Here is a 72,089-nt window from a genome sequence, read left to right on the forward strand (position 1 = left end):
TCGGAGGGAGGCGCCTGGGGAGTGGGGTACATTAAGAGCCACAGCTGATCAACTACTTATTGCCTGTGCCCCAGAACTACTACACACCTTGGCCATGGCAATGGTGCTGAGTAATCATTGGCTGCCGGCAGTCTTGTTTGGCTAATGAGTGACTGCAGAACAAAATGATGGTGTGTGTGTGTGTGTGTGTGTGTGTGTGTGTGTGTGTGTGTGTGTGTGGCATGCCCAGGATGGTTATCAACGAGGATGGCACAGAAGCGTGGCAAAACAGCAGAGGACAGGCTAGGTCATGGTGAATTTTATTTGAGTGCCATAAAATAAGCTGAAAAAGGAAAAAGAAGAGGAGTCGAGAGATAAATAGGAAAAATATCCCAATCTTATGAATGGAAGTCATTCAAAAGAGGAGGCCTGTTCTTCAACAGGTAAAGAAAGCTTTAATTTCTTTTCACATTAAACACTGCTCACCACGCACTGGCAAGCAGAAAAGGCAGCAGCATTGGTCAAGACGACACCAGGGACCTGTCTGGCTGTGTGAAAACCTCTGCACGAACGAGGGCATCACATACAACTTCTCTTGAAGACAGCCAATGGGTCCAACCGGGAAGGCATGCTGAGGTTTAACATCAAAGACCTCACCGTAGGACACCGTAGGTGACAGATGACTGAGTCGGGCCCATGACTCGGGCTCTCTTTACAGGCTGGGTCACTGGGTCTATGCACCACACCCCTTAGGGAAGCTGTGGCTATTCTAGGCAGAGACCTCCGATCTCAGACTTGAGGGCGATCAACCCCACTGCAACCGTTGGTGGTCCATGGGATTTTGTTTTAAAGGGAGAGTCCAGCAGTTTCACATATACACTAAGTTTCTGGTGTTTTGGGTATAGAATTTTGCTTCTTTTTAATTTGGTACAAGTATGGTATTAGGTTTTGAGTGAGAGCATTCCCTCTCTGCTAATGAGCAAAGGCCAATACAGTATCTGTAACCGTCCCAGACACAATCACAATGAACTGAAAGCCTCTAACCTGGGAAGACAGGGAGTGACTAGAATCAAACTATTACAAAAGATTAACCTGCAGTCCGACTCCCACAAGAATAGAGTCACTATGATGGACTGCCCAGTTAACCACCTGCTGGATTCTTCTCTAGTCCATGCCTACACAGCACATGGATGTGTGACATCTTCTGAATGTCGCATTTTAGTGATGGCCAGACAGAACCCCAGCTGCCGCGCCTCCCACACTAACCAGGTAGATGGGGAAGACACCGGGACATTACCAAGCAGCCACCGAGTGATGAGTGAGCCAACTTTAAAAGACCCAGGGGAGCAGAAGATTAACTGTAAAATAGACAAAACAATGCTTAAACAATTATTGACCTTTAAATCACCAACAAAATGAATGCACTACAGTTTTTTTATTTAGTTTACAGAAGGAATCTATTAAGTACAGGCTGCAGAAAGAAAAGATTTAGTGCTATTTACATTCATTTTAAAACTCTGCTCTATACAAATTTAATTCTGATCAGTATGAACAATATTTTCGTAGATCTACTGCATATAAAGCCTCTTCATCAACGCATTAACAATGAATAAAGTAACCTGATTGCATTTAAACAAAGATGACCATTGAGACCATTGACATTGAATGTTGCTGAGAGCGAAGAACCCTCAGCAGATACAGAACCCAGAGCAGTCTGCAACTTCATCTTTAAAAAGGCTGCATAAAGTTATTGATATGGAATACTGTCTATATGCTACACGCCAATCTATTTGTGTTCTAAAGTTAGATATTTTATGTCTTTTTATTAAATATAATCTACACATATTTGTAATTTCATCCAGGAAGATTTCTTCCCAGTGAAAAAAATATAAAATCTTTTTTTTTTACAGGTTTAGATGAAATTAGCTCATGCTTTAGTGCTGTGCAAATTGTTTATTTATAGCATATCAATCTTTAAATTACTGGTAAAAATAAGAGTGGTGCTACTAATCATGTATGCCTTAAAAACCAGCTTGTGATTTTAATACAATTGCAAGCACTGATTCCAAATGCAAACTACATAAAGTAACAAAATTAGTATCTGGAGACTTTTTAGAAGGATTCCTCTGTCCTAGTGAGTAAGCATAATGCAGGGCGTGGTTATGATGAGTGACAGTGGGTGGAAGTTTTCAATTTTCTGATATTCAAATACACAATCGGATCTGCTGCTGAGGCTTCCTACCGCTTGCTTCTGCACAGTGACGCCCCGAGCGACTGGCTCTCTACGTTAAGGCTAGGGTCGAACTGCTGCCTGCCCTCTGTGCTGTCTGGATGAGCTCCCTGCCAGGAGGAGTCAGGGCTGAGGCAGCAGAGGGTCCCTCTGCAGTGCTGTGAGCAGCAGACATGGCTTTTCCTTTGCTGCAGTGAGGACAGTCACGCCCAGTTTGATATCCTGTGAGGACAGCCGACCACGGTGGCTGACTTTGGTAGAATTCACCCAGCATTTTAGATCCCTTCCCATTTCCTCCGTGCGACTGGCCTGGTGGTGAACTTGAGTGGCGCTGAGTGTCCTCCAGTGTGGGCTGTCACAGGAGTGTTTCTGGGCACCACAGGCGCTGGCAGATTCTGCTGATGAGGAAAATAACGATGATCTTTTGTCTTTTTGTAGTGCAAACTGTACTTGGAACACTTGATTTCTGACTTCTGGGGATGAGTCTTCGTGGCAGCAAGGTGACTTCCCTTGGAGACCACTGTGCATTTCCGAGAGCTCAACACAGACAAGAGAGACAGGAATAAAGGACCAGGTGAGAGTCTTCTCGGTTCTTTTTACTTTCTAAGAAGAGATGACAGAGTTCCCGAGTAATTCAGCCCCATGGTGTGCAGGCATGGCTGTCCTGCAGGTGTGGGTGCTGTTGAAGTCCTCTGTCCCAGCAGCATCAACAGACTGCAGCACGTGCTGCGACGTGTCACAGGATCACGCAGCAGTTGCTCTCTCCAGTCTTCTCCCGATTCCTCTGACCTGGGGAAACAAAGGCAGCCTGGTTCAGCCACGCCGAGTCTTGGGTGGAGAGGCAAACGCAGAGGCATGGTCAGAAGAGCCTGAGTTTTGCTCAAAGCTTGCTTTACAAAAATGACAACCCTATAAATAAGGAATCTAACCTTGGCATGTTTCAAGAACCACCTGGTTCCTTGCTCTATAAGTTCAACTCACGTACTGCATTTCCTTTTCAGAAAATGTCTACATGGAGGCAGCCATGAATGCCCGTCTTGACGACTCAAATGAGGTGCCTGCCAGGGAAGGCTTACCTTGTGAGTTGGGCTCTGGCAGGGTCTCTCTGGCCACCAAATGCATCACTGTTGTTTTGCCAAAAGGAAGTTTTAATGCTGTGTGAAAAGGAAGAGACAATCTGTTACACACACATCCTTCTGTAAAATCACTAGGCAAGACTGAAAGCACTGAAAGCCTGCTGGGCTCTGAATGGCTTCAGGCTGTGGCTCCTCCACAAGGAGACATTCCCTCCTACAGGGAAGTGCACAGTTCCAGGGCTCTCCTAGCTGTGCCATCTGAGAGAAAGCACAGCTCTCTATAAAATGTGCCCTGCTTTTCCAGTCATGCTGTTGCGATCTCCTGACTGCTGGCTGTCGATGACATCACCAGGGCTCACAGCAGCAGGGACACCCCGAGGGCCGCCGCCGCTGCAGCAGCAGCAGCAGCAGCAGCAGCAGCAGCAGCAGCAGCAGCGCACTGGAAGCTGCCTTCTAGCAGGCGGGGCTGCCACTTCTCTTCTGCACCCAATCCAGCCAACAGCAGGGCATGGCTGCTGCCGGCAGCAGCAGGTGAAGGAGAAGCGGGAAACTGGAGTGCCTTCCTCCATGGAAGACTTTCCTACACACTCCGTCTGCCGCCCCATAGTGGCAGCGGAAGGCCACCCACCTGTCTGCATCCTCACTATTTTCCCTCCCCCAGCTCCAACACCACAAGGGCTCCACTTGTTCCCATCCTGGGCCATTCTTTTTTTTCTGAGCTGGTGAGGAAGAAGCCTGAACCCCAGGTAAAGCTGGAGAAAAGAACTGACTCCATGAAGTTTTCCTGTCCTACATACCTGTGCTCTGTCCCTCGTAGTAATAAAGTAAAAAAGTTAAAATACTGTTGTCAAATATCTTTATTCTATTAGAAACCCACAAGTGTCTCTGCCTTTGATCCGTAGCTGTAGGTCCTAAGGCTACTTCAGAGGTTCCTGAGCAAGCCCACCCACCCCTTCAGAACAGACATGCAAACACTGGAAACACCTGCTAATGCGTGTGCCATCTCCTTAACACAGAGACCAAAAAGAAAACCTGCAGTCTGGAAGGCGGAATGTGGGGTGGTAGCATGTGGATCAACCAGGCACCCAGGAGCACTGGACTGTGGGGCGGTAGTACCCAGTCTAACCGAGTCCCAGGTGGCACTGGCCAACCAAGGGCCATTGTACTCCACACCACCTGTCTGAATCATGAAAGCTGGAAGTCCTTTAATTTTCTTCTAAAAAGACTGACAGACACATGATTGTCATGTTGAGATGAGTCATTCTGCAGACAATTCTAAGGCAATTTTTAAAAAAATTTTTTAAAACCTCTGTAATTTAATGAGAATGAATGAAGCATCTTGACTTTAACACAAACCCTGTGTGTGGCCTTTAATCTGACACTGGGGCATCAAGGCTGGTGGGCACTGCTCAATAGACCAGTGTTCAGAGGGAGATGGAGACTCATTCATAGTCAAAAGAGCAAATCCAACCAAAAATTAGCTGGTTCTTTTTATTTTTTATTTTATTTTATTTTTTTCAAGACAGAGTTTCTTTGTGTAACAGCTGTGGCTATCCTGGATCTCGCTCTGTAGACCAGGCTGGCCTCAAACTCACAGAGATCCGCCTGCCTCTGCCTCCTGAGTGGGTGAGTCCTGGGAATACAGGCATGTGCCACCACTGCCTGGCTGTTTATTTATTAATTTTAATTCAAGATCTTGTTTGAACCATAGAAATTAAAAAAAAAAAAGATGGCTCCATCATTAATATATGCACAAAACATCCAGGAGGCTCACAGTCAGCTTCCACATTACCAGAGGCTTCATCTGATTAGGCAAAACTACAAACAGAGAAGCAAGCCAAATAAATTCTACCTCCAAATGGTAGTTACTTCTTGAAGACTAGAGTAGTTTTTAGACCAGATCTAACACTGCCACAGCCTAGGCTACATGTGAGTCTAGACTCTGAAGTAGCCCACTAATGTGACCTGTCAGTCACTGAGGTCACCAGCTCTAACCCTCAGCTCAAGTCTATTTACAGTGACCTCTGTTGTCCCACTAACAGAGCAACCTGAAGAGGGGTGAGCATCTGATCCTATTCAACGCTGGCGAGCGTGTAACAGTGCAGAGCAGAAGAAAGCTCAACATACACACGGTAACCGAATGATACACAGTCGGCCTGAGGAAGAACGGACTGCAGACCTCACCTTAGCTTTAGAGGACAAGGTGACTATGCTGGAGTGAGGATATGCTATGCGTCCACAGCAGCTATTTGCTTTATCTCCACACAATGAGCAACTTCGCAGTTCACGAGGAAACCTGCTGTGATAAGCGTGCCCTAGTCTGTGGGGGGTTTCACTTAGGAGCAAGCATCACATCTAGACAACATCATCCGGCAGCACAATGAAACCCACCCTTAACACAGTAGGGCTGGACACTGGGGTGGGGCTTATCTCACAGGGAGAGGGCACACCCCCAGCAGGGGACCTAGGAGTCTCAGTCTGCTTTTCAGTAAGCACAAAGGCACTGTCATTTAAAACAAACAAAGGCCTAGGACTGGCAGGAGAGGACGTCAATTACCTCCTAACGTGACGTTTCCGTGTAGAAATCTGCCTTGATAAATGAGGCGCAGGATGTTTGGGCTGCTCACCTGTTCTTCTTCCCAGTCTGAAAGAAACGGAACTGGTTAGGGCCCCCAAAACACAGCAGGGCTGTGCAGGTCACACACCAGAGGCCTCCAGGGTGTGACCAGAGCCTCCACCCCCAGGCACTGCAGCCCTGGCTCCTTCCACCCTCCTCAAAAGCAGCAGAGCTGCAAAGACTGCAGGCTGCCGTGAAACAGTGGGCTGGGGAAATCTAGTCTGTCATTTGAAGATCACTTCCGTTCTCAGTATTTAGCAGAGCACTATATGTCCCAGTGCTTGGACTTGTTGAGATGCACACTCCAGGGCAGTGACAAGTTCCGCAAAGACTTCCTTAGCTCAGTGTGTCAGTGCCGGGGTGCACTGTCCCGTCCTTCTCAGGCCCACTGACAAACTGCTACCAGCTGTGGTATGGGTGGCCCAGCAGCTACTGCGGCTGCCATCTGGAAACCTCAGCTCACAGACTGCTGTGCAGGCAGGCTGTGCTCCCACTGCAGCGGCAACCCTCAGCTTGCTGCTGCAAGAACGGAGCTCTGCATTCAGTTAAGATTTGAGAATTCCTGTTCACCTTTCTCAACATCCTAGGTTCTGCTTCCAGGAGGAGACAATGGACAACAAACCAACAGTCTAGACTACTCTGAGAGCGAGGGATGGAAAAGAAGGCAGGCTAGTCTCTACCGTGGTTTGGTTTTGTTGGGTGTTCAGAACTTCACAATATCCCCTTGTCTCAGCAACTCCAGCACAGAGTCACTCTTCTCATTCCCAGGCCCCTGTGCCATGCCTGCCCCCACCCAGCAGGCCCCCTCTTCTCCTGGGAATTCTGACTGCACTGTCTCTTCCAGATAAGATCAAGTGAGCCACTCTGCTCCAGTATGAATGACTTGCATGCACTGCCTTTAAAACCACTGTTTACAGAGTATGTCTGGCCAAGCATTCCCTTGCTATACAGACAAGTGACAGTGACTTTAATCCATACAGAAAAGAGGTTAGAATTGATTTTGCTAAATGTACTATATAGAGCCGGCACGGTGGCACATGCTTGTAATCCCAGATACTGGAGAGATTAAGGCAGGAGGATTGCAAATTTGAGGGCAGCCTGGGCAATTTAGCAAGACTTTCTAAAACAGGGAGCAAGGGATACAGCTTAAGTAATAGAGTACTTGCCTAGCATGCACAAGGCCCTGGGTTCAATCCTTTATACTGGAAACAGTTAATGAGATGGGCAAAGCAGTATTACCAGATGGCACATGCCGTGGAAATCGTGAAGGGAAAACTAAGGACTAACTTAAAGCAAGGCAGAGTCTCACTAGATAGGGAGGCAGAGGGGTTGGGGGAGCTCCCACATAGACTCCCCCAAAGTGTTCACTGGGGAGTAGCTGAAAGCACCATGCAGAGACTTCACTCTCCTGGACCTTGTTCACGGAACTTATGCACCATGAAGTGCAGGTCAAGCCTGTTCCGGGCTTCATTTTCTATGGGTGGCCCCCACGCAGGGGGGCCACGGGGCCTGCTGCGTGGTAAGGCTGGTCTCTCTCCTTCAGTGTTTGGTCTGAAGGTCCGTTCCCATGGAGTGCATGCGCACCAGCAAACTCCCCGGCACCAAGGCAAACGTGGCCTCTGCATTGCTCGTCTGGTTGCTGCTTTGTGTGAGGAAGGCCCAATCTCGGGTAGTGAGCCCGGTAAGTCGGCCCAGGTCTCAGCACTTCCTCCAAGAGTGTGGAGCAGGTGGGGAGGAAGGACCAGGACCGAGCCGCCAGCACTCACCCATGGGCCAGTTGTCATAGACATGCTTGGCGATGTCGGAGGCGGAGTCATTCGGGGAGAAGAGGAACTCCTTCGTCTTCCCACTCACCAAGATGAGGCGCAAGTTAATCTGAAAGCAGACAGAGATGCTCTCAGCAGATGTCTCAACCGGAAAGCACAACGACTTGACAGGTTTTCACTTACGCCACCTTCTGAGCGCCGGTGCCGTCGGTGTTTTCATTTCAAATCCGCATTATTATTGAGTCATCAGACAGAGTAAGAGTTCCATTATGGCATTTTCCACACACATGTCACATTGTTTTCTTATTCAGCCTCCTGCTGAAATGCCCCTGCCCTGCCCCGGCTGCCTTTCCCTGAAACTCTAGCTGGTCTCCTTCCTCTCCAATAGTCCCGCCCCTTCTACTTCACGTCACAGTACTGACTTCAGTTCTTCCAAAGCAGTTTTTACAATGGGAATTGGTATATAACTTTTATTTCCTGTCATTTACAGCGAGCGTGCTGCAGATACGTTTCTAAGTAAAAGAAAACCCAAGTCGCGGGGCCGGCGGAGACGGACGGCTTGGGAATAAGTGTTTGCTGTGAAAGCATAAGGCCCAGGTTCAGATCCCGGGCTGCCGGCCGGCCGGCCAGTCCGACCGATGATGAGTCAGAGCTCGGTGAGAAGACGGTCTCAGAAAAAAATAAGGTGGCTAGAGGAAGACCTCTGACACCGACCTTTGGCCTCGGCATGCACACAGGCGCATGTACACCGATACACTTGTACACACACAGAAAACCAAAGTCATTATGCTTCTGAATCTATCACAAGGTCGGCAACTAAACTGCAGATTGTGACTGCTATTACAGAATTGGCTTTAATTCAAAACTTATTAAAAACGACAGCCCTGTGGGGCCTGTTGCTAAACACGAGAGCAAACAAGAAGAATCCAGCAACTTTGTCCTACACCTCTTGGGTTTTGCATTGCAAGTCAATATGTATTCCAACTAAGCAACTATTCCGAAAAGTCCACTTTAAAATTTTTATCTTCCATAATTCACTTTTTTTTATCACTGTTGTTAAATTCACTGTATCTACTCATTTCCCTATAAGCCACAGATATAGGTATGGTTTCCGACATCTTCAGGTCTGTATTTTAAAGACTTTAGCGGGGCTGGAGACAGTTCAGCAGTTAGGAGCACATATTACTCTTGCAGAGGACCCAGGTTTGGACCCTGATACACATGCCAGATGACTCAAAATTGCCTGTAACTTTAGCTCCTGAGGTTCCGATGCCTTCTTCTGGACACACACACTTTTTCTTTTTGTAAAAAGACCTTACTAAAAAGTTGGGTCTGGTCCCAGCTGAGTATTAGACAATCTAGCCTAGCTTCTTTCTATATGGCCAGAGAATGTCACTGTACCGTGGCAAATTGTGACAAGGCCCAGGTCACCTTCTCCCCTCTTCAGTTACTAATATGTACTTTTGAAAAACTAAAGCAACAAGAAGCCCTAGTCTAGAGCCCAGTGCCAATATCAGCACTACCACAGTACTGCACTACGCTGCTTTCCCTTTTCAGTCAGCCATGGCAACACCACCCTGCTCCCTCACCATGAAGAAAATACGCTGAGAATTGATATTCACCAGCAATGGGAATCAATTGGATTCTTATCAGACAGAATGGACGTGGGTGCTGAATTAGAACCTGTACTCCAACTGTGTGGATAACTCAGCAGAAGAGAAAAAGGAACTCTATATTCCAGGTGAAAAGCTTTTACTATCTCTGTAAGAATTTAGAGCTACTTTTAAAATGAAATTACACTAAAAAAAATCCTAATATAGGGAGAGAAGTGAGTCACACTATTTTTTTTTTTTTAAAGATTTACTTATTTATTAGGTATACAGAAGAGGGCACCAGATCTCATTATAGAGGGCTGTGAGCCACCATGTGGTTGCTGGGAATTGAACTCAGGACCTCTGGAAGAGCAGTCAGTGCTCTTAACCTCTAAGCCATCTCTCCAGCCCGAGTCACACTATTGTAAAGAAGCTCATGCTGAATACCCCCCATTCCTAATCCTAACCCTTTCTGAATGCATTCCGGACTGGGGATTCTCAGCTTAGGGATGTTCAACAAGTCAAATCTAAGTAATGCTTCAAAACCTGAAATACCTCTGGCCCCAACCATTCAAATCAGGGTCCTCTTAACCCATGTCGTGCAGAAACGTTCTCACCAGAGCAAGCTCAGGTAGCCGTCTACAAGACTTAAACAGAAAATCCCCAGCATTTCCCTAAGAAGACATTCTTCTTGAGACTGGAAAAGTAAAAAGCTGTCATTGGCCCCCACCTGCCCCCCACACTCTGGGGGGTGTTAAAATATAAGAGGGGACACATGGGAAATCTGTGTCGTCCTCTTAATTTTGCTGGGAACTCAAACTGTTCTTCAGTTTTGTTTTGTTTTGTTTTTTAAAGAAGGAGCTATGCTTCTGAATATAGAAATGTACACCAAGTTACAAGATGTCCTGGTGTCCTCTGAAGACTCTTCACAGAGCCTCAATTAACTATTCTGGCCGAAGGAACCACAACACACACATGCACACCCTACTCTACCAATACATGCTAAGTCCTCAGCTCTTCCCATTTAAAACCTGCACCATCGTTAACCAATCAGCTGACAGACAAAAAAATCAACTGTCTGTTATCGAGTCCCAGCACTAGAAACTTCTGCTCTTTACATGTGTTTGGTAACGTCTTAAAAGAACTACTTTTCTTTGATATTTATGGGTGGATACACATTTTCGGTCCCACAGCCCTACTAACCCCTCTGTACCCATCCAGGCTGTCATCGTAGCCTTGGTGTCCTGCCTGGCTCCAGAGATCACCTGACACTGGAGAAGTCTGAAGGTGGCCCGGACTACAGAAGTATGGTTTTTCAGTCTTCCAAACCCTCGCATGAGAGGCAAGAGAGTATGACAACTCCAAGGCCAGGGATTTTCGGGTCTCACAGTGAAAAGCAGCTGAACTGATGGAGGCTGCTTCCAGGAGGTGAGAACAAAAGTGGAACAGCAAATGTGAGCACTGAGTTACAGAAAGTAACTCCCTGCCCCAAGTACCTGCTGGGCACATGCTAGACATCGAGCCAGCTGGTCGGCCAATACCTGGGCTTCGGTGTTAAGAACCCACGTGGGAAGGCATGAAGCCATGCCTCACTTACTGGTACCCCACTGGACTGTGCAGCAGGGAGCACAGGGGTGAACAATGGCTTCTGGGTAGCAGTATGAATGCACGGGTAGCCCTCAGAGCTCGCAACATGCCACAGTTAGTCTACACACTGTCACCGAGTGAGTCTTTTACAAAGTAAAGCCACTTCTATGCTACCATCCACGGACTCGACCTAGCTTCTAAATGCAGACAGAGGGGGTGATTAATATAGCCAACTTGGTCCGACACCAGAAGTGTAACTTGCCTCGGACACAGCCCGGATGGTCTGGGGTTGTTGACAGCAATGGAGGAAAAGACTGAATTCTAACCAGTCAGATGAGCACAGCACACAGGCTGGCTGTTAGCCATTCCTGCACTGGAGTGAGAGTCCACTCAGAAACAACCACCCCCTTGGGAGGTAGGAGGGTCCTTTACCCAGCAATGAGTAGAAACTCCTCTCTAAAGCTTGTGCACTTGTTGAAGAAGAAAATGGTTCATCAGGACAAAACGACTTGGGGTGAATGGAGCAGAATGTACCGAGATTCCTAAGGGGTGGCGTTCAGAGTCCCCAGACCAACTACATGCTGAATGACTTCCGGGCAAACGACTGTTTATGGCCTACAGTCACTCACTGCAATGGATCAAGAGGCCCCAGGCTTTCAAACCACCACCCCTCTTTCTGAAAAAAGAATTGAAAACAAAAAACTGGGAGACACCACATTTAGACAGAAAGATTAGGGGAGTCAAAAAATGGAAGACAGACTGGACTAGAGAGAGGACTGTTAATAAAATGAGATTATTATGGAGGTGGACAACAGCCCCCTTTAAGAGGAAGCATGGCTCTTGTCTACCAAGAGACTAGCATGCTGAACAGAAAAGAATTCACACTTCCTGCTTGAAAGCCTGAAGGGGCGAGCAGCAAGGCCTGGGCTGTGACCCGCGTTTCTCTTGGGGAACGAGATCAGCAGAAACACCGCTGCCTCCGTGCTGTGTGTCTCCAGGTCCCATGTGTCCTACCCCGCCACCACGCTTTGCTAAATGGCCATGGCCGAGTGGTGAGTGGAAAAGGCCCGAGATGACCTCTTAGCAAGTCACTTTAAGAGGCACTCACTACAGCTCAGCGGAATTTCGCTGAGTGATGGAAGCCACCCCAAAGGGTCTACACTTACATCACTCTTAAACTTACAGGACTGGAGGTGGAGAGCAGGCCAGCCTTGGGCAAGTGTGAGGGAAAGAGAGCTGTATCTATGGAAGTGGGGCAAGGGGAGCCATGGATCCAACTGCTCTGTGTCATGATGTGGTAGTGTCCCGGAAATGACATGTGACAGAACTAAGTACACACACCATGATGTAAGCAAGTCTGCACAGCCTGTGGATCTTACCAACGTCTAACTCCAGTTGTGATGTTATAGTTATATAAGACGTTATCATCAGGGAGACCCGGGACTTGTTATTTCTCACAAGTGCATGTGGAGTTTTGGCTCTTCTTTAGCTAGGCATGGTGGTGGTGCCTACAGCTGGTCCTGCCTGTCCTTGGGAAGGGGAGGCAGGCGAGTGGAGTGGAGCCCAGCCTGGGTGATAGGGCAAGAGAACTCAAACAACAAATAATGCAAGTGCCCGACTTCCTAAACACGTACATGGGATTTAACATGCATCTCTTTTAATTACTTTTCCTATTTCCCCTTGAAGATGACAATGTTTTTAAAGTATACATTATATTTCAATAACTACTTAATTTTGTACTTAAAAAAGGTACAAGCCTCTATCAGTGACTTGTACTAAGACAATATAGGAAATTAAAAATAGATATGTGGCTTTCCTTTTTTTAGAACCGAGGGTTAATAAATGCCAGATTTTGAATTTTGTTAATGCTTTTATAAAAACAACAAAGAATGAGGGAGAATATAAGACTGATTTAAAATAAAAATTATCCAAACACTTTTATAGCACTAAAATATGAGAACCATGTATTTAACAAACTCATTTTCCATCCACTCAAACATCTGAAACTCACGGCTTTGTGTTTGCATCATGAAAAATTCAGTATGAAAATAGGACTTCCTAATCTTCATTAAAAGACTTTTGAAAATTATATGTACATAAGTGTCTGTGTGAGTATGTGCACATGATGCTGGTACTCACGGAGGCCAGACACATCAGATGTCCTGGAGTTGGAGTTGGAGCGGCTGTGACTCCCCTGATGTGTGCTAGGGACCTAACAGAGGTTCTCCTCAAGAGTAGTACAGGTGCTTACACACCGAGCCAGCTCTCCAGCCCGATGTCATAGTCTTGACGACAAGAAACACACAAACAAGTCAACAGTGGCAAGGAGGGCTGTCTAGGATATAAAATTAGAAATGCTCAATAAGGATTTGTTGAGTGAGTTTTAATAAAAACCAGAGGAAGCATTCATGGGCTGAGTTCACAACAGGGCACAGCACAGTGAATGTAAAGTAAAAGCCTACAGTGTACACCTTACTGAGACACTTCCCATAGTGTTTAACCACCCCATCTTGCCCACTCTAAGGCAGAGAGAGACCGCAGCCCCAGCTCAGAGGTGTGGGAGTGGCTGGAAGCAGTGCTTCCCAGTGCTCGTCCCCCATGGCCCTGCTTTTTAGTCTCCAGAGCATTCTGCCTGTTCAAAGCCCAGGCATCTTCACTCAGTCCTCCAAACTGCCAAGGTCCTACTTCCTTCAAAGCCTCCTCCACACGGGCCGTCCTGTACCTGGACTGCTTGCCATTCCCCATCCCATGCACACCTACATCTCAGTGCACAGCTCTGCGGCCTCCATTGGCTACGGCCAACCCAGCCTCAAAACAATCACTACAGACAAAATACTAAAAGTACACTGTGGAAAACAATTTCGAGGAGGAACTGGAGAAGACAAGTAAGTGTTTCTATTTCCCACTGAAAAGGAACAGCAAAAACATCCGAGCAGTTTATTTACTCACGGCATCTATGAACACATTTAAGCTACACAAAATATACCCGCGTTCCTGCCTATGATCTCACTCGCCCTCAGTAAACTAAGGCCTGGAGTGATGACTAACCACACTGAACCACACTGAAACCTGATAACTGGATCTTCTCTACACTCTGTTAGCACCTTATGTGATACAGATTCTAATCATACATTGCATATTAAACCCTGTACGTGGGACACTCACTCAGTGAGGTGCCCTGTTTCATGGTCTAGAAACATCTGCCTACACTAAGTGGAGATAAAAGATCAGAAAGGTCTCCAACTAAAGTTCTTCTACAACAAGGGTTTTCAACCTGTGGATCATGAGGGTTCTCAACCACTGTATTAAAGGGTCGCAGCATCAGGAAAGTTAAGAACCACTGCTCTAGAACGTTTTACATTTTCCCACTTACTTGGAATGTGTATTTCCAGAACCATGTTCCAAACAGTATTTTATATTTCCTGAATTGTTCAACTATTTATTGATTTAAAAAAATTCCAGGCCAGGCAGAGGTAGCACATGCCTTAAATCCCAGCACTCGAGAGGCAGAGCTAGGTGGATCTCTGTGAGTTCGAGGCCAGCCTGGTCTACAGAGTGAGATCCAGGACAGGCACCAAAACTACACAGAGAAACCTTGTCTCGAAAAACAAAAAACAAACAACAACAACAACAAAGAAAATCCAATTCCAATCACAACACAAGAAGCTAGGAAGCTGTGAAGATGAATGGATGCTAACAGTGGCTAGCTTACTTGCTTCCATATGCAGATTTTTATCACCAGAATAAAGAGCACAGGGTTTTTATAAGTTCAGTTTAGAATCAATATATGCAGTACAAAATATACAAAGTATCAAATGTGTCACATAGTAAGGTAATTAACATCATAAATTACTGAACACTGTAATAACCATAATCAGCCTAGCAAGTCACTAAACACTACTACAAAATACTCTTCTTTTAAGTACTTTATAATGTACATTTATTTTGAAATAAGTTTGGGGAATTTTGGTAAAATTAAAATTCTATGAGAAGATCTACAGTGCATAGGCTTGGGTATTCGTGTGTGTGTGTGTGTGTGTGTGTGTGTGTGTGAGAGAGAGAGAGAGAGAGAGAGAGAGAGAGAGAGAGAGAGTCAGAGACAGACAGAGACAGAGAGAGAGAGAGAATGCACGTATGAACTAGTAGTGTAAGAGCATGTTGATAGTCAGAGGACAATCAGGTTATTCCTCAGGTGCCATCTGCTGGTGGGATATTTGTACACTGTGTGAAGATACATTGCTGTGATTGGTTTAACAAAAAGCTGAATGGCCAATAGCTAGGCAGGAGGTATAGGTAGGACTTCCCAGCAGAGAGAGGAAGTAGGAGATAATTGAGGCACGCAGGGAGACACCAGGAGATGCAGAGCAAGCAGAATGTACAGGAAGAGAGGTAATAGCCATAAGCCATGTGGCAGAATGTAGATTAATATAAATGGGTTAATTTAAGTTACATGAATTAGTTAGAAACAAGCCAAGCTATAGGCTGAGTTTTCATAATTAATAAGAAGTCTCGGTGTCATTATTTGGGAGCTGGCTGGGCAGAGAAAGACTCAATACAATACAATCTGCCTCCTTTTTGAGGTCAGGTCTCATTGGCCTGGCACTCACTGGGTAGGCTGGCCTGCGTGGCCAGTCAGTGAGCCTGCCTGTCTATAGCTCCTCAGTGCTGGGAGTGTGTCAACAGCCTAACTTCTTATGCCTCCTCTGACAAGTATTTTACTATCTCTTCCTACCCTCAATGATTAGCAATTATTGCAAATTAACATTGAAAACATAAAATTTAGAAGTTCCAAATACTATAAACTCATATGTTTCTGAAACCAAGTTCTGGTTCTGCAGTGTGATAGCCTGCACACAGGATACCAACTAGCTGCTTCAAACTGATTTTAGTATACAAGGCTCTTAAATACACTGTCAACTGAGTAACAGATGTGAGCAATACTAAAGTACCTGCTCTGGGAGGGGCATACAGGTGTGTGTGTGTGTGTGTGTGTGTGTGTGTGTGTGTGTGTGTGTGTGAAGTCTTGGTTCTAAACAGGATTCTTACATCCCTCAGCTCACTAGAAGAAGGGCTGTTCATTCAGGACAACTGTCCCTAAAGGGATTAAGTACAGGCAGGAGAAAGGGAGTTGGCAGAAGCACAGTAGCAGAGAGGCCCCGGGGACGAGAGTGGCTTTCTCCCCTGTCACACAGTCATGTACTTCAGAAAGGGGACAGCTCTCTTCCTCCTGCCTGCCTCCTCCTAGGAGAAACACAGCAGTCCAGTTTGTGCCTAAGTCACAGTAAGGAAACCAAGCACTGTCGACCGGCAGAGGCGTTCCTTCTGGGTCCCCAACGGCTCTAGCGGGCTGTCTTTCAACACCTCTAAGTTGTACTTTCTCCAGTCACCTACCCACACAGCTAAATCCTGGCCTGGCACGGGATAGAGCTTTTAGGTGCCACACTTAAAGTTGTCTTGGCTTTGCTCCGTTATTGGGGTCTTCTACACTATTCCCTTTGGGGAGTCTGCCCTTCTATGGCTGTCTCTTCCTACTTACTTGTGTATCATCACCAAGCTCGCCGTACTGCCCTAGATCCTGGGACCTCAGGTCTTTAACATGGACTTTCGGAACTGATTCCTCAAGTTCCGACAGGAAGGACAGAACTGCGGTCCTGAGAGGCCAGCCGTCAACAGAAACGCATCCTAAAGCTCCCAGGTTTCTCCTAGATGACTGTGTGCTCCTCCACTAAGGCCAGGCCCCTCCACCACTCCCGAGGCCTTCCTCAATACCTGACCCCAGTCTTCTTCAGGCACACAAAGGGCTTGCTTTTCTCTCTCTTAGGATAGAAAACAAGTTCTGAGGCATTATCTGCAACCTAAAAACTAGTCTTGCATTTCTCTGAACCATGGGACTTCAGAGGAATAGATTCTAAGAGAGAAAAAGGATTATTTACTGTAAAAGAGGTTTGGAAATGTGATCCCTTAAACATCACTACCATGTTTTAAATATTAATAAATGGTTAAATTGTGACATTCTGTCTTATGCATATTTATCACAATTTACAAGTTAATTATAAACTATAGTATCAAGTCTGAACCATTTCCTCATATTTTCCTAACAGTGCACGGGAAAGATAAGCTACTTATTTGGAATAGTCACCCACAATGCAACAATTAGTTCAAAGACAATCACGTGTGATGGCAGACCCACCAGCACAGCAAATTCCTCATGACCACACCCCTGTAAACATGTCACTGTGCTGTGAGGAACACACAAGTGTAGCACATACAATTATGTGCAGCGTATAATGCTGGATAATGACCTTCAACTACTATGTACTGGCTTGTGTGTTTAATAAACTGTACCTTGTATCACTATTTCTGACAGTCCTACTTCTAAAAAGAACATTCTGCAGTTGTGGCTACGGCTCAGAGGTAGAGCACTTGTCTGTTAAGTGGGCCTCAGCTTAATCCCAGGCACACACACACACTCCCCACTGAGAGCAGAGCTGCCTTAAATCCCTAAAGTACCTCAATTTAGACAATTAAGTTATAAGATGATCCTACATAGATGATATCAGTTACTGCAGCAAGATATACTCTGCCTACATTTACTTTCCAATCAACTGATCCATAAGGGGTCATCAAATAGCAAGATTTAGTCAAAAAACATCATAGTCAAAGGCACCTCATCCAAAATCTTTCTGTAGCCATGTTGTATGATATATGTCATAATTATACTTAGTGCTACCAGATATTAGTTTTTAAGTTTGTGTGTTGGTAGTTTTATGTCAACTTGACACAAGCTAGTCACTGGTGAGGAGAAAATTCCTCCATAAGAATAGCTGTAGGCAAATCTATAGGGCATTTTCTTAATTAGTAACTCATAGGTGAGGGCCCAGCACATTGTAGGTGGTTCCATCCCTGGGCTGCTGGTCTTGGGTTCTATAAGAAGGTGGGCTGAGCAAGCCATGAGGAGCAGTAAAGAGCACCCCTCCATGGTCTTTGCATCTGCTCCTGCCTCTAGGTTCCTGCCCAGGTTGAGTTCCTGCCCTGCTTCTTTCAATGATGAACGAGAAGTATAAGACAAATACACCCTTTACTCCCCAGGCTGCTTTGGTCATGGTGTTTCATCACAGCAATAATGACCCTGACTAAGACAGAATAATTTTTCAAAACCGTGTTCAGAGCACACTGGTGAATTTTGAACCCTTTGGTACTCTACAGAACAGACCAGGCTGACAGACCAACAGTGGACAGAATCTGCGAGTTAGAGAAAAGGGAACAGGAGAAAACGGGGTGGAGTAAGTGAAGGCTCCAAGCTCTGGTGTTACAGTGTAGGAGGGAGCCAGAAGAATTTCACAGAAACGAGTACCAGAAAAGGCTTAGTATCTAGAAAAGTATACATTTAGGTTTTTTTGTTTTGTTTTTTTACTGTATCAGTTTTGAAAACTCAATCTTAAAAACTTAATTCTGGTAGCACCAAATATAATTATCACATATACCACGGATTTTGGAGATGAGGTACCTTTGACCATATTGTTTCTTGAGTGAATCTTGCTATTAGATAAAAATAGGGAAAATAATGCACTTAAAAATAATCCATACAATCATTGCCTTAAAAGAGAAGGCTTAAAAAAAAGAAAGAAAGAAAAGAAAAATAAGACAGGGTTTCTGTATGAGCCTGGCTGTCCTGGAAGTCACTCTGTAGATCAGGCTGGCCTGAACCTCAGAGATCACCTGCTTCTGCCTCCTGAGTGCTGGGATTAAAGGTGTGCGCCACCACAGTTTTTGACTGGAAGGATGAATCAATAACCAGACCAGGGTACGTCAGACTGCAGCTGGATTCAGTGTCAACAGTTCAGTGACAAACACCTTATGTATTAGCAGAAAGTAATCTACTAGAAATCACTAGGAAAATGTTTTCTTCTACTTTGCTGTTAAGCATAATAAGGTAAAAACAAATTCATTATTCCACATGCATTCCAGAATGCAAACTCTGATAAAGACCACAATGATAATAGAAGACAGTTGCTCCCAGAAGAAAAGAAAGTTTAAAAACCATCTAATTCTTTACATTATGTCTGTCAACTCCTGTTTATGAAGAAGATGTTCTGTCTGGCTAGGAAGAAAGCAATTGTTCCATGCTGCCTGCGCTCTGCAGTCCTATTCAGCTTGCACAGACAATTTGCAACAACCTGTGACTAGTGATACTGTCACTCAGTGGTGCCCCAGATAGCTATGACCTCATGGGCTCTTAATATTGAGGCTCTCATTTATTAATTAACGTCTCTGAAACATTCATGAATTCTGACTTTAATACAATGATGTTTGTTTATTATCATTAACTAAAATTTAAAACCCAAATATACTCAGGGTTGGCATAACAAATTATTTAGCAGGAGGGCTCCTAAGACACAAACACGAACAGAAACAACTGAATAATGGACGCATCTATGTCACTATGTAATAGTGAATACAATCTTTGGGAAAACACAGCCTAAGTCTGTGGGAGCTTCCTGAACAAAGAGTGCTGCCCAGCGTGAGCACCGGTGCTGGTGAGCGGAGGGACTGCGTCAGATGACCACTTCAAGATGCCCGATCCTAAGCCAAGCGTGCTACAGACAAATCCAGCAGCATTAAGAACATTCATGCCAAGGCAGAGCTGAATGGAGGCAGCAGATGGTTTCCCAGAGGGGAAATACACAGACCATAGGGAAGAGTCTATCAGAGTGCTGTTCCTACTTCTGTAAACGTCAGACTTTCTGAAAGGAAGGCTAAAGGGAAGGCATGAAGACAGTTCTCTCAGTGAAAAGGAACAGGGTCTCCGAAGACCACAGGGTGACGTGTCAATCACTTGTTGACAGACCCCTTGAATTGCAGACAACTGAGGCCAGTAATTCTAGTTGAACCATTCCCGTAAGAGCAGGACTGTGGGGCAGTGGCTTGCCCTCTGCCTAAGAGGGGCAAACAACAGCTCAGTTGGAAATCCCGCCCGCCTGCCCGCCCGCAAGAGCAGAAGGGTATGTATGCCCTGTGAAGACAGTGAGCCTCAGACTGGGGGGCCTCCTCCACTTGCACCAGCTTCAGAATAATCCATCTCTCTGGAAACAGTGTCTAACCCTTTGTGGACCACGCTGCCATCTTCAAATCACACTTCTGCGAGAATAACTTGTTCCAAAGCATGTAACATCAGTATCTAGGATCACTTCTGCACATTTTGTGAGTGATGCTAAGTAGGAAAGGTGTTTGTTTCTAAAAAGAAATAGCTTTAACATTTTAGTTCAAAAGAAATGAGTAGTTCCCCAGCTCTAAGACAGCCAAGCAAGACAGAAGAGAAGAATTAGAGACAGAAGAATTAGAGACGCTTCAAATGGAGGTGCAGGGCAGAGCGGGCCCAGGAGAGGCAACACGGAAAACCAGCTCCGAGGCTGCCTCTGTGCAGGAGAAAAGCCACTTACAAGTCTCTCTCGATTCTGTTCCTTTACGTTAAGCCTGACTTACAAAAGAAAAGTTATAAACTCTAATACAGTCCTAGTTTTACAGTTAGCTCTAAGTTTTTATTCAAGTCTGTGTATGCTATCACTGATCAGTGTCTTTGATTAGCTAGTCACACCCCCATGAACAGGACCAACGTAAACCAAACTATTCAGAGAAAAACTGCCTCTGTATTGAACACTCAGGCACTTTTCCTTGTCGTTCCTCCCTAAACGATAGAGTACAGCAGTTATTCAAACACTTGGTCCAACTGGCTGTCACAAGCATCTACAGGGGATTCCAGTGCGTGGAGAATGTGCGAGGTTACGCACAAGTACACCATTTCATAGGACTCATCAGGTTTCAGGGTCCCACTGGGGGTCCTGAAACTTCCACTACTACACCAAAGGACAGTTGTAATTAGAGTTTGAATTACAATTATAAACTGAGATTCTATTTCCTTTTCAGATATTTTAATGATCTGACCACATCTCCCCAATTACCCTATGACTCTTTCCAATGTAATAACCTAAATTTAAGAGCACGGTAGATCTTAAACTCTAGTGAACACAGCATTGAAAACATACTGAAAAGTAAGATCAATAGCTGTACTGCCTAGTTTTGTACCAACTTGATGCAAACTATAGAGTCATCAGAGAGAAAGGAGCTTCAACTGAGGAAATGCCTCTCTCTACAAGTCTGGGCTGTCGGCAAGCCTGGAAGGCATTTTCTTAATCAGTGATGGATGGAGGAGGGCCCCGCCCATTGTGGGTGGTGCATCCCTGGGCTGCTGGTCCTGGGTTCTATCAGAAAGCAGGCTGAGCAGCCATGAGGAGCGCGCCAGTGAGCAGCACCCCTCCTCGGCCTCTCATCAGGTTCCTGACCTCGCTGCTTTTGATGGTGAACTGTTAGATGGAACTGTGAGTGAAATAAGTCCTTTGCTCCTCCCCTTGCTTTTGGTGATGTGTCACCACAGCAACAGTAACCCTACTGGAGACAGCAGTCCATTGCTGGTGTAACACTGGGAGTTCTCTGAGCAGTAAGCCCGAGGAGGGGCGCTGAGCCTGAGGAGAAGCCACTGCAAACACAGCGGGAGGCTGCAATCACAAAGAAGGGCAAACAAGAGTTGGCACCCGCGTGGAAACTCCCCTCAAACGCTGCTGGCTGGCATGGCGGCCACCCTGACAACCCGCAGTCACTGTGATTTAGCAGGCTAGTCTGTGTGCAGTCCACTCTCCTGACTGGTAACAAAGCAGAGGTCACACACACCTTTACTTGTTGGGGATGTCTTATCTGATGACAGGGTAAAATGATAAGACAGAGGAGAACTCTTCAAATAGCAAATTAAAAACAATTAATTTGGGAGGGAGACAGTGAACAGGTTTAAGAGTATGTGCTGTAACTGTAGGTGACAGACAAGGGTCCATCAGAGTAACTCTTCCACTTCTAACAATACTTGAAACTTTCTGCAAGGAAAACAATTTAAAATTGTTGTTATAAGGTGGCTGATAATTTTCCAAGGAGTAAAAGACGTTTTTCTAGAAAGAAAATAATTCTACCATATAACTTAGGGGCTTTTTCCATGGACTTCTTAGATTGCTACAGTGTCTCCAGAATCCAGGATGCCTGTTGAGATAAGGATGATTCCTGCCTGCTCAATCAAACCAGCTGTTGTACAGCTGTTATACCAATGACTCCCTCCCTAAAAGGACAGGTTCCTCAGTACCTGCCATGAACCTAAACAATGTCTTCCCTGCTACAGACAAGACCTTGATTATCAGCTGCCGGAAACTGTCAGAATCAAGCCTTCCAACAACTATAATAAAACTATGAAAAATCTTCCAAAGATTCCTTTGACATGAGTGGTGCTCACCTTGAACAACTATTTATATACATACAGAGACATAACCATATCCACTTTGTGCATGCTCATAAATATACATAGGCACAAATTTCTCTGCTGACTAAGGAAATCCATAAACTTGTCTGTGATACTGATTAATTTGGATTTTATTTGAATCTTTTTATTTTTTTACATGATTTTATTTAAATCAAATTTTATTTGAATCTTAAGACACATGTTTTCTGAAAAGACGGTACATACAAGCACTTTGAATTTTCTAGAATATACATCATTTCAAGTATTTCCCATCTTCTAGGGCCTCCACTCTTAGGTAAAATAACAAATGCTCTGATCATGTCGCTCTCATAACTTGGTCTGAATACTATTACTCCAGGGAAGAGGTCTCATTTGCAGGTTCCTTTTACTCTCCTACGGGGTAATGTTCTGAATTTAACTAGTACCCTCCAGAATTCATATTCTAGATTTAGAGAAATCACAGAAAGACATTAGAGAAAATCATCATGTGAGGGAACACACACTATAGAAAGAGAAAACGGCTTGGCGTCCTTTCTCCAAACAGTGACATCAATTAGAAATTACTTACAATTAGTAAAAATATCTTCTGAAGATACTCCTTATCAAATAAACTGTAAAGAAAAATATTTTAATGTACTTTTCATGTTCTTCATATTTTATTTCCTGTTTTCTGTCTCGACACCAAAACTCCACTCCTTCAGTCAGATAAAGGGAGGGTGACTGAGAATCAAGTCCGAGGTACTCTGGTGAATCAGATGCCACTCACGTTAGGAAGTGCACTGCCTCTGTGTGCTGCTGCTGTTGTCCCACAGGCTTAGCTGAGCCTCCCAACGTACTTCTTCTTCCCACTGGGTAGGAGAGTGGAGAAAGAGCGATGCTAACCCTAGACCTGTGGTTCTCCACCATCCTGATGCTGTGACCCTTTGATACAGTTATACAGTGCCTTATGTTGTGGTCCCCAACCATAAAATTATTTTGTTGCTACTTCATAACTGTAATTTTGCTACTGTTATGAATCTGTGTTGCTACAGCTATGCAGGATCTCTGTAACCCCCAAAGGGTCCTTGACCCACAGGTGGAGAACTACTGTGCTAGAGTGGGCGAAGCAATGTTCTGTCACAGTCTCAACGCTGACATTACACACCAGCCACATGTGCTTGGGAGCACTTTATGTAACTGTATCTACTGAAAGATTTAAAAACTTAAGTCTACATCTTCAAAGGGTTGTGAGTCTAGATTTGGCAAAGAGCAATTAGCGTCAATGAAAATGGCTGCGCCTTACGTGTCCTCTTCCTACCCGACCCTCATGGTCTAGCTTACATTTAGGCCTGTAAATCCTCTCAGTGCAAATTAAATATGCATGCACATTAAACCTCCACAACGAGGCTGCCAATCCCACGAGGGCAGAATCTCAAGGCCTTCGACTCCTGGTTCTTCGCTCCCTTCTACTCTTCTTCCCTCTGTCAGCCAGTTTTTCACAGGAGCTGTGGTAGCGCAGGCAATAAATATCCTTATGAAAACTCAAACAAGAACTGCACCAGCTGATCGTCCTCCCTAAAGTGCGTCAATAAAACCACCAGGGGCCATTTAGAGAGGAAGGGACATGCCATGATTGCCATGGCAGACCGGGCCTCCCATAAGCCTCAGCAGCCGAGTTCCCATGGTAAACACGTAAGGTCCTCTTAGAGCGCTACCAGCACCCTACATTTCCAGCGTCTAGACTAGTCCCTTAGACCATCTCAGTGTGAATAAGCATTCACGAGCGCATACGGGTAGAAAACACAGCAGGCAAAAGCTCCTAGTGGTCTCGCTTGCTGCAACACGCCATTACATAAAGGCTATCACTTATCATGAGCTAAGGGGTATCATTTGCAGATTTATTTTAATCTCTGACTGGGTACTGTTTTGAATTCAACTGGTATTCCCAGATTTCATATTCCAGATTCAGAGAAATGAAAGAAAGATGTTAGAGAAAACCCTTAGATGAAGGAACACGTATCGTAGAAAGAGAACATAACTCAGTGTCTCCTTCCTTTAAACAGTGGCATGTCAATTACAAAATACTGACAAATAATTAGTAAAAATGTTTTCTGAAGGCACATCTTATCAAATAAGCTGTAAGGAAAACCCCAAGTGTTAGGATCCATTTAAGAATTCACCATGCTTCATCATTTTAGTAATTTTTGATGTATTTGAACTGATGGTGATAACAGCAGGAATGATAACGCTTACTGTTTACCACATGTTTGAAACTGTTGCCTCTAACTACACAAGGTTAGCAAGTTCCAGTTTCAGTGAGGTCAGGCATCTGTCACAGTGGAATATTCACCGTAGCACTCTCTCTCCATAGCTGAGGATAAGCTTGAACTTCTGATCCTCCTGCCTCCACCTCCCAAGTCCTCAATGACAGCTGTGTACCACCATACCCAGTGTGTGGGGTGCTGGGGCTCAAACCCAGGGCTGCACTCATGCTAGGGAAACACCACCAACTAGACACTTACCCACCTACAGCCCTGCTTCTCCGTTCCGTTCACGTTCCTTAGCAAAGACGGCGTCTCAGTCTCAGCCTAAAGCTGCCTACGGGAAATCCTTCCTCGTAGGGTTGTTTCCGGCACTGTAGGATGTACACTACCTTCAGCTGGATGATGCTCCATCCCCACCTCGCAAAGCCCTGGTTAAAAAGACCTCTTTCCAGACACTGCCAAGTCGTCTTCAAGCAAAACTGCTTGGTAAACAGGCTCGGCCATGGTGTTGGCCATCAAGAACACATCTGTTGGCAACAGGGCATGTTCATATTTTATTTTATTTTATTTTTTTGGTTTTTCGAGACAGGGTTTCTCTGTGTAGCTTTGCGCCTTTCCTGGAACTCACTCTGTAGACCAGGCTAGCCTCGAACTCACAGAGATCCGCCTGGCTCTGCCTCCCGAGTGCTGGGATTAAAGGCGTGCGCCACCACCGCCCGGCCTACGTTCATATTTAAATTACTCAGAGGGGTAAAGCACTTCAAACTGGTGGTTAAACAAAAAGTCTTAGTAGTATCTGCATTCAACAGATGATGATGTTCTCTTGCATCTATGTACCAAGACTATAAAAGCATGGTCTGTAACAGCACCCAAACCTTGGAAGGAGTGCAGTCCTTCCAAGTCATCCTTGGGGCAGTTGCTGCAGGGGAGCTCAGCGTCAAGTTAGTTTTAGAAGTGTCTCCGGCCTGGCCTCGAGCTGCTCGCCTCTCTTGCTCTCATCACCTCTTTCCCCAGAGCACCACATACAAACCAAGCCTGATTATCGTGCACATCACATTTGCCTTTGCTCTTAAGCCTGGTGTGCTATGAAGTTTTACAAACACTATTTTCAAATTGTGTTTTGAATATTTCTTGTGTGCTTTCCCAGTAAGTCTAATTTGAAAGGACATAGTTTGCTACAACTGTAGATACTGGGCAAACAAGACAAGACAGAACCAATGACCTCCAAACAGCGGATGACACTTACGGGCTGTAGGCAGGGTCGCCAGAAAACAGATCTTGAGAAAGCTGAAAAGCATCCATCAGAAAAGCACTCTAAACAGCTGAGGAGATGGCCATGCTCCGGGCCACAGCAGCAAAAGCTACTGGAGAGGCCAGGACAGACCTCCTCCTCCTGGAGCTGTGTGCTTGGTGCTGACCAGGAAGCAACGTGCCATTCCAAAGACTTCTGCTGCTGCTTTGGCGGGGCAGCCTGCAAACTCAGACCAAGTGCTTCAAGACTGACAAACAAAATACAGTGAGACCGGGAATGAAACCTGTCCTTTCCTACAGGATCAGACCTACAACATCAGCTCAACAAAACAAAAGCTATGAAAAAATTCCCAACAGTGCAAAAGAGCATGTAAATGAATTAAATGCATAAAATGGGAGATGAAAAAATACATATGGTGTCAACTTGACAGAGCACTGTGTCTCAATAAAACCATAAACCTTTTGATAGGTGCCAATCCGTCACACTTTGGAGCAATACCACCTAAGTGATGTGGTGGGTGGCAATTCTAAGATGACACGCCCCCTCTCCCAAAGGTTTCATGTTTCTCAGGGTTATGGATGATGGCTATAGCGCTGGGGTTGGAACAAAAAACTAGACTCACTATTCTCCTTAAAAAAGGGGGAATGGATAGGTACAGGACATTAAGGTAGATTATTGTATTTACTAGTAAACTAATTTAGTAAAATATCAGCTTTAGATAATTTGCACTGCTATGGATTCTTGTATATTGATACAAATGTAAAACTATATTTCTTGTACTATACATATATTTCTACTCCTATTTGAAATATCTTATATATTGATACAAATGTAAAATTATATTTGTCAAATGTATGTATGTTCTACCTCTGTTTAGGATAGTTTGTATATTGATACATACTGTTGTCATATTGCATACTGTACTATACATTTCTACCTTTAAGATATTTTGTGCATTGTCACAATTTTGAGGTCACTGTCCTTTTACTGTACATTTGCTTACAGTACCTTGTTTATATGAAGCCTTGGTCCTTAGGTTATTTAGGTAGATAAGACTTACAGATTTATAGTCACCCATGCTTGTCACCTCTATAGTTATGTTAGTTAGGTTGTCCGGATTTACAGATATATAGGTCAAATGGACAGGTAATCTTCAAATACTTCATAGACCTAGAGAATATGGCATTTAAACAACTTAGAATTCTGTTGACATGAGACACGATGGCTCTTGGCAGCACCAATCTGATTCCGAGAGAATGTTGGGCTTTTAAGATACTCCATATGGAAGTTTGTCTTCTCCCTGGTGCATAATGGCCTGCTGGGCAAAGAACTGCCCTTACCTTGACTGCTGACAGTATGAATGCTGTCCTTTCTGGACAAGCGAGACACAAGGAAAAGCGACTACTGAACTCTGCCAAGACAGGGTAAGGTGGTCTTTCAAAATTCCTGCTTCTGAAAAATGGTCTGTCAGATATTCTAGGCCTGTAGCCAAATGGGATGCCCTAATGGTGCTGAGAAACTTTAGGTGACTATCTAGGCTGCCAGATGTCTCTGTCCATTCTTGAAAGATTTCTGAAAGCTGTTTGCATGCATTTCCCGTTTTCTCAGGTATTATTATATTCCTTCTCAGGTCTTTGATGGGGTTGAAGACTCTTAACAGTTACTGTTACAATCTTCTCATGTCTTAGCTAGAACATATTAAGAACTAGATTCAGATTCTTCAGGATAGGACAGCTTTTGGAATAATCTCTCTAACATACCATTTACCTATGTTCTGAACATCTCTGGATTTTAGTGTCTCTTGTTTGATGTTGTTCTTGTTGGTGGTGGTTCTATTTGTTTATGTCATTACCCTCTATTTCTTCTGGACAATACTTAATAATCATTCCTGTTGTATCTACTATAGATAGCTTTATGTTAAGTTAGAACTACTTTCTTATTTAGACAAAAGGGGGAGATGTAGTGGGTGGTTGTTTGAGCCATGCCCTGAAGCACCGCCCCTAGGGAGGTAGCAGGTAACTGTTATACCTGCCTGTGAGGTACATGCCCCTGGGGCGGGGCCGCTGGGGGACCCTTAAGACCTGGGATGCACACACGTGCTCTCTCTTTGCTACCTTGTGGTTTTGGATGCTGTAACAGACCAGGGCACAGCTCACCAGAGAACAGCAGAGGACAGTGACAAATCCTTTATTCTGTCTTATGAGTTAACCCCAAATAAGTTCCTTTGCTCATTAAATAGACTCCATGGATTGCTAGCAATATAATCACAATAAAGTGACACATATATTCAAGGTGAGCACACTGGAAGACAGAAGAAATTCCACACAACTGCCAGGAGACATGTGAGCCCCACAGTAAAAGGAGATGACACATTTTCAGTGGTCAACAACCTGTGTGACAATAGCTACTCTTGGTTTTAGGGACTAACTGATGAGAACACACAGCAGACAACACACCCAAGCCTGCCAACTAACTGCAGCCAGAACTCCAGCTCACTGTGTCATCAATATGGAGGCCTAAAGGTAACGGATGGCCATGTGCTGGAGGCTGAAGAGGAAAGATTTTAAACTCTGGATATAAGAATTAGCAACCAGAGCCGGATGGTGGCACACACCTTTAATTCCATCATTCAGGAGGCAAAGGCAGGGGGATCTCTGTGAGTTCCAGGACAGCCTGGTCTACAGATTGAGTTCCAGGACACCTAGGGTTGTTACACAATAGAGGGGAGATTTTTTTTTTTAATTTGCATGAATGAAAAATATAGAACTAGCCGAGCGGCAGTGGCGCACGCCTTTAATCCCAGCACTCGGGAGGCAGGTGAATCTCTGTGAGTTTGAGGCCAGCCTGGGCTACAGAGTGAGTTTCAGGAAAGGTGCAAAGCTACAGAGAAACCCTGTAAAAAAAAAAAAAAAAAGAAAGAAAGAAAGAAAGAAAAGAAAAGAAGAAAAAGTATAGAATTATTTTCAGATTGACCTGATAACATTAAAACTGGGAAGTTTGTAAATTTGAATTTAAATTCTTGAGGTCAGAGTTGTAGCCTAGAGTGTTTATCAGTATATGCATCGCAATGAACTCAATATTGCAAAAGATGACTATATAAAAACTGAATTTTGTTATGATTTAATTTTTTTAATTCTTTAAAGAAAAAACCAGTAATAGCTATAGACACTGAATGCTAGAACTTCTATAACTAAAAGTTGACTTTTAAATAAAGATGTACTCCACATACATAGAAAAAAAAGGAGAAGGGGACCTTGCGATTTACCCAAATTGAAATCAATTATCTTAAACTATGACTGACATTATGTGAAACAATTAAAACCTATACAAGAGGAAATATATATATTATAGTAAAGAGGAAACTGGCTTAACTTTATAAAAATTATATTAATATAATAAACAAAAGATAGGAAAGGAGGGAAATATTCACAGAGGCAAAATGAGCAGAATTTCGGCATTGACCTCCCTTAGCACAGAGTTGAAAGCCCTCACACGAAGACTGCACAGGACTGACCTTCCTCAGGGCAAACGCAGGACCAAGGGACAACAGAGGTAGGAAGGAAACAGCCCGGCTCCTCTGTAAAGAAGTCAGTTTCCCATCACCATCACTCATGTTCAAGGGAGCCAGAAGGCTGCATTCCTGCAGACTAGCCAGATGCAGGACAACCTAAGGCCCCAGTGACTCTAAGAGTGCACACATGGTTAGTGCGTGTCCATGTGCGGGGCACCAACCAGGTGTCTTGCACACCATGCTTTCCCTAATAGAGCTCGTTATTTAAAGAGCATTTCCTATCCTGAGAACATGATCATTCACAGTAGTCACCTGAAAGTTCAAAGCCTAAGACTGGTGACAGCCGGGATACGTGAGTTCAGACTTCTGCTTTATCCCTTTCTTCCCCAAGTCTCTACAATGATGCTGATGTACTTTTCTGTCCATAGATTATGGAAACAGAGCTTACGGCACAGTAAGTCAGCCCACATCACAATGAACTGACTATAGGAATAAATGGCCTCATACCCATGTCCAGTAGATACAACACAGTCACACACAATCTTGGATTTTTAGGGCATCAGAACTAACTTGGAAGACTCAGAAAATTAAATAGTAAAACTACCATCTGAATCAGAAACATGGGACCATTTAAGGTAGATTAACTATTATAAACAAAACTCTATAAAGTGGCTACTTGATGATTAAAGGTTTTTAAGTCCTTGGAAATGGTGCTTACTCCATTGGCACGCCCTTCTCATGAGGAACATGGCTGTATCTTCTCAAAAGAACAGTTACCTACAGACTCCCCTACTCAGTGCAACTAGACGAACCACTAAGAACTTCACTGCTCTTCCCAGAAGTTTGTCTTCCCACATTCACTGTATGGAATGGTAGGAACGAGTGTAATGGTCAGGACGTTAAGACGGAGCTGGAGAGATGGCTCAGTGGTTGGAAGTGCTGCTGGGCAACCATGAGCACGAGTTCAGAGCCCAGCCAGCACCCACTTCACAGGCCAAGTGCGTGTCCCAGTGCTGTGGGGTCTTTCTGGCTGCTGGCCTAGCCAAAAAATAGGAGCTTCAGGATGAGGGAGACTGCCTCAGGAGTAAGTCAGGGACTGAGAGAAGACACCAGGCAACTGCTGCCCCTGGGCCTCTGCTTGCACACAAGAGTCAGGTATACCTGAGCACATGGGCACGTTAACACACACACACACTATAATTTTATGTATGTCTATATGTGTAAAGATTTCTAGAAAGCTATGGGCACTAGAAACACTTCTAGAGTAAACTGTTGTGCACACAAAGTACAGTCCCACTTTATCAGCAAATTATATATATGGTATCCAATGGATAAACTGCTACAGAGAAAAACAAGTATTCCACTAATGACAGTTTTCATGTACAAAGAATGACTGACTGACTCATTAACCTTTACATTATTCTTTTTAAAAAGGAAAATAATCGGAAAATACCTACTGCCAGGCTGGAAAACAGGGTTGAGCACTCTGCCAATTCCTACGGACTTATAATAGCTTCCAGAAAAGCACCACACCACAACAAACTACTCCATTAAGGATCGGATCCTGAAGCCATTCTGGGTCGGTGGAAATAAGTTGTGATTAACTGTCATGTCTGCCGCGACCACAGCATAGTGCTGCAAGGCCATGTATGTAACGCCAACTTACAAGGCAGTCAGTAATGATCTACGCTAGGCCATTACAATCACCTCCCAAAGTCCTTATGATTTTGAAAAAACCGACTCTTTGTTGGTGTTTTTGCAGGTCTGAGGGCATGGTGTGCCAGGGCACACAGGGAGGTTAGAGAAGAACTTTCAGGAGTTGGTTCTCTCTCCACCATAAGGTCCTAGAGACTGAATCAAAGCCATCAGACTTGGTGGCAAGCACCCTTAGCCACTAAGGCCCCTCACTGGCCCCTAAAATGGAAAAAGACCAGTTAAACACTCAATGCACTGTACAAGACATCTATATAAATGTTAGCTCACGGGACACCAACACTTCTCATTCCTCAGCTTGGAGAGGACTCACCAAATAGTTCTATTTGGACTACAAAGGAGGCAGTGAATCCAATCTCCAAAGTTAAGTCTAGATGTAAAACTGCAAGTTAGGAGACATGTTTTTTTATATCATAAATGTTAATAGGAAAGAAATGGATTTCTTCACAGCCTGGAACCTGGCTCATCGCGGAACACCTCCCTAGCATGTGTTCAACTCACAGCACTGAAAAAAAAGGGGGTTCCAATTACCTAAGGAACATTAAAACACAGTATCATATTTAACTCCATACCAATTGTTCTTCAAGATAATGTAGGTCTTAATCGTTCATCAGGAGCTCTTTGCAGCACCTACGACAGACCCACTGGGAACACAGAATGAGAAGCACCCACAGGCCTCTGTTGACATGGAGCTCACCGTGTAGCCCTGTGATAGGAATTCCAACCACGCCCCCATGGCTGTGCATGCCTGGCGGGACACTTAGTCATCTCGCCTAGTCATTTCCGGGTCATACGTCCTGCTTGACCTGCGTGACCCGTGCCCCATGGTTACAGTGGTCGAGTAGCCGCTTGGACGTGATGTGTGACCATGTGATCTATGCGCATGCGTGGAATAGCCACATGGGCCTGTGTGCGCAGGTGCGTCTTGGCCTTTATAAGGCGGGCTCCATGTTTCCCTGCTCACTTTTTCGGATGTGTCCTTCCACGGGCCTGATCACACCTGTCCCTTTCTCTCTGTCTTGATGAAACTCTTGTTAGTGGATTCTTTCGTGTGTCGTGACTTTCCCTTGGGGACAAGAGTGCTGCCAAACCCATCACCCTGTGGCAGGGAAGGAAGGCAGCCTTGAGACAGGCAACTGTGTCGTCCAGTGTTCCAATGGCAGCCACAGCCTTCCAGAAGAGGGCGCTTAGAGGAGCTGGGCAAAGTCTCTGTAGGCAACTCTAAGGTCAGGAGAGCAAGGGAGATGCAACCGCACAACATCCCACGCAGGCTGTGAAGACTTCAAGTTAGAAAAGGAAGGTATTTGGCACATTTAGGGAGACAGACAACAGCAGCAATTTCTGGGAATTCAAGTTTTTTGTTTTTTTGTTTTTTTTTTTAAACAAAGAAGCAAATTACTGTCAGTAAGAACCAAAATCTAGATAAACACTAAAAACCAATGTAAGACAAAGGCAAACACATTTTGATAAAATATAAAAAGTTGTAGTCACTAACTCAAGTTGCTGTTTTTGAATGTACTGTTTTCAATGAGAATAAAGGAGCCTTCAGTCAGCACAGTGCTGAATGGGAGCCACCTTTTGAATCTCAAGGAAAGCATGCAGAAGAAAAAGACATCACAGAATTAGCGACACTTCTCTGAGTAGCTAATGGAATGAGGCTCAGAATTAGAAAAGTAGTTATGTGTTCAAGAAGATTAACTTCTATTCTGAGTAACTGGGCCTACTCTAAGAGAAAATAGTACCTTTAAGGCCCCATTTATGATGTTTCTAAAAGTAGAATATGTAATTTTGCTACAGGCTTTGTGACCTAGTTCCTCAAATATTACCAGCAATGAAGTTTTTCAACAGTTGCATACTTTAGCATTTACCTAAACCTGCCTGTTCTCTTACAGATTTTATCAAGAAAAACAAATAGGTTTCACCAGACAGCAAACTTAATCTGAAAAAGAAATTCACGGCAGCAATGTAAAAGTGCTAAGAATAAAACAGAAACTCCTGTTGTTCACATAAAGAGGCCATTTTCTACACAGCGAGATACAGCAAGTGCGTGATGAAAAATAACGATAATTTCATGTCTGAGGCGCCAGGCCAAATACTGCATGTGGGAAGAGGAGAGAAGACCGAGACATTCAACAGCCAGTCAACAAGGGCGGGCGTCATCCTCTCTGAAGTGCTGTCCCAGGTCAGGACTCAAGAATGACATATTCATGTTCTACCCTGTGTCGTCAGGACCAGAGGCAATGGCCTAAACTTGGTGACGTAGGGCTCGCGGGGACTGCTGTCTGCAAATAGAGCTTTATGACAGACGGTGAGCACTGTGGGATGACTGGGCACACGTGCAAGCAGTCAGCCAGAGTCCCAGGACTGAGCAACATCGTTCCACCAGACACATCCAGCACCTAATTTCAAAGTCTACTTCAGGAAAGTCATCAACTAAAAGGGAACAAGCTGCCGTGCCTTGGGAGCTGTCTTGCCTATTTTAGAGACCTGGCTGGCACCGGCAGGTAGGAACGACTCAGGAAGGCATCTGCTTCTGCATAGAAATGTTATTAAAAGAAAATCAATTTCTTCCTCCTCCATTAAATACATGTGGAATAAATATTTAAAGACTATTACTATTAGTTCCCAGATGACATCGTGTAGCCCATCCCTCAGCTCAGGAGCAATTGTCATGTTGCCGCAGTGTGAGTAAGACCCAAACAGAGCTGTGCCAACTGTGGCACACAGCACAGCAAGTCCCCGAGGGAAAGGGCTCCTCAAGGGAGATTCCCAAGAGGAGCTGCTGAGAGAAGGCAAGGAGGATTCTGAGAGCCTATAGACAGAATGTTAGAAAATGAAAACACAGCATTTGAAATAGCCACGAATCTACTATGGGACAAAGCTGCTAACACAAAAATTACTTTACCCAAGTTCATGCATTCTGACATTAAATTGGTGAACGTCCTGAAAAAAGAAAATCTGAAAGCGCAGAAGCCAAATAATATTTGCAAAGCACAATTAAAAAACAAAAGGCCTCATTTTACTTTTGTTCATCTAAAGGCCACTTTAGCCCCCAAACACAAGCTGTCTTCTCAGCCTACAACCACAAACAGCATTTGGCAGTGTTTGTGGGGGACAAACATCTGGGGGGGATTTTTGTGTAATTCTCAGATTACATACAAATAAACCCACATGGAGGCTTCAGATGAGTTCTCCAACTACTGAATAACTCTGATGTAGCAGATTACAGTCCAAAGAGAAAACTACCAAACACATCTAGAAGCCCCTCCTTCCTGTAGGGAAGGGACTGAACTTACTTTATTTTCTGGGGCTACCTCAAGCTCAATTATCTACACATTTAATGTGAGGATGTAATTTCAGCATCCTCCCATAGTCACCATTTTTGAGAGGAACCATCACTTATTATGCATTGAGGACCCCAGTCCTTAGCAGGTAGGATATTTCTACTATACTTTCAGGATGCTGGCTGCCAACCCTGCCAACTTTTTTGGATTTCTCCCCCTACTCTCAGCAGGGTTGACTTAGAATAAACGATATGTAAATGAAATATGAATGAAATCATTTGAACTGTGGGGCCTTCTGTAAACACTGCAACAACATTCATATTAGCAAAAAAGTCTAGTGTTTCTACCATGCTATTTTGTGTATAGTCCCTTTCTTCTCTCAAAGCTATCTGGCCTTTAGGATGCCGTTAGGAAAATAACCATGGACTGCGGGTACTTATCTTGGGAAGCAACCATTCTCACAGAAGCTGTCTGTCGAGACTAAATGCTCTTGTGATGGGCTAAATTTTAAATTAATGCCTAAACTATCATCAAGTATGTCAAAAGTAAAAGCAAAAAAAGCACACTCCACATTGACCTCTGAAAATCTCTAGAGGTGTATTTTATAAATCTGGTTACAAAAGTCTGTGTTTTTGTTCTTGGAGAACAGAAACTGCTGTAAACTAGAATCATCTAGCCTGTCTTCCAAGAGGTAGAACTCAAGTTTTATTGGCTTCATGCTGTGAGTCCCCAAAGACAAAAGCCCCATCAATGCTACTGGGCTGGTCTTTCAGTTGTTTTAAAAATATAATCTGTACCCCAAGCCTTACAGTAGAGCATAATTATAGATGCTTTTTAAAAGTCACATCATCATAAAATCAATACTAGAATCAAGTCTGTGAAATGGAATATCTAAGTACAAATCCACACATACATGTATGAATGGATGTGTGAATCTGTTGTATGTGTTCAATCCCTCCTCCACAGCTGCCAGTTTAGCAAATGACGGTGGTTCATTCAGAAACTGTATTTTCCGTCCTCATGGCGGGTCCCCAGTACAGCACATAGCATGTGTGAACGCACCGCCCAGACGCTGCCCTACCCCACCATTTAGCTGGGGCAAGGAAGAAAAGTAAGAAAACAAGCCCAGATCACCCCTCACAAGCTTTCTTATTCACGATCAAGACATCTAAATTTAAACTAAGGGGAAAGGATATTATCACACGCATCCTTTTCAGTCAGGAAGAGAAAGTTACTATCTGTAAAGCCTTCAGACCACAGGAATTCAGAGACACTTCGCATCAATTATTAAGAAGCAGCCAGTCTCTTCTAGAGCAGAGGCAAAGAGGGGTAGGTCACTTGACCAGCGCATAAACACTGTGTGCTTCCTTCCTTTTCCTGCCAATAAACAGGCACAGAAAGGCCTAATGAGCTCTCAAATAAAGCCAATCAATCACTTTAAAGATATTTCTCTGACCAAGAGCTATTTCTAAACAATGGTGCACTTTCTGTAACTGTTAAAGTTACCATATTTTTAAAAGTGCTTATTTCATACGTCATGTATGGAACAAATGTGTTCATGGTCAACACTACAGTATGTAACAGTTTGCATTCTCAGACAGCAGACTCAATAAAAACCCAAGCACTGGAAATTTTCTCTGTAAGGCTCTCCCCCTTCTTCAATGCTTCCAATAAAAGCCATTTAAAGACAATCTCAAATGCTCCACTTTTCAAAGCCTTCCTTTCAAATTGCTAACAGAAAGTGTGACTACATAAGCTTTGTATTTGAACTCTGGATAATATTAATACTGATGATTTTTAAGGCATGATTAGGGATTAGGGGTGTTTTAAAAAGAACTACAATGTAGTTATATAATCACATATTTTGTCAGTTTCCTTTTATGTACCTTTTTCAAAACTATTCTTCATCAGTAAGGCCACCATTTTTTGTAAAGAAAAAAGTTAGAAAAGAGCATACTGGCAAATTAGAAATAATTCAGAAAGAATCCAAGGATGTGCTTTCACTCAAAGAATTAATAATCAACTTTCATCAACGTCAAGGAATGGACAGCAAGATCTGAGACCTGTCACAGGATAACTCAAGGACATCCCCACTCCCAAACTTTTCTGTCGGAACTACGAGGATAGAATGTCAGTTTACCCTTGAGAACCCACCCTAAAGGCTGTCTCCAGTGTTGAGATAAAGGTCTCTTATTTACTCACAGCACTAACCCAGGTGACTCTCTGCCTTTGGGGGGAAGCCCTATCAACTTCCTAGTGACAGTAGTGTGTCAGCGACCCACAACGAGGTATACCAGGATCCAGAGTCTCGGGGAGGGGCCCTTAGCCACGTTACAGATGTTCCACATTCTTTGTGACCCATGAGACTTTCACTCATGGGTCCTATTATCTGAAACTTCGTTTAACATTAAAAAATATGTGTAACTTTTTCTACTCTATTCACAGGCCGTCGTCTATGAACAGCAGCACTAAAAACAGCAGACTAGGTTCTATGTGCAGTGAACTGACCACATGCGGAAGACCCCGACTTGATCCTTGTAATGCTTCCATGTCTTTGCCGCTTTGATTTCCTTCTTCCAGACAGGGCTGGAAGATCACACAGCCCAGCCCTCGACAATCAGTCCTCCTTGCTCAGATGCCGGCGCTGAGGTCACGGTGGACAGCACCACAGCCAGCCTGTATGCTACCTTTCTGCCATAGTCAATAGCTCAGGACACCTCCCCTGAGTCCTATCAAGTTCCGGAAACAATGCCTGCGTTTAAATCCTGGCTTCCTCAGGCAGCAGCAAAGTGCTCAAAAATCTCTTTTCAGCTTCCTTAGCTGTAAAATAGGGCAGTACTGATCTCAGAGACTTGTAGAGAACTCTTCCGAGAGCACGTAGAGAGCACTTAGACTAGTGCTGGCCTGGCCCATCAATACTTGCTCACTGAGTTGTATTTAACTGCTGAAAGTGACACGAGGCAAGGAGATGTAGGTAGGAAAAGGATCTGTGATAAAAAGCTATGAAATGTTTGCCATTTCCTTAACCTACTAACGAGATATGTATTTGATTACACCAGCTTCATCAGAGTCTCCCTTACTCCACTAAACTGACCACCGAGAACAATGGAATGCCTAGCCTGTAACACAGAAAACACACACACACACACACACACACACACACACACACACACACAAATACTTTTTTAAAAAGTCACAGAAGTCCACTTACCTCATTATGGAGGTTAATTGTATAAATCACATTACTACCCTGTCCAATGAAATAGCCACCAACTACATGTTCCTATTTCTACTTTAACTAAATACAGTCCTCCATTACACTAGCCAAACTAGAAATGCTCAACAGTCTCAGGCCACTAGTGACTAGCTTACTGCACAGAGCTACAGGGCTAGTCAACATTTTGAGCGTTCACTGTGCTAGGTACTGATAAACCAGCCTGCCTCCATCTTAGGCCTGGAAGCCATCTTCTAATAAGGCAAATTAGGTTCATCCCTGTTTATGATTAAACCTGTTTCTCAAGGATTGGGCTGTACCCTACCTGTAACCTTAACTACAAATGGTTTTGCACTGCCAGGAATGGCAATCATGTCTTTGTTTCAGAAAGTTGTACTGACCATCTTGCAAACCTACCTTTGTTTCAGAAGGTTGTTATGACTACCTTGACAACCTGCTGCTATGACTACCTTGTTACGACCACCTGGCAATCATCTTTTGTTTCAGGAAGAACTAACTTGTTACACTTATGTTCTGCTCCTGTAACCCACCTATTTCCCCATCAAATCCTCCATTTGGAAACCCCCAACTCCTGAGCTATAAGCCTTGTTTTTCACACATCCAATGCTGACCTCTCGAACCCCACCTTAGGGGGAAGCAGGCCTTGTATAGTAATAAAAAAGGCTGCTTTAATTAATTGTTTGTTTTACTGAATTTGTTCATGATGATTTGGGTCGGTAGTCTTTCTCCTCGAATCTTTGGGATTAACAGTACTGTGCTAGGCCCAGGCAGGGGTACAGAAAGATAAGCCACCTTTGTCCTTAAAGCATGCATGTCTGCTGGTGTGCCAACAGCAATAGTCACAATTGCTAGAACAGAGCTAGCAGTATTTATGAGAGCAACCGGTTCCGTGGTGCCTACTCTGAATTCTAGACCAACGAGCAACATTCTCATCCTTCATCAACTCCTGAACCTGCCTTCTCTCTGCAGGCCGGATTTGGTTCAGGCAGCCTTCCACAGCAAGAGATACTGTGACTGCGCCCTACATATTCCTGAACCATCAGAACCAAAGATGTCAACATCTGAGCACAATGTTAGTTCTGTCCCTCGGGTGCATACACCAAAGGGAAAAACCATCCTGCCATTCTGGTGTTTTCCTTGTCTCTCCGAGGAGACAGCTCCAAGGAGATAGCTTTGACCAACCGTCTCGGTGGGTTTACAGTTCCCAGCGTGTGGCTTACTAAGTGACTGCTGCCTGGTCACACTACAGACAGCACGGAGGAGCTAACTGCAAAGGATGAGAGGCACAGTTGAGGCAGACCAGCCTGGAGGAGGAAAGAGAAGCAAAGGAAGAAAAGCAACCAGCAAAGGGCAAGATTTGTGGCCAAGCAGGGCGACGGCAGGCCATGAGACAGGCCTGGAAGCCTAGTGCTGGAGCCTGAATGCTTCCCTGGCTGGGAGCCTGGTCCCATTAGCCAGCCAAGGAAGACCAGCCACTGTCAAGCAAAACAGCCAGATAAAAGAGGCTTTCAAAAAGCAAACCTGGAGAAAGGATGCAAGGCATATAGTGACAGAAAGAAGTCTCCTGGAGGGTAAAGGTGCTAAGGACAGTGCAAGGGAATTATTTCAGAGACCGGGAGGAAAATAATTGGCTCTAACTACTGACAGGCTCTACCCAGCACAGTGGCATCTAAATATGTTGCTACCCAAATTAATGAAGAAGAAAGTGAGATCACTTTATATTAGCAATAGACAAGGCCAGAAGCACAACTGAACTTTAAAGGCTGACAGAAGAAACAGTGAAGACTGGCTATGAGGGACCAGTGACATCACACCTAACTTTCCACTGAAAACAACTACAACACGCTATGACCATCCCGTCCCGATACCCTAGCTCTTTGAAACGAGGGAGGGGTAAGGAGCAAGGGCATGGGAAGATGTCATGGTCTTCGGGCACTTGCCAATGACTAGGAAAGGCGCCAGAGAAAGCTTAATCCATCTTCCTAACCCACAAAAACAAACCCTGGGATTTCGTACTACCAAAGTAGCCAGGAACTGAGGACCCTAGGTAAAAGGGACCATCTTTTTAATGTGCAAGCCTGGCGTCCACTCAACCTCTGTCCCTAAGGCACGTGCTGAATCACACATAACCCAGCTGAGAGTTGGGAAAGCAGGAAAAGGCTAAAAAGAAAGCTAAGGAGCCAGTGGAGGTAGCACACGCCTTTAATCCCAGCACTCGGGAAGGCAGAGGCAGGCGGATCTCTGTGAGTTCAAGACCAGCCGGGTCTACAGAGTGAGTTCCAGGACAGCCAGAGATACACAGAGAAACCCTGTCTCGAACCACCCCCCAAAAAAAGAAGAAAGAAAGAAAGCTAAGAAGGGCTCTCATCTAGCCTCACTCACTGTACTTGAAATCCAGAATTTACTAAGAAGAGGCATCTTGGTAGACACCACACTTCAACTCAGACCTTAACAGGGCCACACACCAGAGAAAGGATATCAGGATAGGATGAATTCGGCCACATGTCACATCTCAATCACAGACATGCACTTGAGAATGTGTCTCTAACTGCCAAGGGAGAACAGGAGAGCCTACCTGGAGAAATAGACTGTTATTCAGATCTTCTATATTTTTTCATCACAATCCAAGGAAAAACAATCAGATAATTAAAAACAAGAGCATAGAAACATTTCATAATAGTGAGTAAGGCACCCAAGAAAACACAAGCCTATCGTGAGAAACTGAACCTACAAGTACTTTACAAAACTCAGTCACTGGGTACTGGAAAGAGAAAATAATGAATCACAAGACAGGCTGGCAGAAAATATCCAAACTGACATGGGGTGGGGTTGGTGGTAGATACCCATATAACTCAAGTCTAAAAGGGAAGGGAGACAACCAAATACACATACGTAACATGAGGTGCCTGACACTGAGCTCAGCTGAGACAGGCACTCAGCTGAGACAGGAGGATCATGGGTTTAAAACCAGCTAAAGCTGCACAGAAAGACTGTCTCAAAAACTAAAGGAGAGTCCACACCAGGAAAATTTCCAATTGACAAAAAGTAGCAAGCCCAAGGCAAACTCAAGGAAGGTGTGTGTCTACAACTGCACAAGAACTACCAGGAAAGACTCTCCACCAATCATAACCCTGAAAACCAAAGACAAATAATCATCCCAAAGGCAGCAAAGAGAAACGCTAGCCACAAGGGACGAGAGGCACAAAGGCTGACTTGAAGGCACAGTGAGGCCACATGCTCTGGAAACTACCTTGAGGGCATTCAAGCCACAGAACCTAAATTTAAAGATGAAAGCAAATGCACATGTTTGCACAGACATGGAGACTTCATTACCAGGAGACGTGTACACTAAAAGCATCACCAAAAGGAAGATATGCAAACACAGTAATATAAAAAAAAAAATATGAAGACCCCAGAGTATAATTGTTGGAATAATTTAAGTACATACTTCCTAAACAGCATTACTGCTATTACCATGGTTACTATTATTTCAACAATAACGATGTCTTTGGGTTTCAAATAGAGCAAAGTGCTGAAGAGGAGTAGACTGGACTAAAATGTAGTAAAGCCCTTCCGTTTTCCTGGGATTGAAGGCTGTAACTTTACCCCAGGCCCAAGTAAGGCAAAGAGCATGGTCACCTTCAGTGTAAGCAGAGAAGACAGGAAGAGGACTGGTAAGGAACACACTGAAGGCTGCTCAGAGTAAGTACTTTACACTTCCCAAAGGAAGGCAGAAACAGGAAGAACTGAGGGTGGGAGTGGAACACCGACCCAGGGAAGGCTATAACACAGTAGTTATCACACTGTAACAGAGCCCACTGGGCGATACTCAGACTTATTTCAAGGCCAGGTTGTGGAGGTCAAGGATGAGAGTGAAGAGATGGCAAAGGCTGTAGCAGACAGCTCCAAGAGGAGAGTGGAAAGAGAGCGCCCATGAATTCCCTCTCAGCCAGTGACCCAGCCTCACAGCCACAGGGCAGGACTTGAGAGGACTGAAGGATCATACAGTCTGTACAAACCTGGAAACTGTAATGCACTTCTTTCAACTGAATGTTTGGGGCAGGGAGTCAATAGCAAGCTACAGGTATAGCCCAGTGACTACCTAGCACGCTCAGCCCTGAGTGTGACCCCCAGAATCACAAAGCAAAGCAAGCAATACAGATACAGCAGATTGGGGTGATTAGTCAATTTGACTTAGTTGATACATATGGTGTATCACACCTGGGTTTCAGAAACTGTGAAGCACACAGGCCTCAACAAATGACCCATCTGTGAAGTCATAGGACAAACTGATGTTAATAACAAAACACAGGTAGACAATCTTAAATGTTACATAACACATTTCTAGGCGACCCATGCATGGGTCAACAGAACCACCTGAGTGGAAATCTTAGAGCATACCGAATTTTTTTTGAAACCTAAAAATGTTTTGAATTAAATGATAATAAAAAGAACATAGACTGAACCTGTGTGATGAGCTAATTTGTAGTTAGAAGGAGATTTCCTACATGAACAAATGTATGTACTAAAATGGGAGTGGCTGGTAACAATGACTGACTAAGAACAGCATGTTAAATTCTGTTCAAGTAGAAGGAAAGAGCAAATAGAAACCAGCAGACAATAAACTTTAAATTGCCTTCCTGAAATCACCAGGAGACACAAGTTACCAACAAGCAGATAGATCTTGAGAGCAGGGGTCATCAAAATGACAAGGACACTGAAAAAATTCAAGGGGAGGTGGAATTCAGGTGAATGGTCAGAACCCCGACAAAAGCAAAGTCTGACACACTAAGAATGCAGAGTGCTGCATGTGCTGAAGAAACAGTACCGGCAATCTCCAGAGAAAACCCCAGATGGCCCTGCTACTGAATTCCTCAGAACATTTATGGAGGAAATAAAATCAATACCCACAAACTCGTCCAAAAATTCAGAAACATTTCCCAGATCATCTGATAAGGTCAATATAACCTTGACACTTAGATCTCCCAAAGATTTTTTTTATAAGAAATTAAAACTGCTAATCAACCATTTCCATGAACAAAAATGCAAGCATTTGATGTGAGGGATAAGCTAGCATCTTAAAAACTGTGGGGCTGGGGAGATGGCTCAGCAATTAAGAGCACTTTGCTGCTCTTGCAGAGATCCAGGCTCCGTCGCCAGCACCCACATGGTCATTCATAACTATCAGTACATCCAGTTCTAGGGGATCCAATGTCCTCTGTGGCTTCTTTGGGTACCAGGCATGCATGTGGTGCACACACACATACTGACAACACACACATACATACATAAAGAAGTAAATCTGAAAAAGTATTTTTAAAAAGAGAATGCAGCTAGGCATGGTGGCATATTACAGCACTCAGAAGGCTGAACCGAGAGGATCAGTCCCAGGCTAGCCTGGGCTATCCAAATACACTGGAGACCTGGTCTCAAAACAAAAACAAAAGGGAAGAGGGAAGAGAGAAGGCATCATGAAATGGCCAGATTCATCTGGAAGGCTAGCGTTTTGTTTACTTATGAAATTGGTAACCTCCCCATTTATGACTTCAATAAATTAACATGTCTTTTGGCACAACAACTACAATCCTAAGAACTTTAAGAACTACTCACAAGACAGGAGCCATGTTTGGGAATAGTCCTTACACTATGGCTTCCCACAGCTTTTAAATTCCTGCCGTGATCTAAATATGTCCTGAAGAGTCAGGTATTGGGAGCTCCACCCCTAAGTAGCATGGGGAGTGGTGGGGACTTAGGAAAGGGATTCGGCCCTCTCCCCACTCCTCCCGGTCTCCTCTTCTCCTTCAGCAGGTTGTGTTCTCTAGACTAGAGCAACAGGAAAGGCAACAAAACCATGCTTGTGATATACAATTACATTCGCAATATAACTGGCATCTATTAGAATCAGTTTAAAATTACAGTGCGGTTCTATCCTTATTTGTATGGATGATGTTTATAATATCATTTTGTGCATGCATGACAAAAATGAGTATTTCTAAAGCAAAGTTTACTTTTCTATTAAAGAAAATTAAACATATTGCAAGAGCATTTTGTCTAGACATAGTGAAGTGTTGCCTAAATTAAGCACCTAAATGAGATATAATGCCAAACTTCAACAGTTTTCTTCACCAGGAAGAACATGTTTTTCCTCAAAAGCTAGTCATTACAAAAAGAAAATCCAGTCATGGACTATTGCCCAGAGAAGAGAGACCATTAGAAAATGCTAGTAGGTTTGACTCAGTCAACAGACAGTCCACATTGCAGATAAGCAGCTTCAGCATGAAGACAGAAGGAAAAAACTCAGTAGAACTAACTCAGCTCTTTACATGTCAACTTACGTGCTACACACATGAGACATTCCAACAGGCACCTGTACAGGGAGTTGTACCATGTAACAAACGCGACGCACAGTCTGGGAAGGAATCTGAGGCATCCGAAGGAAAACGTGCCCGAGGAACTCAGCAGTGACTGCCCATTTCAATGCCATCAGACCCAAATTCCCACCATGATTAGTGCTCCTAGCTATGAGACCTCAAGTTTCTCGTCCTCTAAGAAGGTAGCAGGAGCTCTGCTGATAATCCCACTCAAGTCTGGAGGCCAGGAGGCCAGCAGAAAAGCAGCACACTGAAGCTTTCCTAAGGCCGCACTACAACTCCTTCCGTCCAAGTGGTTCCCACTTTGTGACAGACACTGTCTCCCCAGCCTCCCTCATCTCCCCCACCATCTGAGCAGGAAGACCTAGTTACTGACCTACTCCACTTCACGCATGGTGACGGTCAATCCTGGCCCCTCCTAGTACCAAGTTAGAGTCCTCAGGCACAGACAGCCCAGGCCACTGCCCGCTTCAGGAGACTCTTCAGAGTTCCTTAAGCAGTGTCCTTGCTGCGAAAGTAAACCTTAAATTCTATCGCTACACATGTATCCCTGGTGGTCTTTTCCAGGTGGGCACCAACAATTTCTTCATGAGTGTGTCTGTCTATGCAGTGTCTCTGCAAATGATAGGCTACTGTGAAAAATACCAAGTATCCGCCCAGTAAACAGCAAGTACCCAACAAGCTTAAGTTCTCTAGGATCTCAAAGGAAAGCAATAGCTACAACTTTACCTTTAATTCATTTACCTAGTTCTTCACTACCAGGAATCTCACCTGTAGTTCCAGCTTCTTGAGAAGCTGAGGCAGGAGGATCTCTGGAGTTCAGGAGTTTGAGGCTACCTTTAACAACCTAACGGAGACTACTGGTTCAAACATCAACAACCTAAACACAGCCAAGAGCCAGTCAGCAAACTCCCAAATGTACAGACAACCAAAGACAGAGCAAGACCATGAACTGAAGACAACATTCTACGACATTTCACTTTACTGAAGACAGGCTCCTGAGCAACCTGCCCAGGCATCTTTTGCTCTTCCTTAATATGCATTATATTATAGACCGCTTAACTTTTACATCTACGGCAAATTATAGTCAGCACCCATAAAAAAGAGAAGGGTAAGCAGGCATCCTGATTTCAGGAAAAATACATATCAAACATCAGCTAAAACACCCAGGAAGCTTGGTCACTTACTACACTGGTTTCTGCACTATGCCATACAGTGCACAGACCTGCAACACGTGTCTATCCATTCGTGAGTCAAACAACACACGTACTTCACAGAACTAAAACAAATTAAGAGAGTAAAATGCTTGAGTCACTTTATACTTAACTATGTACGAATCTGTTTTGATCTTGGAACCACTAAAAGTATTAACACATTAATAAAAGTGCTGTTTCTGAACATCTCTCTCTAGTTCTTGAAACTGGTTTTCTAGCAGAAGAAGGTAAGTTTATTCTGACATTGGTTTTTCTTCCATTATTTTTATAGATTTGAGTTCTGGGTTTTGAGGTGAGGTCTCACAGACAGGCTGAGCTCAGACTTGGAACTGTCCTGCCTCAGCCTCCCTTTGGCTGGGACTGTTGGCATGTGGCTTTAAGAGCTGTCCTAAGGCAAAATGAAAACCCCAGCTCACAAAGAGGTGTAGATCCAGAGTAAGGCACATCACTTACCAACTCACAAAGTCACGATAGTTTCCATTCTATTATCAACTTAGTTTATCTTAGAAGTTAGCTACCTAATGATATTGCTAATAAAATTTCATTTTTTCCTGATGTCTTAGTTTTTGGGAAATTAGTTTTGTCTTTTGCTTCTACTGAGTCAAAATTCCCTGGAATTGTTTGCAGAGAAGGCCTTTCAACAGATGGGCAATATCTAAATGTACTCTTGGAATGTTCCTTCCACAGTACTGGATTCTTCAGCGCAGTAAGAACTTTCTCACTTGGGATTTAAAGTTTTGAAAGTAGAGCTTTGCCCATCATTTCAATCCTAAGTCAACAGCAGGCTCTATTAACTAGCTGCAGGAACGGATCAGTCACAAAACCTCCCAGCAGTTGACTTCATAGTGCTGTTCCTGGCCTCCTCACCCCACAATTCTCCCACCTTCCTCAGCAAACTTCATTCATGGTTAATCTAGACAGCAGGAAGGGAGGGAGGGAGGGAGGGAGGGAGGGAGGGAGGGAGGGAGGGAGGGAGGGAGGGAGGGAGGGGGAAAAGAGCTTACCCACACTCACACTGTGGGGGCCAGAAGTCTACCAACAGCAAGTTCTACTCTTTTTACTCTCAGACCTTAACTGACTTGCCTCACTTCGTTTTATAAGGCAGTGACCCAAAAGGGGCAGAAAGCTCAGGGCCTCCTCACATTTGCATACAAAGTTTGCAATTACAGTGTCTGCAGTACAAACAGAATTGACGGCCACCAAAACTCAGCTAGGCAAGCTTTGGCCCACGTTATAGTCTCAGCACTAAGACTGAGGCAGGAGGATTACTAGTGGGAAGCCAGCCTGGGCAACACAGCCAGTACTTGACTCAAAAAGCCCAAACAAGGGAAGTTAAACTAAGCACTCTGCATCCTATTTTAACCAAGCAGCAACTCAAAGCGATCACACTGGGCTGTTTCAAAACCCAACCTTCATGGACTGGGGGAAAAAATCCCCAATTCAGAATGACCCAAGGTGCCTGCCCAGGTTATTACGAATTGAAGTCACTCCACTTTCTTCTCCCAGAAAGAGTGGTTGTGGTAGTGGTAGTGGTCGTGGTAGAAAGGTGGTAGTGGCGCACACCTTTGATCCTGACACTTGGGAAGCAGAGGCATGCTTCTGTGACTTGGAGGCAGCCTGGTCTACAGAGTGAGTTCCAGGACAGCCAAGGATACAGAGAAACCCTGTCTCAAAAGAACCAAAAACCAAAAAGAAAAGAAAGCTGAAAACCAAAGCACATATGTGCTCCACACTGAGACGAGCAGAGCCAGCGCCGTCATCACTAATAGAAGGACACCCGAGCTTTAACATTTAACAGCGTGCTTTCCAGTTCAAAGTGCTAGTCAAAGAGGACAACGTAAACTCCCATCTACTAGCGGGGTGGAGCACTTTTATTTTTCTCTAAGTAACAAACCGGACCACTTCATGAGTCAAAGTTTTAAAAAGCCAATTCTGATTTAGAAATCATGGAAGATGTAACAAATCTAAGACACCTGTCCCCACCCCTGACCAAGCATAAGACCATCAACAAAAGCGCCCAAGGAAACATTTCGGAGAGAAAGGAAAGTCAGTCTGGACCTAGAAGGATGCATTTCAGCTCAAAACCTGGGAGTCACAGTCAAGTAAACCAACCGGAGGACCACTCAACAGAGAGAGGCTTCTGTTACCAAGTCACACAGACTGGCACCCGTACTCACTCACTCCTGAGCTGGAAGGGCTCTTCCGACTTCAACTGGAAACCAGTGTACGAGGCAGGAGATGAAAACGAGAAAGGAACTGTGAGCAAGGAGGGAGTCAGGCATTTATCTCGGATACTTTCCCATAGCCAGTTCTGTTCTCGGGATCTCATTCTGGGCTGGGCCCCTCCTCCCACGTCATTTCACTTTAACTTAGGAAACTGACCAAAGTTCATATTGAAAGAAAATTTATTTTACTTATTTCCTGCCCACTAGAGGGCTCCAAAAATATTTCTTTCGTGAATAGAAGAAATAAAACAAGTATTACAATCAGAATATTCTACTAAACACATGAAATACAGTGACAAAACTGTCAGGGTATCTTCTGTCCCCAGACTACAATCTATTGATCAGTAACTGTTCGGGCAACCCAACAAGCAGTTAGATAACAGGCCAAGTCCACTGTCCTCATACAGTTTCCTTTGCAGGTAGTTCCTTTTTCTTTCCGTTTTTGAGACAGGTCTCACTATGTAGCCCTTGCTGGCCTAAAACTTCCTATGCAAACCAGGCTGGCCTTGACCCCACAGGCTCTGCCTCCACCTCCAGAGCAATGGGTTAAAGGCGTGCACTGCCACACCCGGCTCACAGGTGGTTTGCAGATGGTTTTTGATGTAACAAGCGTCCTAAAGTCATACAGTCCAATTCTAGTCCAAAGTCCTAAGTGGTTTGCCAAGCGAAGAAACAGTCTCACGAGTCTCACATGCACATGTGCTGAGACCTTTCCCAGTCCAGAGTGAGGCCGCCCCCTTCGCCTGCTCTCCTCCCGAGTCCTGTCTGTCTTGACAGCTCGTGTCTTTTGTAGAGCAGCTCACAGTCACTGCACAAACACACACAATGGCGAATGCCCAAGGAGGAGCACAAACTGTGAACTCGGGTTAAAAACATAAGGGATCCACTTAAATGTGATGCAGTGGAGTTAAATTCTGCACCTTTATCTTCAGTTTTCCCACAGGGAGGCTGCTACACTGAGATATTAGTAAATAGAGTACTTCCAACTCTATCATTATTAACAAGAAAAACATCAGCATCTCCTGTATGCATATCTCCTGTACATAGAAACAGTCATGTTTCTAGAATGTGCACACACGGGCAGAGTGTGTGTGTGTGTGTGTGTGTGTGTGTGTGTGTGTGTGTATGTTTAGTGATAAGAAGGTTGCTTGCAAAAGGCTCCTGGCAAATTATTTTATAGAAGGTACAACAAATGCACTCATTACAGGGGCACTTTCCAAATTCAGATCATAAAAAAATGTTTTTTATAGTAAAACAAAAATGTACTTAATGGTTAAAAGTAAATTTTAAATGAGACTTCTATTTACAAAACTAAAACTGGTGTTAAAATACAGTTTGCAAAATGAGTCACAATGGTAGCCATAAGAAGACTTTACCCACACATCAAGTGATTTAGCAATTATCATCCATCTGGAAGGAATCACCGCAAATGAAACAGAGCAGGGGTTCTAACATCATGCTCCACCCCAGCTCCTGAGCAGGATGTTCCTAGGGCTGACAAGCACCATGAAGATGTAAGGGAACAGTAGAACATGTGTGTGTCTCAACAGCAGAGAGGAGCTGTCAACACTTGAAAGGTTCACATCACAGCACCGAAGAGGAAGGGGATTCTGTCTGCACTTGCAAGTTCAAGTTCAGAGGTCTGTGACAGCTTGTATCCTAATCAATCTAGAGCCGGGCTGCAAGGGAATGTTACCTTGTGGGCACATGGATGGGAGTGACGAGATGGCTTTCAGATGAAAAAGTAGTAAACCATCCTCACTCTAAGTCACCGATGCACACTCAAATTGTCAGTTACTAGTACAAGGAGTTTAACTAGGAAACATTAAATCAACAACTTCAAGCCAGTATTTAATATATTGTAAGTTTTTTTTTTTTAGTTGGGGGTCTAGGAACTTATCAAACAAAGACATGTTTGAAGGAAACCTAAAACTGAAGTAATGGAAAATGGAGGTTTAAAAGGTTTTCACAAACAATCGTATCCTCCAGCAAGATGAAGACGAGCTACAAAACCCACTTGGAGCTTGGAGGTCTGCACGGCGTCAGGCTACCTCTGAAGAGCATCATCAGGCAGTCTATGTTTATTACATAATACTGCTGTGCCCTTGCATATCACCTTTAATCAGGGATCTCGAAGCACCACTGAGTCATCAGGGCCTGAACACACAATCTCAAACAGACAAGTAGTTACAGTTTGTAATTGCAGCTATTAATAAAACCTTGCCCCTACTTCTATCCCCCAGCCCAACACAGCTCCCAATCTTCAGAGAGGGCATCCCCCAAACCACCTCAGTGTGTGGCTGATGCTGCCCGCCCCACTCTCCCTTTATCACTGGGCCTAAAGAAAGTAGTGGCCCTGTTTTAATGGCACAAACCTCTTCCATTACAACCTCTCTGACAGACTAAATGGTACTCAGGTGGTGTAGCCCGCACTGTGCCGATGGTGTAAAATGGAGGCTTTACAATGAGCCAATCTTTGCCGGAGGCTACGAGCCCACAGATCACTCATCAAACAGGGGAAATGGCATTTGCAGTTCTGTGTAGAGACCTCGCTAGGCAACTTTGAGAACAGTGTAAAGGGAACCATGGCAGCCACTCTAGCAGGCGAGAGACCGTTCCCTCTGTGCACATCAAGAAGGAAGGAACTAAAAGGACTGAGCCGGAGTTTAAAGACTCCGGAAGCAAAGGCTGTGTGCGGTGTGGCCGCCCAGGAGACAGACCCAGTGGTTCCTTTGCATTTGAATAGGTTATTAAGTGGGAAATCAAACAAACAAAATGTCTTTAAGCCAAGGTCAAAATACAGTTTAAGGGTCATTTTTCTTTTACGGATGTAAATGTTGTCCCCTCCATAGAAATATCTGACATTTTAAAAATGTAATCATTAGCAAAGTTCAGTTCTGATTTTGCACTGTAATGCACATACATTCAAATGTCAACTTGACATAAGTGGGTATGATTACATTGACTTCAATTCTTTCATAAACAGGATTATTCATCTCCCTGTTAAATGCATCGCCTGCCCTCGGGACTGCAAAGTGTCGTTTCACACTCCCACAAACCCACCCCTCAGCACTGTAAGGCTACAAAGTAACTGTCAGTCAACACGCTCAACAACCCTAACCTTCAGAAACCGAGGAGAAAAGCCTCAATAAACAAGAGCACTTTTTGTTTCCAGTTCTCGACGCCCAGTGATCCAGCTCAATAAGCATGTTTCATTGGCTTAAACAAACAAACAAAAACCTAAAATGCAATCCTGCTAAATATCGGAATATCTAGATAAAGAAGGATATCTTATGCGATCAACCTAGAGTCGAAAAACATTCTCAATAGCTCGGGTTGTCATAGCTGTTCAGCCAGACCTTTCGAAGGGGCTCGCGGCAAGACTTTTCCAAAGAGGTGCGCCTCTGTCCCTGAAACGTATCGGTAGCGTGCGCCTACTGCCCGAATTTAGTCTGTCACCGAGCGAGATCTCCTCTCCCTGCCCTAGGCATCCGGCAGGGCGCCCGTCCCCGGCTCTGCCCACACTGCCCCTGACGTCTTCCCGAAGCGTTTAAACCCAAGCTTTCAGAGCCTTCTAGCCATCGGGGAGGAATTTCCTCCGCTTCCAGCTGCATTCCCTGCCTCCGGCGACTTAGAAAACACAAACGAGCCAGTGACTCTCCGTGGTTTAAAAAAGAAAGAAAGAAAGCAGCAGCAAAACCACACCAAAAACCAGTGCTTCCTAAAAAAAAAAAGGGGGGGGGGAAGAAGTGACAACTTCCCCAAAGCCAAGTGGGGTGGCTTTGACACCAGTGATCCCCCAATACCCCCCCTCCCCGGCCCCAGAAACCTTCGCCCCGACGCCGGCGTCGTTTTCGGGTTAAATCAGATTGGAAACCACAAAGCAATCCGAACGTCAGAACTTATCGTTCACTTACCATATCCGCCGGGACATGACTGGACATCTTGCCTTTTGAGAGTGGGCCAGAGGTTTACGCAGAAAACAAAACAGCAAAGACAAGGGCCGAAGTGCTGGAGCTGCGGGCAATCGAAAACCTTCACAGTTCCGATCGGTTCCTCGCCGAGCTTCTCCAAAGAGGAAAACAACAGAAAACAACCACCACCACCACAACAACAAAGTAGAAGTTCCGTGGGAGCCCAGGAGGTTGTGGGGCGAGAGGCGCGAGGGGAGCCGGTCGTCAGCAGCAGTGGCAGCGCCAGGACCCGCCGCGCCAGGTGGACGGAGCCCAGTGACACACGGACATGGAGCGGGGTGGGAGGGGGTTAAATGCGCCGTCCTCCTCGCCGGGCCCAGGCGGTGATTCACACGCGCTCGCGACTCAGCTCCTCATTAAAGCCCCGGCGACCAAGTGTCCGGATAACTATGTGGCTACACATCGAGCGCCGCGGCTGAGGGCGGCCCGGGCCGCCGAGGGGCTCAGCGCGCGCCGCGGGGCCGCACAGCCGGGCCGCGCGCAGCCGCGCTCAAGGGCATCGACTGCGCCGGCCGCCGAGCCGAGCCGAGCCGAACCGGGCCGAGCCGAGCCGAGCCGAGCCGAGCGCAGCGCCGGAGGGGCTCAGGCCGCGGGCGCCTCGGCGCAGCCGCGCGGGTCGGGCTGCATCGCGTCCGGGCTCCGGCCGCCTCCGCTTTGCTGCCTTCCGCGGCGTCTTCCGGGGGCGCCTCCCTCAGCCAGGGGAAACAGCTCCCCCTCAGAGCCCTGACTCTCCGCCTCCTCCGCCACTTCTCAATCCCACACGCCCCGGCCGCCTCCTGTCATCGCCTCAGCCCAACATGGCGGCGGCGGCGGCGGCAGCCCGAGCCCAAGAGCCGACTTGGGAATAGCGCCCCCCCCCCCCGGCCGCGCTCGTTCCCTTCGTCACAACGGAGCCCTCTCCGAGCATCATGGGAAATGTAGTTCGTGCCGGTGAGGGGCCGGGGTCGCGAGGGCGTCCTCGCTGGCATCGTTGCCACGCCCCCGCATAGCAACAGTTGCTAGGATAGGATAGCAGCGCCCTTGTTTCGCCTCAGCTTGGCTGCTCTGCCCAGGAGTTAGCCCCTACCATGGTCCTGAAATGCTATGATCAGTGCGGATTGTTGGAGGAAAACAATTTGCATGGAGAGATTCCCTCGCGCACGACGGAGACAACAGTTAAAACGGGACACACCTTGGTGCAGGAGCTCGGGTTTGCAAAATGATTGCAAGTTCTCCTCCACATTCTGCAATCTCAAACCATTTTGAGTGAGTTTATCTTTAGGTCTCCCCAACATGACAGCGTGAAGATCTGAAGCAATCATTGATTTCCGATAAGGCCGTGGAAGTTCAACAGAAACAAGGCTCTCTCATGAAGCAGAGGCAATGTTTGAACACATGTCCTGTAGACCCAGGGCCATAAAGCTACAAGCTACTTCATCGAAATGACTAGAAACTGTATTAGGCACAGCAGCGCTATCGTGCTAGATCTGCAGCGGGGACTGCATGTGGATTCACCCACTTGCCAGCCCAGCCCCTGTCTAGCCTGGTGATGTAATCATCTTATGACGATTTAAACAGCACAATACAATGCTGATGTTGGAAGATTTAGGTGAAAAATATGTTGTCTACCACGGATATAGGATTAGAATGCAGAAACCACAGGTATCCAGTTGAGCCTTATTCATATCTCAGGCCTTTGGGGAGGGCAGTCTCGGCATGACACCCCTTCTCCCACCTACAGCTGTGTGACCTCACCTGCGAAGCAGCCTTGCCTACCTTCCAGGGCTACGGTCTGAGTGTTGCTGAAGATGAGTTCATGCATGGTGCATCAGTCATTTTGTAAATAACAACACATCTTCTGACGTGAACTGCGGCTACTCATTCTCTCTCTCTCAGCAGACACTCTCTGGCCACTGAGAGTTCAAACATGAGCTGTATAGTCCCTTGTCCGCAGGGATAAGCTCATTGTCTAGAAGCCTGTGTCATCCCCCATAACCACCTCCTCAGTCAGGTTTTTCCTCATGCGATGGGAACTCACAGGACACTTGAGAGTTCCTACCTGTCACTTGCGTGGCCTGGCTGAGGAAATTCCATGCACTCCTGGGGGCCGGTATCACAGGAATACAGACCCAGTGAGGCTTCCATACTCCCGCTGTTTCAGCATCTGTGGACTCCACGACTTGCCACAGCCTCTGTTAACGTGGTTTCTCTTTCTCTGTGTTTAATCGCCGTGGGACCCTTCTCCACCATCAAGCCGACAATTGAAAGCCTTCAATCCGCCAACGGATTCTGAAGGAATACTGGGTTACCATTTAAAGACTCTCCCCGATGGTAATTCCCCACGCCACACCTAGGTTCCCTGTAGTTTCCCTGACCATGGCTCTGCCAGACCTGAGTGCTGTTGAAAGGCAAGAGGCAGACCGTGGCAGGAGGAAGCCAGCTGTCCACCAGCCCCGCTCCAGGGATGAAATGACCCCGACTTTGAGCCCACGCCCTTGGCATATCTCTGCTATAGGATACTGTCCCCCGCTGCCCCTGCTGGATAAAGCCACATCTTTCCAAAGTGAACTCAATGAGCCTGGTTGCATTTCTAATAAGGCAGGCTGAGATATTATTCTCACCAAAACTCATTGGAACCCTTCTCAGACATGAGTAAGGCGTGAAGGAGCCCAGCGGAACACATATAGACTTTTCCGCTGTGCTGTCTTCGCTGTTGGATCCCCGACTCTGGCTCTAGAGAGTCGGGGGAGAGCCTTCGGAGGGAGGGAGAGGAGCCTGGGAACACCTAACCCCGTCTGTGTGCCCAGAAGCTCTCGTCAGCATCACTCGGGAGGAAGTGAGTGACACAGCATTTTTTGATATGGAAAAGCTAACCTCACAAGAAACCAAAGAGCTAACTCTGCCACAGGCGAGTTGTGTGGCCTTTGTTGATCTGCTATACCTCCCCAAACCTCTTCCGGGGAGCCTCATCTAAATCTCCAAGGGCCCTTCTAAGTCTCTGTGATGATGGCCGTGGCGGCCTGTCAAAAATAGCTCCCTTCAGTTTGTAGAGGCGAAAGCGTTTTCTGGAGGGGCACGGGGATGAAGGAAACGTTAGAAAAAGAGGTTATGGCAATGGTCACAGCTGGGTATGGTGATAGAAGCCTGTAATCCCAGCACTTCAGAGGCCGAGGCAAGAGGATTACCCTGAGTCTGAGGCCAGACTGGGCTGCACCTCAGCACCAGGGCAATTAGGGTTACGTAACAAGACCCTGTCTCAAACAAAACAAAACAAAAATTTGCAAATTGTGAGCATTCTAGAAACTACTGAATTGGGCACTTTAGAAGTTCTTTTTAAAGCTTTTAAATCTTACTTGTGTGTATGTGCGTGTATGTGTGTGTGCACACGTGAGCTTGCACGCTTGAGCAGCCAGTGTTCTTAACCACTGAGATATCTCTAGCCCTAGAAGGTTTTTGTTTTGTTTTCTTTTGTTTTATTGTTTGATTGAGACACGGTTTCTCTGTGTAACCCTGGCTGTCCTGGAACTTGCTCTGTAGGCCAGGATGGCTTTGAAGTTAGCTTTTTTTTTTTTTTTTTTTTTTTTTTGGTTTTTCGAGACAGGGTTTCTCTGTGTAGCTTTGTGCCTTTCCTGGAGCTCACTTGGTAGCCCAGGCTGGCCTCGAACTCACAGAGATCCGCCTGGCTCTGCCTCCCGAGTGCTGGGAATAAAGGCGTGCGCCACCAACGCCCGGCTGAAGTTAGCTTTTAATATCAGAAAAATACACACAAATAAAAGCGACCATCGTCACCTTTTCAGTCGTACGACTCGGTGACATGAAGGCCATTCACTTGTGGAAGAATCATCCTCACTGCCCCTCTACTCACCTCTCTTCATCTTTGTGCTCATTAAACATAACTCCCGTCTCCCACTCCCTACTCTCTGTTTAGACAACTGTTTTCCACTCTGTTCAGTACCTCACGGGAAGGGAAAGAGCATTTGGATTCTTGTGGATGACCTCTTTCCTTTGGCATAACATCTTCAAGGTTCATCCATGTTGTAGCCTCTGAAAAATTTCCCTTCCTTTTTAAGGGTAAGCTATACGTCATTGTATGCAGACCCTCTCACTATTAAGAACCGGCTGGATTTAACACTATATAAGTCATATCTCCGTAAAGCAGTTTCCACAGAGTCCGCCCTAGCTGCCATGGGAAGGGTCTAAAGCAATTCTCATCTCAAGAGTCATGCTTTGTTTTCCCAAGCAAACCGGATGAAAGTGAGGCTGGAGAGTAGGGTGGAGGATGAGGTCCGGAAGGCCTTCCGAGCAGCCTGCGAAATTAGCATAGGAGAAAAACCTGCCGGCCAAGGCAGACTAGAAACAGCAGGAGCCACTGGTACAGTCACAGAGACACTCCAGGGGTGTCTGAAGGTGACCTGTGCCTCATGGTACACCAAGCTGCACACCCCTGGGTGGAGATAGAAGATCACTAACTAGACACGTGATGCATGAAGCAATACATAGAGCCAGGTGAACAGAGCGTGCATGGAAAAGCCTGTGCCGTGCAAACGGCCCCCAAAGCCTGTGCTGTGTGACAGAAAAGCTCTAACCCATTGTACCGTGCAGCTGCCGCGTTTCTAAATGTCTCTGCTCTGGCTGATTCATCCTTTGCCATGGTCGTAAGGATCCGCCCCAGCTTCCGCTACCATCAGTTTATCTCTCTGGTTACTTCCTTGTTCTAAGACAAAGGTCTAGAACCCTTCTGGACATGCCCACCAGACCCAGATAGCCACCTGGATCTAAAGAAGGACTTGACTTATACTGAGACGGGTCAGTCAGGAAAGCATTCATGGGACCCGAGTTAGACCACCCACACTCACGTAAAAAAGCCGAGTGCTCACAGAACCCTGGGGCAGGGGGAGAAGACAGACAGACCCCCTAGTCTGCCTCTGCAGCCAGTGAACGACCACTGGACTCAGACTGCATCTCAAAAGCTAAGGCAGAGGGATAAGGAGACAGCTCAGTGCAGAAAGGCATTCCCCACAAAGCCCGAGGACCTGAGTTCAGATCCTCAGAACCTGTGGGAAAGCCAAATATGGTCGTTTAAGGGTCTGTAGGAGACTCAGTAGAAGCTTGGAAGCTCACTAGCCAGCTAGCCTGGGTTATACAAGCTGGAAGAGATCATCTAAAGCAGTGGTTCTCAACCTTCCTAATGCTACGATCCTTTAATACAGTCCCTCATGTTGTGGTGACCCCCAAACATAAACCTATTTTCATTGCCACTTCATCACTGTAATTTTGCTACCATTATGACTTGTTAATATCTGTGTTTCCCGATGGCCTTAGGTGACCTCTGTGAAAGGGTCGTTTGACCCACAAAAGGGTCACAATCCACAGGTTGAGAACTGTTGATCTAAAACAAGTGGAAAGATGAACTCTGGCTGGGAAAGATCTGATTGGCCAGGGCATGGAGGCACCAACATCACAGGAATATGCATATACACTCATACACTCTCACATCACACATGCTCACATACACACAAAGACACATGCACACACACACACACACACACCTCTTTATATCACATACATGAACACAAACTCTCTAGTCACACATGGGCACACACGTACACACTCATATACTTTCACATCACACATACAGACACAGTTGCACACACACATACACTCACAACACACACACACACACACACAAATTAAATTTGAAAAAATGTGGAGAGTGATTAAGGAAAACCCCTGATGTTACCCCGTGGCTTCCACATACATGTGTTTGCACACACAAATGAAACAAACAGAAAATTAAGGGGGAAATGTGGTGGTATTGTATTCCCCAAAGTATTGTGCACCCTAATAAACTTATCTGGGGTCAGAGACAGAACAGCCACTAGATACAGAGGCCAGAAAATGGTGGCACTCATGCCTTTAATCCTAGCATTCCAGAGGTTAGAAATCCCTCTGAATCTCTGTGAGTTCAAGACCACATTGGAAACAGCCAGGCATGGTGACACACGCCTTTAATCCCAAGAAGTGAGCCGTTAGTCCCAGGGAGTGATGGCAGATTGCAGAAAGATATATAAGGCATGAAGACCAGAAACTAGAAGCATTTGGCTGGTTAAGCTTTTAGGCTTTTGAGCAGAGCAGTTCAGCTGAGATTCATTCTGGATGAGGACTCAGAGGCTTCCAGTCTGAGAAAACAGGATCAGCTGAGGAACTGGCAAGGTGAGGTAGCTGTGGCTTGTTCTGCTTCTCTGATCTTCCAGCATTCACTGGCCCCAATACATGGCTCAGTTTGATTTTATTAACAAGAACTTTTAAGATTCATGCTACAGGGAAAACCCATGTCCTTCTATGAGGTATTTCTTTATGTGGTCACCTCACTATGCTGTTCATTGTCTTTCACGATATGATCAGACAGTAGGTCAACACCACAAGAGGCAGAGAAAGGCTTTCTCAGTGAGGGGTGAGGGGACCCAATGGACATACCATATACCACAGGGTTCAGAGGTCTGGGCCACCTCTATCTGAGTCTGCTCAAGGTGATCCAGTCTACAGGTGCCCAGAAGCTAGGCACAGACCAAGATTTTCCAGTGAAGAGCACCTGAGAGCAAAGAGGTCTCTCGTCATGCCTGACGTTCTCAAGTCTCCTCGCTGACTCAAGGCAGTGTAAGAGTCACTTCAGATATTCAATTGTAAATCATCTCATGCTTATGCAGTGACCTAGGGCCTAGAGACAAAAGATTATGAGTGTGGAAGCCTCTTTCCATGCTACTATGAAAACCCAGCTTATCAGGACAGTCCCCACCTCACTCCAAACCTATTGATGTCTCCCATTCCTCTCAGAGACTAACCCCAAGCAGCTCGCCTGAGTTACCGTCCCTCCTGATTTGCCTCCTTCCTCCTGCCTTTCCTAACCCCCATGCAACCCCAACTCCCAGCGGCCACTGGGGTAAGGGGGTGCTTCCGCCACTGTCCTCACTTGCACCCCTTGCCCTTGAGTCTTGGCACAGGCATCCTCTCCTAACCAGCCCATCTGTTCACCTGTCCTCCTCATGCCCAAATGTCACACACCTCAAGGGGTTTCGGCCTTGTCTCCCTTGTGCTTTCAAGTCCCCAACTTATTCCTACAGGGGTGTCCATGCCCTCATGACATTGTGTTTTCATTTTCACCCCATCTGTATCTTTTACTGGACCCTCCGTAAAGGAGGGTGAGGAACATCTTGGGACAGGGACTTGGTTGGTGTCAGGGAGAAGTCAACGTCTTGTGGTCAGATATAGTGAAGAGGGAGAACAAAGAGCAGCGGGCCATGGTTCTCCTCGGACCACTGAGGCACGGCCATGGCTATCTTTACAAGCACATCGTGGTTTAAACTGGGTGGCCCAAGAACCCAGGGACACTAGAGAAGGGTTGCTTACGTTTTGTCCTATACCAGTGTCCCACAATGCACTTCTTCCTGACATGACCCCACTTTTGTCTATGCTGTGGGGTCACTCAAACAGCAGTTGCTGGTGGGAAGGAAGCTTAGCAATGACATCATCTCCGTTTTGTTTCTTTTTAACAAAGGAAGAAACGAAGACTCCTTGAGAAGCAGCCACATTCTCTCGGTAAGTTTTAAGGCACCTGAGAATGTGTTGCCTCTAAGATGTTCTGAGAAACAAAGACAGAAGGACTCCTGTGGCGGGCCTTATGGATTTGTTGAGTTATTACATAGCTTTATAAGAAATCATGACAAATACGCCCCCCAAGTATAGACTTTACCACCAAATTAGTATCAGAAGACACAATGATCGTTATTCCTGGTTTACATTGTCATAAGCAATCATCCCACAATTATAAGGCTATTTCATGAAAAAATGTTAATGCCCAAAGTAGTAATAGTCTATTCAAAACATTTTCCAACTCTGTGTAAGCAATATATTCCCCTCAGCGTAGGCGAGCAAATTCTCCTTGACACTGAGGTTATAATCGGGTTTCTCTGTGCCCCAATAAACTCTAGCCTAGTCATGGTATGTAGTTTTGTGAGTGTTTTATTTTTAATTTTTATTAATAGAATTATCATCCATCATCATTCTGCATATTCAAATTTTGTTCTTTTGCAGTCACCAAGGGGACACCAAGTTCTAAGTGTGGCAATATCCTTCCGTAGCCCCAGTGCTTGGGAAACTAAGAGAAGAGGGTTACACGTTTGAGGCCGGCTTGAGCTCAAATAAATACATAAGTAAATAAAGCTACGGAAATTATATTGACATTTAGAAGAGCTTCATTGAGAACCAATGATATGGTTCTCCAAACCTCCAGCTTATTCTTGAAGGTTTACTACTGACAAGAGGTCATGACATGGAAGATGGCTATGGCCCAAGAGTGGCCTCTCTGCCGTGGCTGACTCAGTTCTTGAGTCAGGCCTCATTGGGCAAGGGCCCACGTGTGTGGATTTCATGACCATGTCTCCTAAACTGAATAATCCAGTCAGCATGCACCTTCTGCAGCACACTGACAGAAACTTCAGGTGAGAACCAATCCTCACCGGCTCCCAGGGCCACGCTATAAAGAGCTGATCACCCTCTCGCTTGGCATCTGGTCTGGCTGCCAGGAGCCTGCCTATCAGATTACGTGCTCATCTTTTTTGCAGGATTCCGAGATGATTAATTGATCAGGATGTCAACCTTTGACTTGATGCCACAGAGAAGAAAGGACCTGAAATGAACTTGAGAGAGAGAGAGAGAGAGAGAGAGAGAGAGAGAGAGAGAGAGAGAGAGAGAGAATATACTGACTAAGAGTGTAGGCCCACCTTTCAAAACAGGATTGACATTTACTAATGGAGAAGTTGGGTAACTTACTTGTTTTCTCATCCATCAATGTTTTTAAAAAGAAATAATAAAATTAAAATAGGAAAGTATATATTTGGACCATTTCCTAAAAACATGCGAATTTGGGGCTGGAGAGATGGCTCAGAGGCTGAGTCCTGCTGCTTTTTCAGAGGATCCGAGTTCCATTCCCAGCACCCACAGGGTGCCACAACCACCTGGACACCAATTCCAGAGGACCTGAAGCCCTCTTCTGGCCTCAGTAGGTACTGCATGCACATAGTACACATATATGTAGGCAAAACACTCCTATACATAAAACAAAATTAAAAATTTTCTGAAAAGCATGACAATGTAAAGCTTAGGACATTTTCTAGCATGTCATAAGCATTCAATAAGTTACTACCGGAACCATCTGAATGAAGCAAGGTGCTGCTTTTCACATGAGCTGAGACCTCAGCCGGGTCGGACCCTCACACTGTGTTTAACCTACTCCTTCAAGTTCAGCGCGGTTCTCCCCAGGCTGTCTGCCTTTCCTTATAGAGATCCATGGGAATGTGTTATGAGGAGGTTAGCTCAGGGGCTGAAACAGCAAAGCAAACAAAGCTGGAAACGTACACTCCAACCGAAAGGCCCATGGGTACCCCCTTCACAGGGGGAGGGGTCGAGTCAGGGACTGTACGAATTTGGAGCACAGGCTTAGATGTCGGCATCCGCCCTTCCAGTAGTTCACGGGGAGCCTCTCCCTCTTCCCTTCTGGTCTCCCCCTCTACCCACTTTAGGTAGCGGCTCTGTCTTCGGAAACTTGTCCCAACAAACCGGCCGTCCTCTCTTACAATGGCCTGCTTTCCTTCTCTCATGGCTCTTCCACTCAGAGCTGACTGCAGAACACATAATTTCACCGAGGAAATGGTAGAGGAGAAAGGAACGCCATTGATGCTAGAAAATCGGGCAAGCTGGCTCTGCCCCACGTAAGCCAGGGGACTCCTGCTCAGAACGGGAACACGTTGCAATTGTGTTTTTTTAGAGAAACCGGGCTGACTTGTTTCTGGATGATCTCCTCCACTCTCGTTCCTTCCCTTCACATCGAGAATCTTCCAGTCAGCCACCCTCCATAGCCAAGGCTTCCACATTCACGGAGCCAGCCAACTCTGCCTTGAGAATATTTGCAAAGGAATGAATGCAAAGCTGCATGTGCACTGAAGAGCTGCACGCTTTTTTCTCTTGTCATGGTTCCTGAACCACCGCAGACCATTTACTTGGGCGGGATGCGTGCCATGTTAGGTATTATAAATGAGTGACGGGTGACTTAAGGCACATGGGAAGATGTGTGTAGCTGGCCAGGCACTACTGTGGAATTTTATACAAGTACTTGAGCACCTGAGGGCTTGGGCTTCTTGCGGAGATTCTGGACCCACTTGCAAAGAAATGTCTTGCGTTCTGCTGGAACCCAAAGCTGCTGCATGGCAGCATGCAGGAGGGGTCACCCTGGAATCCACATGCACGGTGTCCCTGGGAACAGTGCAGCAGCCAAGGTCAGAGCCATGCTTTGGGGCCCTGCCCACTTCAGGGAGCAGCTGACTTCTCACATCCTGCACACTTCACTCCAGCTCGGGAGCTAAGATGTTCAACTGCCAAATACCAAGGACGTCTTTAGTATTTTGTCACCCTGGATCTCTGCCCTGAGTTCTTGACATCACGGGCCACTCCCTCACCTGTGAATTAGCTCTGGAGTCAGAATGGATTCCAGCTTTACCACTCACTGGCACCATGGACACATTTACCGAATCTAGGTGAAATGTGAGCATCCAGGCTGTGAAATGTGGCCAACAATAGACTCTGTTTTATAGGGCTTCTGTGAGGGTCACAGGAAGTGGTTTGGAAGGCATTTAGCACAGCACAGGAGAGATACTTGTTGAATCATGACGATGGTTATCTTTTTAAGACTGGCACGTGGTTTACATGAGGACCCCCTTTTCTGGGCTTGAACCACTTCTCTCTTCCTTCTCCTTCACTTTCATTACTGTCTGGGCTGTACCTGACCTTGGCTGATGATGGTCTCCACCCATGTGGCTAAGGGTAGATTCTTTTTCATCCCCTCCCTCCCTCCCTCCCTCCCTCCCTCCCTCCCTCCCTTCCTCCCTCCATTTCACTAAGCTGCCAACATCTCACTGACATCGTCTGATTTCACGACTCAGGCATAGCCTGCTTCCCTGGGCTCCAGCCAGACACCCTGACTTCCTACTAGACCTTTTATGGGGTTGTCTGGCTGGAATCCCAAAGCCAACACATTGCAAACCAAAGCATCCCACACTTGTCCCAAGCCTCTCTCTCCACCTTGCTGTCCATCTTCCTTTTCCTGAGCGTTTTCCCATGGCTCAACTCCAACACCCACATCCTACCCAGTCTACCTCTCAATATGTCTGAAGCTGACCAGTCACATTTCATACCCGTTTTTTTCACCCTTAATTTGCTTTTCCACCATTTTTCCTGAGATAAATTGCTGCCTGTGATGCTCTCCTATGTACCCAAGCTCATAACGTCTAGTTAAGTCTGGGTGTCAGAGGTCCTAAGCACCAGACAGAACGGTCACTTAATCTGTGACGAAATGTTGAAAATAATGCAATGCAGTTTTCACAGAGAAAACATTTTCCAGTTTACACATTTACTCTTTATTTAAAAAGAATGTTCTTCCTTTTTTGATGAGTGTATGTATCTGTGTATACATGTTCATGTGCATAAGTGTGTGTGCACGTGAGTGTATGAAAGTCACAGGACAACCTTGGGTGTGGTTTCCCAGGAACACCACGTACTTTAAATTTTTTGTTGTTTTTGTTTTGAGGCAGATCCCACCCCGCCCCCCCCCACCATGACTCAATAGATAGACTAGGCTTGCTGACCGGTGAGCCCCTCAGATGCCCCATCTCCACCTTGCAATGATGGATTACAAGCATAATACAGTATTAACCTTTCATATGGGTTCTGAGGTTTGAACTCAGATCCTCCTGCTTTCAAGGCAAGAATATAACAGTGCCATCTCCACAACCCTTCCTTCCTCCCTGTCTTTCTGATGTTGAAATTACTGCTTTTGAAGCTTGGATCCATCTAGAGTCCATCAGGGATGGAAGAAGGGTTCATAAGTGTCCACCCTGACCTACCGGGGGAGCAAGTGGAAATCAATGGTTTCCAGAGAAAGGGGAATCTTTTTCTTCAGTGGTGTAGCTGCTGGTTAGTTACACACACACACACACACACACACACACACACACACACTACATAGACACACACAGACACAAGACAGACAGACATAAACACAGACACACGCATACACACACATATACACAGAGACACAGACACACAAAGACACAGACACACAGACACACACAGAGCCACACACACATAGACACACACACAGACACACACAGACACAAGATAGACAGACATGCACACATAGAGGCACAGACACACAGAGACATACACATAGACACACAGACATACACAGAGCCACACACACATAGACACACACACACACACACACACACACACACACGAGAGTAGGAGGAGACTCATTGGGAAGAAGAGGATCAATGAGAGTGGGTGGGAGACAAGAGAGGGCAATGGGTAAACGAGGAGGTGAGTCTGATTCAAATATATTTAGATATGTATGACATTATCTTTATCCTATATGTAAACATGTATCTTACACAGAATAAAAGTACATTATCTGACAGTTGCCCATCTTCCTGTGGGCCAAATGATGTATATGTAGGACCCCAGTCCCTGTCAGGGCTGCCTCCTCTCTCTTGCTCTGACTCTAATAGAGCGACACCTTTCGCATCTGCAAATTCCCCAGCCCACAGTAAACACTGTACGCATCGCTGGTCCTACCCAGGGCCTGGACGTCCCTGGCCAGCTTGGTGGTCTGCACGAGGCACACCTCCCTGGTGACAGCCTCCTCACAGTGTTTAATCTCAAAGTGCGTTCATTCACCAACAATGATACATTTTAGAATGAGAACAGAGTGGAAAAACAGCCAGTTTCTCGGTGCTTCCAAGCTCAAATCAGAAACTTTGCAGGAAAGTGGACGGGCTTAGAGGATGTAATATTAAGCGAAATCAGCCAGTCTCAGAAAGAAAAAACCCGACTGTTCTCCCTCGTGCAGACCGTGCAGACCCTAGCCTATAAGGTAGCCGTGAGAAAGCATCCCGAAGCCCCACCGTGCCGCCAGGGTTTAAGGAGTGGTAACAGCTCAGGAGACACTGAGAACTGGATGGAAAATTGTTTTTGTTTTGTTTCATCTTTTGAGAATCTCCTACCGTCTCCCCATTGGGAAAAGCATTCCTTTATTACATTCATTGCATTGCCTGGGGTAGGCGGGAAAAACAGAGGTGGGGAGGGGACGGGGTGGAGGAGAAGGTTGTGGAGGTGCAGGGGTGGAGATGGGGTTGGAATGGGGTGTGGGTGGGAGGCTGCTGTTTGTGACTCAAGATCAAAGCTGGCCTCTGGCCCCGAGTAGGCACAGCCTGGCAGTTTCGAAGTTCTGCGGGGGCTCGGCGGGTTCTTCTCAGAATGCCGCTTTCTGGGTCGCTTTCCCTATCGTCCCTTGTCTGACTGACCCAACTGCGCACCCAAAAGACGTTGAAGTACAGCGAGCATTAACTCAGCGAGGTAATCGCGGAAGAGACGGCCACACCGTGATGGGGTGTTCAAATTTAACTGTGTGTATGGGTGGGTCTGTGCATACGCGCATGTGCACACGCGTGCCCACCAAAGCCAGAGACGTCAGAGACGTCGATTCCCCTGGAACTGGAGTTCCGGGCAGTTGGGAGCCGTCCGACCTGGGTGCTGGGAGACAAACTACGCTGCAACAGTAGGCCATCTTGAGGAGCCACCGATCCGGTCCCTGTTATTGTTGGGTCCTTTTTTATTATTTGATTTGATTTGTCCTCTGTATAGGGGCTTTGTCTGCATGCATATCTGTGGACCACATGTGTGCTTGGTGTACACGGAGTTTATGAGAGGGCCTTGGATCCCCTGAAACTGGACTTACAAACTGCTGTGAGCTCCAATGTGGCGGCTGGGAACCGGACCTGAGTCCTCCGCGAAAGCACCCAGCGCTCTAAACCGCGGAGCCGTCTGTCTTTCCAATCCCTGCCGCTGTCTTCCAAGCCAAGAACTCCACAGTGCAGGGAATGCCCGCTCCGCAGTGCTAGAACAGACTAGAAGTTACAAACACTTAGACTCACCTTGAAACTGAAACACACGGATTCAAAACCAGCCTCACACTTGATAGTAAAGTTCTTTATTACTCACAGACCATTCAACATGAGGGCTTTCCCTAAAATACATTCTTTTATAGCTAGAAAACACTATAGCAACTTGCATAAGGATATATCAGGGGACATCGGGTGCTGATCAGAAGATGTAAAACTTTACGCCCAGCAATTTCCGCCATCAACAGTTAACATTTAACACAGTATTATCCCCCTGAGCTCAGAGCAAGCTTCACCCTAGAAACTTCTGGGTATAACATCGAATCCAGGTTGGACGGACACTAACAGAAATGGAAGAGTGATGAATGATATACCCAGGCATGAAGTTTTCAGAAGCATAAGCCAACTGATGAGAGCAGCAGCCAATATGAGCAAGAGGCCCAAAGGGCATGGGTACCCCTGCGCACCCTGTCTCTCCTCTGAGGATTTAAACATTCCATCAGATTAAAACATTCCATCCTGCAGGAACCTCCTTGAGCAAGAAGGTGAACAACTCAAAGCAGCTTCAGGAAGTTCCCGAAACCGACTAGGTTCACTAGGCTCCCAACCCTGCCAGAGTGAGCAATCAAAGTTTAGAGTCCCCTCAGACAGAAGGGAGATGAACTGCAGTGAGGACTCAGAGAGACCAGCTGCCTGGAAGAGACGTGGACCAGAGTCGCTCGGACAGGACACTCTGATCTGGGTGAGCTGCCTGCAGGCTGTGCAGTGTGCTCCAGGTTCCCAGCTTTGTGAGCGGTCACTCATGCTGGGGTGGGCTTTGGAGATGCAGCTGTCTGTGAGTCATATCTACCCCTGTAAACAACCCCATAAAACTCATTGGTTCACCAAGGTCGACTTTGGTGGTATCTGTACTTGGGTCTGTTGTGGGTCCCCTGTCTGGGGTCAGTAGACACGGTATCGTGTCTCCTCAGGAAACGTCATAGAACATGCATGTGTCTATTGGAAGTGGTAACTAGAGACTCACGCACCCCCCTCTAGTTCCTGAAGTTCACACTCAAGTCTGCTTCACTCAGAGGATGAAGAAGGGGATGGTTAGGCCAAGTGCCGTTTAAGCAGGGCATGGTGGTGTGTGCCTGTAATCCCAGCTCCGGGGAGGTTGAAGCAAGATGATCTCTTTGGGTTCAAGGACAGACTGAATTACGGTGTGTGCCGCGGGACGTCTGGAACAGAGTGAGCCTCTGTCTTGAAGGGAAAATAAACATCTTGTTAGAAGCACCATATGGCTGTTTGTCCTGACTCAGTTACAACCTCAGAACACAGGCTTCCCATTTGGTACCTCACGCCTGTAAGTACGTTTCTCTTCCACAAACAGACAAAATGGGCAAGAAGTTCCTGGGATCCAGAAATAAGTAATTAGCATAGTGAAATGCTGGCCTTTGGGTTCCTCTTATGATTTATTCATCAAATCTACTCCTGGGCTTGTCTTTTTCCTAGAAAAGTGTTTCTAGCTCTGTGTAAGTATGATTTTAGGTGGCTCTGCTTTGTGAGGTAGTTTTATAAAGACAGAATCAATGCTTATTGCTTATTTTAAAATGAGTCACCCCGCTAACAGTTATTTAGGATTAAACAATGGCAGGTTTAGGCACATCTTTGGTACTCTAACTGAGCAGACCTGGTGACTTTTTACCCTTTTTTCTCTTGTCCAGACCCAAGGATACAAGTAAAGCCCTCTGAGGCCAATGAATGGTGACTTTTGTCGGACCCCTGACTGCAGTTTTACTGGGCTTGCACTGCGTGGAAACTAAATTAACAGACCTGCCCTACTATAAATAAGGTCACTCCTTTGGAAAGGGCCAATTTGCAGGCCCCAAAATACTCTGAAGAGGGTTCCGTTGTTATTGTTGAAGAGGTTCCTCTTTTCCAAAAATTAAACGCCAATTACACCTGAGTGTGGGCCGGTGTTCGCCGCGTTGTCCTCAGGAATTCAGACGTGTGAGGCTTCAGCTTGACAGACAACGAGAGCGATGAGGCCCAAGCACCAAACAAAACTTAATTATAAAGCCCAGTGAGTTCATTGTCAAGGGTGTGCTGTGCTGCCCTAAACAGCTGCTGGGTGAACTTCTGCTGTGCTTTCGGAACGGAACGCCGGAATGCCTCTGAGCTGGCCCCGCACGAGCGCCTCCTTATTTATAGCTGCGTAGATGTGTTTATTTTTCATTCTTGTAAAAACTTCTTTGCTGACGGCAAGATATGACAGAGCTTTTGTATCAAGGACAGGGGCCTACCAGTTTTGGAAAGGGCCAAGTTTTATGGGGTAATTCATTATGGAGTAAAAATGGGACATATAAAAATATGTATTTTTATGTGTAGGAGTGTTTGTTCGTGTGTGTGTGTGTGTGTGTGTGTGTGTGTGTGTGTGTGTGTGTACCATGTGCATGCCTGGCACCCTCAGAGGTCAGAAGAGGGTGTCCGATCCCCTGGAACTGGGGTTACACTTGTGAGGCGGCATGTGGGTACTGAGAACTGGACTCGGATCCTCTGCAAGAGCAGCCAGTGCTCTTGATCACTGAGTCGTCTCTCCAGCCCTGGGGATTTTTTTTTTTTTTTAAATCTTTAAAAAAATCTTGTTAGTTTTGTTTGTTTGTGTTAGCCTATATTTTTAGCTCAGCTAACTTAATTGGCTGTGCCAATTAACATGCCCAACAAAAGCAATCATGGGGCAGGTTAGTTTAGACTGAATAATTGGGAGGACTTCTCTGAAGAGGGACATTTGCCCTGAGCACTACGGCAAGAAGACAAAGCACGGGAAGATGAAGGAGAAACCCAAGGTCCAGAGAGCCTGGATGTTGGTAAAGTTCCCGAGAGATTGTCGCTGAAGCTGCTGGGACGGAGCCTGGGTCCTGGCAGCCGTACCCAGCTAAGCTTGGCCACCCATCCGTAATAGATCAATTAAAGCAACATGTAATAGTGAAAACCAGAAAAAGGAGATTTATTCAGTGTGGTCACATCAGGAAGAGGGATAAGGAAAGAGGTCCAGTGGACCCCACCCACCCACCCACCCTCCCAAGTTCATCTTCAGGGTTCTAACACAGGGTTCAGGTCTAACACAAGGAAGATTCGGATAGCTAAGCGGTCCTAAGCCAAGGTGTGGTCCCACTCATCACTGACCTATCATTGTCGTGGGTCCAGTCTCTCCTGCAAGGTGTCAGACAAGTTGTAAGAACTGTGTAGTCTCTCTCTCTAGAAGGCAAGTTTCTCCTGTGGCGGGCAGCAGGCTTCAACCTTCCCCTGCTCCCAGCAAGAGGTTGTTGGGAAATTTCAATTCCCTGAGCGCTGCTGTTTCAATACCCTGGTAGTTAAAGGGGAGGGTACACATTTCTCTGTAGAACGTCGTCCTTTCTGCCCGGCTCTTACAGGGTCACCCAACAGACCTGCTGGGGGCAGTCACTGGGCTCCTCCCCTGTAAACTCTCACAAGCTCCCACCCCACCGCATGATGGAAAACACACTATGGTTACTTTGCTTAGCAAAATAATAGGATGTTACAAAGTATTTAAGAGTGGTCATTTAAAACTTTGTATTTGAAAAAAAAAATCTAAAGAAAAAAAGGGTGGGGTGACGTGATGGCTCAGTGGTTAAGAGTACCTGTTGCTCTTACAGAGGACCCAGCACCCACAAGGCAGCTTGCAACCTCCTGTTAACTCCAGTTCCGGGAGCTCTAACGCCCTCTTCTGGCTTCTCTGGGAACTGCATAAACATGGTGCCCATAAACACATGCACGCAGGTACTCAGACAGTAAATCTAAAAATAATTTGTTCTTAAGAAAGAAGAAAGGTATAAGTTTTACCAATAAAGCTGCCAGCGAGGGCTAAAATTGAAATCTAGTAGCTGGCTCAAGGCAAAATCAAGATGAGACAGAGCTTGTAGAAGCAGGAGCTTGATAATGTGTGAATGAAGGACCCGGTGCCCGCAGAGAGGTCAGAGGTCAGCATGTCAGGCAGTTCCTTGTCAACCCAGCCGAAGGTTTGGGTTGATGCCCCTGCACAGGGACATCACTGGCTGTTTGCACTGGCCTGTTAGGAAACTTATCAGAAGAGGTTTGTTTTGGCTTTTGATATCACAGGTTTCAGCCCATACTCTCTTGCTACTGGTCAGTGTGGGTCAGTATTTCTCCGTGGGGAGTGTATGGTAGAGCAACAAGGCTCATCTCATGGAGAGGAAAAAGATGGAGTCCCCACCTCCTTTGACCCAAAGCCTCCCATTGGAAGCCACCCCTTAAGGGTCCCACCCTCTTCCTAGTTGAGCTGTGTTAGGGACCAAGTCTTTAACGCCTGAGCCACTGAGGAACACCCTGGATTCAAACTGTGGTTGCCAGGCAGTCAGTCTGTACCGTATGAGCCCTTGGAGATTTTTTTTTTTTTTTTTTTTTTTAACCATATTCTAGGTATTTATGACCACATGTCAAAGCCCTGGAGCAGAGAATAAAATGGCGGTTGACAGTAGCTAAGGATGAAGAGTCAGAGACTTATTCTTAGTTACAAACGCCCAGCCTCAGGTTAGCTTATTTCTAGCCAGCTTTTCTAACTTAAATTAGCCCGGTTCTCTTTATCTACCTTTTGCCTGGGGCATTTCACTTTTCTTTCTTCCTGTATATCTTATTTACACTGCTTCTCCTGTCTGGCTCGTGGACTCCTGGCTTCTGGCCCCAGGCATATTCCTTTCCCCTCCCCTCCCCTCCCCTTCCCTCCTCTCCCTTCCCCTCCCCTCCTCTGCCCTCCTCCCCTCCTCTGCCCTCCTCTCCTCTCCCCTCCCCTCCCTTCCCCTCCCCTCCTCTCCCCTCCTCTCTCCTCCTCTGCCCTCTCCTCCTCTGCCCTCCTCTGCCCTCCCCTCCCCTTCCCTTCCTTCCCCTCCCCTCCTCTGCCCTCCTCTCTCCTCCCCTCCCTTCCCCTCTCCTCCTCTCCCCTTCTCTCCCCTCCTCTGCCCTCCTCTCCCCTCCTCTCCCCTCCCCTCCCCTCCTCTCCCCTCCTCTGCCCTCCTCTGCCCTCCTCTCCCCTCCCTCCCTCCTCTTCCCTCCTCTCCCCTCCCTCCTCTGCCCTCCTCTGCCCTCCCTTCCCCTCCTCTCTCCCCTCCTCTCCCCTCCCCCTTCCCCTCTGCCCTCTCCCCTCTCCTTCTTTTCTCCTTTTGTTCCTCTAGAGCCTAAATTTCTCTCCTGTTTATTCTCTCTCTGCCGGCCAGCCCCACCTATCCTTTCTCTGCCCAGCTATTGGGCCGCTTTCTTAAACCAATCAGCTGCCTTAGGCAGGCAAGGTGAAACAAATGCCACACATCTTTACATGATTAAACACACATCCTTGCATTGTTAAACAAATGCCGCACAAACAAATGTAACACATCTCTACATAGTTAAACTAATATTCTACAGCACAGATCCACCTACCTCTGCCTCCTGAGTGCTGAGGTGAAAGACGTGAACCACAATGCCTGGCTGATAATTTAGTTTTTCTAATAAAGGAAATAATGCTGGCTAACTGGGCGGAAGGGAGCAGATGAGGACGGGTGACTTGGTTCTGGATGTGTTTAAGGCAGAGACAACCTGATCAGGCACACTATGCTCCAGCAACCTTACTTAGCACCTGTGTCTGCCATGGTTTCCCGTAGTATATGAAAAGAAATTAGGAACCAGGGATTGGCAAAGGAAAATTAAGTTATTTACAGTTTGCTCACCACTCTTATAATCACCTTATCCTTGATAAAAAGCCCACTGGTGGGGAAGACAAAGGGGCAAAGATCTCTCTAGAATATTCTCCCCCCTACGCAGGGGTTCAGCCTGGGATCGCAGAGACAGACAAGAGAAAAGCTTACAAAAGGCCAACGATAACGCTCAAGATTACGTGCTGACATTTGAGTGATGCCCAGGAATGCCTGCAGCCATGATGAGGGACTCCACCTGAATTAGCACCACTGCTCTCTACAGGTCCCTCTGGCTGCACAGAGCTCTGGGCCTCTCCCTTCGTCTCCAGGAAAGCCTAAGCCCCTTCCCTTATCCCTCGGCCAAAGTCTCTGCACTTTTCTCCAGGGGAGGCCATCATGGATGTGTGAATCTGGCCATGAAAAATGTCTTTCCAGTCTACAAAGTGCCATCTAACCACAGGCGAGAAAATCGTCCCATCTGGTCTGGTGACGTCCCAAGGTGAGGGTGGGTCTGTTTGATCTCATCAGCCGGGGCTGATTTCAGTGAGACTCCGACAAACTTGGTCTTCTTGTGTCTCCTTCCAGGCTGCACTAACCCCAACCCCGGTAGGAAAGAAGTATCCCTACTTGGAGCTCAGCTCTAGTCTCCATTCCGGCAGAGCTCCTGGTAGATGTCCCTGACTCAAGGGCAGCGTTCCCTCGGGTGCTCAGCTTCCACGTTTGCCAGGGTGAAGCCCCCTGAAAACACCTTTTTATTTCCTATTAAAGTGCAGTCTTGAATGAGTAATGGTCATTTAACATGTATGCAGTGTGCTGTGCCCAGTCATGTGATGCTGAAGGACATGCTCTGAGAAACGCGTGGTCAGGCAGTTCAGTCACTGTGGGAACATCATGGATTGTACTAACTAAGCAGTTACCAGTGATACAGTGGGGCACTGTGGTCCTACATGGAGTCTGCCACTGACTGAAACGGCACAGGGAGCGTAATGTGTTGCTTCTCCCGAGTCAGCCTTTTGGTTTCTCTTCTCTGTGGAACTAGATTGCGGCCACCACAGCCCCTGGGGATTTCTGTGTGACACCTACAGGACTTCTTTAGCTTGGCCCTTTGCAAAAATGAGGAAAGGATGAATGAAGACTCCCTCAGGGGCTGGCCAGGTGGCTCAGCCTGTAAGGCACTGGCCGCCGCCGAGCCTGACAACTGAGGCTC

At 45.8% G+C, this 72,089-nt stretch overlaps 1 protein-coding gene across 1 annotated transcript; it reads right to left on the reverse strand.

Annotated features, from left to right (window-relative positions):
* Positions 1 to 1,395: 1,395 nt before the first annotated feature.
* On the reverse strand, positions 1,396 to 51,607 carry Ubl3 (ubiquitin like 3). Its single transcript, XM_028878056.2, has 5 exons — positions 51,148 to 51,607; positions 7,669 to 7,777; positions 5,843 to 5,929; positions 3,286 to 3,363; positions 1,396 to 2,998 (listed from the first exon to the last, which is right to left on the reverse strand). The coding sequence occupies exons 1-5, from the start codon at positions 51,172 to 51,174 to the stop codon at positions 2,946 to 2,948; spliced, it is 354 nt and encodes a 117-aa protein (XP_028733889.1). The 5' UTR covers positions 51,175 to 51,607; the 3' UTR covers positions 1,396 to 2,945.
* Positions 51,608 to 72,089: the final 20,482 nt, after the last annotated feature.

This window comes from Peromyscus leucopus, chromosome 23, assembly GCF_004664715.2.
Source record: "Peromyscus leucopus breed LL Stock chromosome 23, UCI_PerLeu_2.1, whole genome shotgun sequence".
In the NCBI taxonomy this organism is placed as follows: Eukaryota; Metazoa; Chordata; class Mammalia; order Rodentia; family Cricetidae; genus Peromyscus; species Peromyscus leucopus.

What these genes read in the sequence shown, in the direction of transcription:
- Ubl3 (XM_028878056.2), bottom strand. Translation starts at nt 51,174, where the DNA reads ATGTCCAGTCATGTCCCGGCGGATATG. An exon ending in CGGAAACGTCACGTTAGGAG is followed by an intron (nt 3,364 to 5,842) that starts GTAATTGACGTC and finishes CTTTTCACACAG; the next exon opens with CATTAAAACTTCCTTTTGGC. An exon ending in GCCAGAGCCCAACTCACAAG is followed by an intron (nt 2,999 to 3,285) that starts GTAAGCCTTCCC and finishes TTGTTTCCCCAG; the next exon opens with GTCAGAGGAATCGGGAGAAG.